This window comes from Lissotriton helveticus, chromosome 2_1 (assembly GCF_964261635.1).
Source record: "Lissotriton helveticus chromosome 2_1, aLisHel1.1, whole genome shotgun sequence".
Taxonomy (NCBI): Eukaryota; Metazoa; Chordata; class Amphibia; order Caudata; family Salamandridae; genus Lissotriton; species Lissotriton helveticus.
The window spans coordinates 1,378,266,555-1,378,338,643 of NC_136059.1; positions in this window are offsets into that span (position 1 = coordinate 1,378,266,555).

Sequence of the window (72,089 nt, forward strand, 5' to 3'; positions counted from 1 at the left end):
GACTACGGGATGGGAGATGAAGTCCAATTTAGTCCTGAGGGAGTTTGTGGGGCCAAGAATCCCTCCTGGTACCTCCTATAAGTCCTACTACGCAGCGGAATTCCTGAGCGTTGGTTAGACACCCAACACCCTTTCTCCACCACTCTGCAAACGCGACTACTAGTTAAAGTAGCATATTTCTGCACCTCTGACTTCGAGGTAGTTTTAATTCCCCTGACATATTATGTACTAGGGCCTTTCAGAGGAGGTCATGCTAATCAGAACCGTACCCCAACACATAGTGTTCCCTAGTGTATATAGGAGTTTTCATTGTATTCTAAGTGTATTTTAGCATAGCACTGGCTCTAGGCCTGGATAGTCAGAGTCAGTTACCACCAGTACCCGTCTGAAAAAGTTGTGGGCACAGGATGATTTTACAACAAAGCCTCTTTCAGTTCCTCTGTTGGTTCTTTCTGCACATCTTGCTTCTTCTTGCACTTTTCTTTGTCTTTGTGGACTTTTGTTGCTTATTTCTGCATTTCTTTTGATTCTTTCTGTGCATTTTTTCTTCTTTCGTCACATGTCCTACCTCTGTAGGCATAGTTAGAAACTAGCATTTAAAAAACCTTTGAAATTCACTTAAAATACCATAGGTTTCAGGTAAGTTATAGTTAGAAATTAGCATTTAAAAAAACCTTAGAAATTCACTGAAAAAACCTATGTTTTAGGGAAAGTTATAGTTAGTTGGAAATTTCACTCGCAAAAACCAGAGAAATTCCCCGTTATAGTTAGTTCAGCCAACTATAACTCGCTCCCCCGCAATGCACTGCTGGTGACCCCACATATTGCATCACTCATGACATGGTCCTTGACATCACTGATGACATCACTGATGACATCTCAAATGACATCACTGACGACATCACTGATGACATCATCCATGTGATAATTTGATGCATCTTCTCACACCCTAATATAACCTTTGATACACCCACTCTAAATTACAGACTGCCATTCTCAAAACCATAGATACTACAACACCAATAACTACATACCCACTCACTGATTCTTAGGTTTATACACACATCCACTCACTCACCCATACAGTCACTCATTCTTATGGTCACTCAGTACAGGACTATCATATGCACTCATACACCTATATAGACACTCACACACCGCCACTCATCCATAGAGGTACTCACACACCTAGTCAGTCATACAAATAATCACATTGCCATTTACACACCTATACAGTTATACACACACCAGCTCAATTACTCTTACAAATACTAGCACATTCTTACGCTCTTATACAATCACTGATACAAGCACACACTCATCCATGCCGGGCCGGGTCTACTGAATTATTCTCCCAAGCACTGCCAGCACTGTGCACAAGCCATTAAAACTCCCCAGCCTCGGAGCGAGGTTTGTGCAGCCGCACGTTCAGATTTGGTGCATGCTGCTAATGTGCTTGCTTTGGCGTGCGCCAGTGCCTGGTCTTCAGGGTGGGAGAAGATCAGGTGTGTCATGCCCTGCAGTATAAACTGTACTCACGATGAAGTGGGAGCATAATTTCAGCTGAGCCAGCCAGCGGTCTGCGCATTCCAGTGTAGCTGAAGCTGCAAGATAGTTGTGCGTGCATTATTTTACACACAACTGACAACCAACAGGTAACAGAGTGACAGAATAGTGCATGGCTGTGGGACACCATAGATAGATTCCAGCACAGTGGCACCTGCAGCAAACGGCCTGCCCCAGTAACACAGACAAGGCCTTGCAGCATAATAACAAAATGCAGAAAGGAGCTGAGGGTGGTCCGAAAGTGAAAACATTTCTTCCTACCAGTCAGTGTATTAACACCTAGATTATACGCTATTGAAGGCATTTCAATAAGCACTAGAGTTAAATATGGTTTCACCTAGAATTCTCTGAAACCGAGAAAGCTTTATATGCACACCAAATCCAAAGGCAAGCCCGTCTGCGCCCATCCGCGCCGGTACGTCGCCAGGAGCCAGGGACCCTGCCCCTCACATAATCGTAAGAGACAGTTATACTAGCAAAAAACTTTGGGCCTTGAATAGGAAAGGCCCCTGTGGGAATAACAGTTGGGACCCAGAGAATTGTCCTTCTTGCTGTGAACACTGTGAATTTAGACCACTTCCCGTAAGGCATGCCACAATCTCTAGTCCTGGAGTGTCGACGCACACTCTGTTGAGCATTAACTGTTGCTCATTGCCGAAACATCATGATGAGGTGTTCGATCTCATACAGGAAAACTCGCCGTAGATTTTCTTCCTAACGAAAACGTGGCTTTATGAATCCTCTGTTGCCATTCCAGCACTTGCTCTTCCCACAGGCTATGCAATTTGCAGCATAAACAGAACTGGAGGCAGAGGCATTGAGATTATCTACAAATCAGTCCACTCCTGCAGTATGTCCCCTTTAGAGCTTCCGGACTGTGAGAGCGCACTATTTAAAATCGCACTGAGCGCTAATTTGAATGTTTACCAGGCTACTGATATAACGACCTCCTGGCCCCTCTAAAACCCTTCGAGAAGCACTAATACACACTTTTGCTGCGCTCGCTCTTCAGACTGCTAATTTTAATATCATTGGGGATCTAAACCTCCATCTAGAGCTACAAGAATCCTCAGACATTGTTAGCTTCTTGGGGGATTTAGCAGCATGTCAGTTGGTTCATATGACGCCCAGTGCGACGCTTAGAGTGGGCCATCTCTTAGACCCTATCCTTTCTAATTTAGAGCCACTGGAGGTGTTGACACCACTCCCAATGATCTGGACAGATAATTTTCTCATTGTGATGCGGCTCACAATATATGGCCATAAGCTCCAGTCCAATCAACACCCCTCTCTAAAACGGCCTTGGCATATATTGAACCAAGCCGATCTCCTCGCTGCCCTGAGTGCAAAGCCTCTTATAAAAGCCACTAATATGGAAGAGTCTAACACGCTCTTCCACAGGTGGAAAACGCAAGCCCTAGACATGTATATTCCCTTCAAACTTACGCACTCTAAAAGCAACCGGGCATATGCCTGGTTCGATGAGGATTTAACCCTCGCTAAGAAAAATAGCAAGGTCTTGGAAAGATCTTGGAGGAAGTCATATGACCCTCAGGCCACAAATCTATACAGAGCAGCCATTAAATCCTACCATAAGCTAGTGCGCAAAACCAGAGCAGCACACTACCCCAGCCTGATTTGCTCTAGCACCAATCGCAGTAAAACAATTTTTTCTCTACTGAAAGATCTGACTTCCGCTTCAGGGGAATTGGGTAACACTATCTCTTCCTACAAACACTGGGAAGATCTGGCAACCTTCTATTGAAGAAGAAGCTCGATCCTGGCATATCCCCCAGTGCTTGCAGAAAGATCGTTTCTCCTGGTTTTGAAACTATTCTCTTCGCATCCCTTCCCTCCATTTCCTTCAAGGAATTGGAAAGACTAGTAGTTAAAATTAAATCGGGATCTCCAGATGATCCTCTTAAACCAGACACCTTCCGGAAAATCCAGCAAGGTCTCTTGCCTGAGTGCCTGGAGTTACTTAATCTTCCACTTGTGACTGCGACAGTGCCCAAGACATGGAAACACGCCAAAGTGGTCCCATTACTTTAGAAACCCTCACTTGATATTTCCAAATTAGAGAGCTATCGTCCGATTTCATTATTCCCTTTCCTCTCTAAAATTCTGGAAGCTCATGTGAACCTTATATTAACACAGTTCTTAGAGTCAAACCATATACTTGACAGCTCCCAAAATGTTTTCCGACCAAGATACAGCACCGAATCACCTTTATTGGATGTAGTAGAGCAACTTAAATCCGCGCTGGATGCCACACTGGATGCCGGCAGCACCTCAGTGCTGGTGCTGCTGGATCTAAGCGCGGCATTTGACATGGTGTCTCATGAAATCTTGCTCTTACGTTTGGAGGAGATAGGAATTGGGAGTAAAGCTCTAGAATGGTTCTCCTCTTTTCTGACCGATCGGACCTTTCAAGTGACCTCGCCTCCCTTTTCCTCTCAAGTCCGTTCCCTTTGTTGTGGGGTTCCTCAGGGCTCTTCATTGAGCCCTACACTTTTTAATATATATATGAGCCCTTTGGCTCAGTTGGCTAAAGCACGAGGAATCTCTCTGGTGTCATATGCCGATGACACCCAATTGGTGATCACCCTGTCTAAGGATCCCAAGCATGACAAATAAAATTTCAAGAAGATATCTCGGCAATTGCAGAGTGGATGACAGCAAATTTTCTGCACTAAATCAGAGATTCTCCTGGTAGGCAAAGAGTCTCATCTTTGGACAAATGACTGGTGGCCCCGGGCACTTGGTGACCCTCCTGATCCCAAACCTGTGGTGAAAAACTTAGGCTTCCTAGTCGATAAAAATCTCAACTTTGAAATACATGTCAAATCAGTGGCTGGGAAATGCTTTGGATTATTGGGCGGCTCCTGACCGATTCTGGGCCTCTTTGATGCCCAAACACGCCAACTGATCATCCAAGCATCTATACTAGCCCGTCTGGACTACTGCAATGTGCTTTTGCACAGCTCCAATAGAGCCGTGCTAAGCAGGTTGCAACGGGTCCAGAATGCGGCAGCACGTGCTATCTTTGCCCTGTCTAAATTCAGCCGTGCCTCCAATCTTCTACGCCGTCTGCACTGGCTGCCCCTCGAACAGCGGGTTTTCTTCCCGGCGATCTGCATTACGCATGATCTCTGTAGCTGGTACACCCCGCGTGCTTTACGCTCGGCTAAGCAGAATCTTGCTTGTATCCCATGCATACGTAGAGATAGATCTGGCGGCCGCTCTTTCAGATGCCTGGCCCCCACTCTGTGGAATTCGCTCCCCTTTTATATCCGCAATAACCCTGACCATCAGGCTTTCAGGAGGCTTGTGAAGACCTGGCTTTTCTCCCAGGTTTAATAAGCCCCCTGTCCGGCAGTCTGCTTGTTCCAGGAATTACTTCCCTCTGTTCTTTTCTCTGCTTAGTCTAGCTATCAGCACTGGGACACCTCATTGACGAGGCAGCCATGCGCTTTATAAGTATTGTAATCTAATTTAATCTAATCTTTATTTTAAATAAATCCTGATAGGCGGGAAGTTTGCGAACAGTACACTGCATGTTACTGAGTGAATAATAAAGCATTCTGTCGAAAGGGGCAATGAAATGAGGTATGCGCAGGCAAATGATTTGCTGATGCTGGCAGGGTGCATGCGGCTTTCGGAGCTTCAAAGACACAGAACGCATAGGCTTGTGGGGAAAGTGTTTGTATACTCATACTCGCTCCTACCTGTCCCAGTACCATCTCGTCCCTATCACACCCATCGTCTCACTTCTGCGATGGGCACTGTTACAGCCACAAGCGCCTTGAAGAACACCTCCCATCCCTGCCAGTGTGACTGTGCCCCACCTCTACCTTCGACAGTACCCCTCTCTCCACAGGGGCCTTCTCCCTCTATCATAGTGCTCCTCTCTCCACAGTGCCTTTCTCACCTGTATCTCAGTGCCCCTCTGCTTACAGACCCCTTCCCCTCTGTATTACAATGCCCCTCCTTGCCACCGCACTGCTCACTCCTGTTACAGTGCCCCTTGGCTTCCGCCCTCTCTCACACAGCACTCCTCCCCATTATCGCTTTGTATTGAAGCCTGCACTGGGCCCTGAGCATCCATACTTTTAAGAGTTTGCACGTGAGACCACGAATCCCTTCTCAGTCTTGACCACTCAAATCAGGAGCCTTTCCCAATTACCCCCTAACCAGAGAGAGGATACAAGGGGTACTTTTTCGCTTTGACCTGGAGAAAAATAGCATTGATTCAAAACGTGCTATCAGAGGAGCTAGGCTGTGTTGAGAGCTCTGTACCGCCCCCGCCCCCACAAGCCTGTGAGATCTTTCTTCCACACCGTCTCTTCACCTCCAAACACCCATGTCCTGTAGACCCCTGCTGCATATGTACAGACTTATGTGCCTTTTGGAGAAAGATAGAGTTTTGTCTATTTGTAGTTTTGACTGTAGTGCAGAGGGGTAATGTAGAACATGTACCATGGAGATGACTGAACTGTATTAATGTGGATAGCTCAGTGGGTTTCAGTTTTTTGTCACAGACATCCTTTTGTTACGTGCTGATCATAAATTACAATCCTAATATAGCACTGGTGGCAGACTCAGTTGAATTGTGTGATTTATTAGTTAAAAAGTGTATGTGGAAGACTCTCTGAATGGAGTAGAATGTCTGACTTCATTTGAAAATAGTTGACAGTGGGATTTCACGACTTATAGCCTGATCATGTAATAGAACTATTTGTTTGAAGCATGAGAGCGCGGTTCTCCATCAAAGTGGAATCCCAATGGTATAACTGACACTTTATTATGTTTTATCAAGAATACCTATTATGATGGCACAAAACATCTTTTGATTGCATAAAATGTAATACAGTTAAAGATTCGCAATTGTGTGTCTTGGACATCACTGCAATGCATTGATGATACAAGACAAGAATGATACACTCCTGTCACCCCTCAACTTAACATAATTAATTGTTTTATATTCAATAAAGCAGAGGTGTACTCTTTTCTTGCTCTCCCTCAGTATCTGCTTTTCTTCCTCCCCTTCACACCTCACTCCTTCCCTTCTCTCCAATCTTCCTTCACTTTCTGCGCTACATCCGCGTTTTCTCTTAATCGCCACCTCGGCTCATTAAATGCTTTACATTGTTCACCTTTCCATCTTTCCCTTCCACTCTACTCTCACACGCTCCCCGCTGTCCGCTCTTCTTCCCTTGCCTTTCTCCTCTTTTCACTTTTCCTTCTCATCATGTTCCACTCCAATCTTGCAATCCCAATCTTAGCTTTCCACATTTCTCTTCACATTCTTTGTTTACCGTATCTATCTTTGCCTTCGGACCGCTCCTCCTCCCTCACTCTCCCTTTTAATTTTTCCCTTCTTGCACATATGTTTATATCCACTCCAGGAATCTCTGTCTATCTCAGGGTCATACATTGAAATCTTGGTGTGGCCACTCAGTCTTTCATCTTTAGATAAAATTAATGCAATTGAGCTGGATAACAACATTTTTAATTTGGTGTCAAGCCAATCTTGGTGTGGCCTCTTTAAAAACTATGAACACCTGCACTTCATATTTTAGAAATTAAGCACTGCGCCGACATTTTTGTTACCCTTGTGTTCAAGAACAATAATCAACAAAGGAAAGGAAATGATGATGACGTGAACACCCCCACGACTGCAGACTGCAGACTGGGTGTGGCACATACAAGAGAACTGCAGAGGTGGCAGCTATGCAAATGCAAAAGGCCCCGGACGTTTGGCAGCCTCCAGCAGGGACGGCCTTAGGCATGTGCAAGCTGTGCACCTGCACAGGGCCACCAAACCCCAGGGGTCACCACGCCAATATATATCCTTAATATAATAATCCTCTGAGGATGGATACATATTTGCGTGGCGGCCCCTGGCAGGGATTTGGCGGCCTCCAGCTCTGTTCCAATTCCAAACACCCTGACCACCCCCCCCCCCCCCCGCCCCCCCACCCCACCCTTCAGTGGCCTCCGAGTTCAGCTCAGCCCAGCCCGGACCCCCTCTTCCGGGGCCCCCTACCTACGCTCCCTGCCCAGGGCTGCCACGAGCCTAGAGCCGCCCCTGCCTCCAGTCCCTGATTCTATCGACTGCATCACACCTGTTCACGTTAGTGACAAGTAACTCTTTTATAACAGTTGCTCGTAGAAAGTAGTGTTGAGACGTGGACGAAGATAGAGGGAGCATCATCAGCTATGGAAAAGCGATCCTGCCGGGAGCGGATAAACCCTGCTTTATCCTTCAGCTTGTATATATTTATTCACCCAAGGGGTGGATGTGCTGCAAAGCAAGCCCGTAGGCGACACTTGGGGAGCATTGTAGGGCGTTACATCGGACTGTCTTTTTTGGGATTGAGGAGTATGTGCACAGAAGGAACATTGCATGGATGAACAGGTTTGTGAGTGAATGAAGTGATGAATGCATGAGTGCATGGCTGGATGGATGAATGTGACTTGTTTGAAATGTTTACATAGGGGACATGACTTGCCCTCAGCAGAGGAAGATTCAAGGGGCATGTGTTCCCTGTCCTGCCGACTGTGCAAACCAGCACCCACAGTTCCCCCTTCGTGAGGTTTGTGTCTCCCTGAACCTGCTCGGGAAGCCATTGGTATAACGCTTCCAATCTACTAGTCAACATCACTTCAGGTTGTAACTAAGAAGCTATTCCAATTTTTTTCCAAATAGCTGACATTCATTGTAGTTCAGTGAAAATATTCTTAGTAAATTCTTTTGCAGTGGTTCATCATTTTCTGGTCCAGGAATGACGCCATCAGGGACACAGCAGAAATGCTGACCCCCCACCATAGTAAAAAGTCAGTCTATTTTGTTATTTAGACCAAATCTAAACTAAAATGTTTATAAAATTACATATCCTTTAAGGAAGTCCGCGAGAGATCAGATGTAGCGCTGTAGCTATGTGGCTGTTGCGAAAAATATAAACGTACATCTGTCAAAAAACAAAATGACTTGAAACACAGCAACTTCAAATTGAACTTGGATTGAAAAAGGCAATTGACTGGCCACCGATATTCTGTCATGCAGTTAGACAGTTTTCTCCTGATGGCTTTTGCCTCATTACCTCAACCTCCTGTTGTTCTGGTAATGGCGCGCAGCAAGTCGACCTTTCGATTCTGATAGGTTTTCTGAACACCTGTAAAGGCCGGCATTTTCTCGGTTTCTCCCAAATAATTACGATGAAAACAGCAGGACGAACAGGCGAGGATTTTGGCTGGGGAAGTAAATGGTGCTCGCCTACTCGGGGCGTTCAGCAGTTGTGCGTGGCTTTCTTTCTTCCCTGACCCCTCTGTAACCCCTGTGCACTGAGCTTTGTCAAGCGTTTAGGGTAAACCCCTTCCTCGCTTCTTGAGTTTGAACCGAAGGAAACGAAAGCAAACAGCTCTTTTCCACTACGCCACACGAGGAGAATGAGCCCCTCTCCCAAACCACTGAGATATGTTATTTATTAAACAAATCGGGTCACTCAATAGCCACAAAAGTGATCACTGCAGTTAATTATAAACCGTCCGAGAGACACAACAGTGACGTTTAATTATTAAACCAGACTGATGGAAAAGACATTTCATTCTCTCTATATTGGTATTTTAAAGGACTTTTGGTTTTTGCCCATCGGGGTACAGGCCAAAGTCCCATTGACAGAGGATCATCCCTCACGAAAACAAAACCAATGGAAACGAAATAAAGACGCCTAAAGCGTTTTCCGTGTCCTGGCCTGCAAGATATCTTCTTTTTAGGTTTCGCTGGAGGGCGGAGCTCTTAGCTCCGCCTCCAGAGAAATCTCTTGATTTCCAGTAAGGAAAATGGAATACGCCCCCCTGTCCCATTGGCTAGCTCCATAAATGGAGGCTAGCCATTGGAACAGAGATCTGTACGTCAAGGCCGGACCAGATTCGGGGGCGTTCCCGAGATTTTTTCCCAGGGCGGAGTTACGTTTTTTCCCGTTCCCTCCCCTTTCACTGAAAGTCTGTCCATTCCCGCCCCCTCCGTGTGCCTTTCCGCCCCCCCCTCGCTGTCCTGTGCACGTTTCCCGCCGTCCGTGTCCTCTCCCGCCCCCTCCCGCCGTCCGTGTCCACTCCCGCCCCCTCCCGCCCCCTCCCGCCGTCCGTTCCACAGGTTCCGCAGTGGAGAAACTGTCAAAAACGGCAGCTCCCATTAAGAGATATATGTTCTACTTTTATGAACATTTTCATATACTCTTCTTGTTTTGTGTGTGTGTGTTTTTTAATTGACCTAACTCGCACATCCGGGTCTGATCCTTTTGCGAACTCTTTGCGACGTTATGTCTTTGTTAATGTGCGAGCTTCCTCTTGCAACACTCCCAGCGCGAGCCCGCCTATGATGCCATTGCGGTCGCGCGCTGCCGGTAACTCCCCAGTGTTGCCATTACTGCGGATTGACGGTCTCGTGCTTCGGAGACACCACCCGGCTCTGTCCACCGTCCTCGCCTTGTTTGGGAGGGTAATCTTTCACCCGATCACTTCACGCTCTTTGTGGTACCTACGACCAACCAAGGCAATAGATTATATTAATAATACCAAGACTACCGAAGTTTAGACTCTCGGTGTCAGTGGTTTTCTAAAGGAGGTTCTTAAGACAAAGGCTCAATTTAAACGTGTACGACAGGGCACGGGCTTCTGAATTGTTTGTTTGTAGGTTAGGGATTATGTATTATGTTCTACATGTCAGAAAGGTGACTGTTTTTTTTTCTCTGCTTCCTGTTACAGCACTGTGGTCCGTCACCGAGACCCTTCTACAACACCTGGCACTGCGTCCAGCGGAGATGGAGAAGTCTGATGACCGGACTGAGGTGGTGCTGCTGGCCTGTGGCTCCTTCAACCCCATTACCAACATGCACCTGAGGTTGTTCGAGCTGGCCAGAGACCACCTACACGCCACTGGTACGTAGGAGGCCAAGGGGGATAATGGGCCCCGCGCCCTTTGTGCAGGGGTGGGAGGCACAATCCAGGTATGTGCTGGACATGGGACACGGGGGCTCTCAGTGACTTGCATGCATGTATAGAACACTTTTCACCAGTGCTCAGCTGTACAAGAGCACCTGGCCCAAGCTAGTCTCAATGAATACTAACTCCGAAAATATCGCAGGGAACCCATTTCTGGGGCTACTTTTGTGACTGGAATTCTAGGCTCTGTTGCCTCCTTTATGTGTGAGTATCTCGGGTTATAATCTGAGATTATGCTGTAAATTGAGATTAACTGCATTTGCGAAAACAACGAACTTTGTAAGTTTTGTATATTGTGAGTGTAAATTATCTTGAAAAATAGACTTGGATAGTACAGCAAGATTACTGTTCACACCTGTGTCGTGTTTCTTGTGACATAATCTAAGCATCACACAATTCAAGCGTGCGTGCCTAAGATGTGGCTTTATAGCATGTGAACAAGATGGGGAGGAAGAAGTCAGAAGAGGGATGGGGTCTTCTACTATTGCTCTACCCCTCTTTCTAGTCCAATGTTTTTATTACTCTCTTCCATATTCTGTCTCCTCGGTTCCATATCTCCCCTTATTTTCTCTTGCTATGTGCAGTCCCATTCCCACCCAATCTCTTCGAGACTCCTCCTTCCTCTCTTTGTTTTGTTCCAGCTTTCTTCCTTAGCCACTGTACTCTTAGTCCTAGATTTCTTCCGTCCTTTCTCTTTTTCTGCTCTACCCCTCTCTTCTACATTAATTCTTATCTCTCGGTTTGTGCTTGGTTGTTTCTTTTCCCTAGCCTTCCTCCGTCACCATCTATGTTTTTAGTCACCTCTGATGTCCTCTTCTCCTTGTCTTTACTGTGCCCCAGTTTCCTCTTCTAGCATCTATCCGTACTCCTCTATGCACTGTTAAAGGTATCTTCCCCATCCTCCTTTTTTTTTTTTTTACTCTGTGCAGGTTCTTTACGTTAGCCTCCCTATTTACTCCGTCTGTGTTCTGAACAGTTCTCTACCTTAGCCTGTCTTATCCCTCTGTACTTTCCTAGTTTACTTCCCAATCATTTCACCTCCCCCTTTTAGGGTTCTCTGTTTAAATTCTTTCCATTAGCTACACTTTGTGTAAGATTGATAATGCAGACACACCACCGCTTTTATAGTGGTGAATGTCATCTTCACTGTTTTAAGATTAAGGAGCATATATGATTCAAGTTAGTCTGCTAGGGCCACCAGTCCCTGCACAGAAAATTTCGTGGTTATTTAATAAAGTGCACGCTCAACCTAGAATTCTTAAATCTGCAGGAAATAACGTATTGGCCACTGTCAAACGTTGTAATCATTGAAACTGGATTTTCTCATCTCTGGCCCAAATGATTCGAATACACTTTCTAGTGAGAAAAGGCTGAAAGTCCATTATTTCAAGTTTCAGGCACTTGTGATATCTTCTGGCTTTTTTCCCCTTGGCGTGGATGATAAAGACCTATCTTCCCTGGGTCTATTCCTGGTATGCTGGCCCATCACTTTTCAGCATGATTGCAAATCTTACACACTCCTTTAATTTCTTGGTGGGTTATACAAAACTAGGCATCCCAGCATCTAGAAGCATTTTCATAGTATGTGGCATATAAATAAGAACAATAAATCTAACTATACTTGACCCTGTCTGGTGTCTCCCTGTTCTCTCAATTTCTTTTTTGCCTTCTTTTCTGCCCTCTTCCTCAGAGAGAATTCCTTCTCCACTTGTTCTGGTGAGAAATCTCCATGTCAGAAATTAGCTTTTGGGCTGAGAGAAGCCACCAACTTCTGTTGGTTTCATGCAATTGTATGGGCCTTATGCCACTAATAATTTTGTAGATGCTATAGATGGTTTGGTTGGAAAAGGGAGACCCCAGATTTTTCATTTTGGAGGAGTGGGAAGAGAAGATAAACGCTGGGTAAAATAATCAACTGTCTAGTTGAATCTGAAGCGCTTTTGCAGCAACTATGGTTTGTGCGCATGTATTTCAGAAATGTTGGCTAGACAAAGGGAACATCGCTATCTGGCAATTTGTGATAAGCATTTGCTATGTCAGGCACAGTAACTGGTGTTATGATGTATGCTGTGCATATTTACATAGACTTAGTATGTGTGTATTGGTACGTGGACTTGGCCAACCAAGCTGGGGGGCAACAAAGTGCTGGAGTGGACAATAGCCTGGCGGTACGATTTAGGTTGGTTTGCAGTTAGGTGGGTAATAAGTTAGTTCATATCAAACAGACTGGTAAATCTCTTTGAAAAGACGTATCTTAAACTTCATTCTCGATTGCAGGTTGAGTCCGAGGAGTTCTCATGTCTGTGGGGATGTTGTCTCCGATGTATATGGTTCAGTAAAACAAAGCCTTTACCATTAGGGTGAGGGCTATCAAATGACACTGATTGGGTTTTTATGTACACATTTGCAAAATGTAACAATATTAAGCTACATATAATGCTACTAAAGCCTGAAAGCAAGATTGGTGATTGTTTACTTTCAAAATGAATTGTATACAAAAGTAAAAATTGTAACTTCAAAAAAGGTTTTGCTAAAATATTGTGCAGCTTTCAATATCATTTCTTTGAGGCATTGTTTGGTAAAATGAGTTTGATGCTTGATATATTAAATATTGATGTAGAATTGGTGTAAGACCCTTATGGTCAGCATTAATATATTCTTGAAGATAAAGTGCACGAGGGTCCGTATTACACATGGCTGCGCTGGTGCTAGTTGTGGCTGTGCGCCAGAGTGCACCCGTTGGCATTATGGAAACTCGTCTTCCAATGTGCCGTGATGTTGACTTTGCGCTCTGTCTTCATATGCGCTTGCGACTGTGCGCATTTTGTATAAGTGCCGGTGCAAATAGATTTTTGGCTGTAGCATCCACGTGCGTGTGGTCGCATAAACGATTTGGCATTTTAGAAAGTATTGCTAAGAGATCTGAACATGGGCCCTGTTCCATATTACTTGTGCCGACTTTCTTATGGCGCAGTTTTTGCTTAAAATGTGTGATTTATTGTTATTTTCATGAATACCTCACTGGATGTTTTCAGGGCAGTTCAATTTCAACCTTTTCATAAAGGAGGGCTGTCCTACTGTCACTTTAATGTCAGTACGCGTCCCTTTGCATGTTTGTATAGATACATTTTTGTTTTGGACATTTTCACAGAAAGGGCAGCGTAACTCAAAGGAGAACATAGCCTGACTAATGGAGTGAAAGTGAGAGGGGGCTGGAAAAGGTCAGGACACGCATAAGGGACTTTCCCAGAGAGTAGAGATAGGTAAACCACTGAGCAGTCAATCTCGTGCCAGGTTCCTGGATTGGGCTCGGCTCAAGGTCACCTTAGACCTTTGAGCTTCAACCGATAAGAGCGTTCATCTGCCAAGATTTAGAGAGAAAGTATTAACCATTGAAGGAAAACAAGAAATGCCCTTTTGTCAGCAATGCTAAAAACCCAGGATCAATTCCTGGTTCCCACATGCCCAATTTGTGTGATCCTCGGTTCCATGTTTCATTTCACCATGTCTCCTTTTTTAGGTCTCGCCTGAGCCAGCTCATGCACTGCGAGACATTTAGTAAGTGGGGTTTTCAAAGTGCTACCACACACTTTTGCTGGCCTACGCTTGCGGGCACGTGCACGCACGCAGCCGGCTGTTTTCAGCACCCGAGGTGCCATCTGGATCGCGATCACTTTCACTTTTGCTGCGCGCGGACCACTCGCGGGCTCACGCCCCCTCACTCCATTCCTTTCTTTGATGTATTTTTTTACGCACTGTTACCGTTTCTATCCAGGCGCCAATCACACTAGAGGTGTTTACCGTCTCAAAACCGGAGACACCGTTGTTGTATCAGTATCCATAAAATCGGCTCACTTCCCAGGCTATTTCGCTTTACATTGTGGCCCAGTATTTTTCCCTGGTTCCTCACCCTCTTGACAGATATAATTTACTCCCTGTTGCCCCCTGATATGTAATTTCTCTTCGCTACCTCAATACCTTCCCGAGCTTGAACAGTAACCGTTGGGACCTGGAGCCGTCTGCAGGGACGCTCTAATTATATTGCCCCAGAGCTTTAGAGAAACCAGTACTTAACCTTTCAAAACATTACTCGCTGTTTATTTATTGGGCAATAAGTCCCACCACCTCCGGGGATACTTTTGTCCCGCTTGGTCTTCGGTTACGTGCCCTGGAACCCACCACTGCAAACTGACAACCCCCTCTGTGTACACTGCCAGGTCCCCTCTGGCATCCTTGCCAAGCCAGGCTGGCATCGTGGGAAAGACCACCGACTCCACGCAAATGTGGCCTACCCTGCAAAAACAACTATCCGTCCATGTTGTGTTTGCGCTGGGTCCTTACATGTGCACGTGAATTATGTAACCGGAAACTCATGGTTCAGCGGATATTATTTGTCAGTTGAGTTGAAAGATGTATATTTTCTGTGCATTGAAGGATAAAGGAATTATTTGCAATGCAGTGTTTATCTGGAACGCACTGATTGTCGATAAATAAGCAATTTAAATAATTATTGATCGATTCATGGGCAAAAATTTTAAACATTTTACTTAGTGTTGTGGCTTTTTTGAAGTTTTATATAGCGTAAACTCGCCCGAAGGTATTGGAGCGCTTTACCTGAGCACCAGCTACATTATTTCATGCACGCAGAATTTAAGTGATTTGCCCAGAATCACATTATGTTGAACCAACGCAGAGACTCAAATCTGGTGCCCCAGTTCCAAAGCCTGCAGCTCTGGCTGTTACCCTGATTTCAAGCTCATAACTGGGGAATGTGGGATACCACATGCCGTCCGTGTTCAAAGCACCAAAATTCTCATACTTTGCCTTTTCCCGAGCATTTTATACTGATACATTTTGGCAGTTCTGACCTGCAGAAATCCGCGAGGGAAAACAGAGGGGTGCAATAATTCTCGAACACCTCAGAATTCTGGTAAATATTTATTTCCTGGCCATCTAAGTCCTACACCTGGTGCTATGTAACTCGCTGGTGGGAGTGGTTGAGCTTTAGCAAATAACTTGTCCGCATTTGACAACTCTACTTAAACATCGGTGCCCTTTTTGGGTTTCGCCTGCCGAAAGGCTGCGCTCTGCGCAGCTTTTCAGCGCAGGTGAAATCCTATGTCGACACTAAGCACTTCGGGAACGTCCCCCGGCTCTCATTGGCTAGCTCCATAAATGGAGGCTAGCCATTGAGTGCCGGATCTGTCCGTCAAGGCCGGACCAGATTCGGGGGCGTTCCCGAGATTTTTTCCCAGGGCGGAGTTACGTTTTTTCCCGTTCCCTCCCCTTTCACTGAAAGTGAATTCAGATGCGCTGTCCATTCCCGCCCCCTCCGTGTGCCTCCCCGCCCCTCCCTCGCTGTCCTGTGCACGTTTCCCGCCGTCCGTGTCCTCTCCTGCCCCCTCCCGCCGTCCGTGTCCTCTCCCGCCCCCCTCCCGCCGTTCGTGTCCTCTCCCGCCCCCCTCCCGCCGTTCGTGTCCTCTCCAGCCCCCCTCCCGCCGTTCGTGTCCTCTCCCGCCCCCCTCCCGCCGTTCGTGTCCTCTCCCGCCCTCCTCCCGCCTTCCGTGTCCTCCCCCGCCCCCTGTGTCTTCGTAGGTGCTTGTTTTCCCATAGCTGCCGCCGGAATCATGTTTGGAGAGAGAGACTTCGTGGGAGCTGCCGGACGTCCCTTCGCACTCGCATCTGCAGGGGCAGCCGCCTTAGGCTCAGCTTCTGTGTTCACCCGAGCCGAGGCGCGGGCTTTCAACGCTGCACCAGCCGCCTTTGTTGGGGGCTTCGGAGGCATGTTGTCGAGCGAGGTGCCTTGCTCGCAACAGGAATCACTTCCTCGGGTCTGTGGAGTTGTGGAGTTGTGTGGGTGTCGACCCAGGTGTGCGGAGATAGAAGCGAGGAGCCGCCCGCCACACCCAGAGCAGCTTAACGGTGAGTCCCAATCTCACGTAGTTCAATCGGCAGATAAGCGCCATAAAGTACAGAAAACTCTATTAGCATGTTCTTTTGGCACACATATTATCCTTTAAAGTGCTCAGGGAAAGGAATATTGAAATTGAGCTAGGAGGATAGTCACGGACCAGAGGAGTCAAACACCAGCTTACACGGCTGACATCACGGCCGCCATCGATTGACGAATTTACTGTGGTTTCTTATGCACATTTTAGCTGAGTAGCCAGCATATCTTTGTTAAGGCCAGTTAAATAGGACAAAATCAGCAAAAGGGGGTATTTTTCACTTTCAAATGTCAACTTAAAGTAGAAAATTTGTGAGAAACCACTTTAAATGTATTTTAGAGAAAGTGTGTGTGTGCATGCGTGCGTGTGTGTGTGTGCGTGCATGTGCGTGTGGGTGTGGGTGTGTGTGTGCATGTGTGCATGGGTGTGTGTTTGTGTGTGTGTGTGCGTGTGCATGTGTGGATTCTCATTGACCAAGATATTGCACTGACAATGCTACTTCAGTCTCTTTTTAAATCACGTTATTACTTACTGTTTCTATTCATTCTTTGCTTTATTTTCCTACCCTCCACTCTCTTTTCCTTATTTCCTTTCTCTTTTCCCTCTCTCTGTGGATGCCGGCAGTTCCACATCATAGGCATTTATTATGCTTTGTATGCAAGGGAGTTCGCACTTGAGTAACTGTTCTGTGTCTGAATAAGTGTGCACTTCTGCCTGCCATTCCTGTGCAGCCCAAATTGTACGCATTCGGCTTTTTATAAACTATTTCTGTACAATCTTGAGCTGCTGCTATCACCACCTGCCTTTTACCTGTTCGTGCTGCCCTTATTTTGCATGTTAGTTAAGCTTACTGAAAACCTTCTCAGTATAGAGGAATCAAAATGATTGACATTGGCAATGCTTGGCAAGTCCCATAAACTTAAAAGTTTGTATGGGAGTTAAGAATTTAACAAGGGTGTTAAAAGCTAAGCCTGGGCAAAATTGAAATCCCTATGGCGAAATTCCAGAATTTTGCATTACGCGAAATAGGCAAAACTTCTCAATTTTGCATTATGCCATTTTGCGTCATTTTCACATACAGGAGACAATTGTGACCCAAAAATGTATCGCAGAGACATTTTCTTTCCTGGCCACTCTTTTGCTTTTGGTATGTTGCATAGCAGTTATGTAGGCGGTATGACTTGGTGTTAAAATAGCAAAAAAAAGTGGTTTGCCGTATCTTGCTTGACTAATAGTAATTTAGTTTTATTAACTTCCATGAAATTTAGTAAAACATAATTACATAGTTTAATATAGCGTTAAAACCAGCAAGTGACGTTTTCTGGCTCTTTGTTTGTAGTTTCCTCTCTGCCCCGGGTTTGAATTTTTTTGACACACCAGGGCATGATTTCTGTAGGTTGATGCTGTGGGTACTAAGGTGTATGTTTTTCTTGCTAGTGTGTGGCATCTCTGCAGCCAGAATTGCTTTTGTGCAGTTGTATTCGACATTGGTGATAGGGTTTAAAGCAATCTGTTAGGATCCAACTGAGTCTTTTACAACAGCAGCAAAAGTCCAAAACCCTTTTTATTAGGTTCGCAAAAAACTGAGACCTCATCCACACCAGAAGCTGCTCAAAGGTCCGCTCTTCGTGATATCTCCAACTGGAATCCGTCTCCCCATTCATTGTCAGCATTTTATTGATGATACAGTGGTTACATCATCACTAGAGTACAGAACACATCACAGCCCTTTCTCTTGTTTATTTTTTCACCCCATTGGAGCTGCTTTGTTGCCTCTCCTAGGGGTTTTAGAGTTTTTTTGCATCAATTTTCATTAGAAGAAAAAAGGTTGTCCTCTTTGGCAACCACTTGATTACAAGCAATTTGTGAAGTTTAATAGAGATTCTGGTGACAACCAAAATGTACCTGCATGCTACAACCAAGTGGCACTTTTGGAGATTGATTACAACATTAGTACTTCTAGAATTACTAAATTGGCTATGCTGAAGGCCTGCAGACCATGATATTTTTCTTTTTAAATATACACCAATACCCACAACTTCAAATTGCCCCTTGAAAATGTGTGGTTCCTAGTCCCTTGTGTCCCTGCTGATGGGTACTATTGTTGGGGGATCTAGTTTCATATACATCTGCCTCAGGAGACTGTTGTACCCTTTGTTCTTGGGTGACTGTACTTTTGCACAGGTTCTCGTTGTGCTCCCTATAGCAATATCACCGCCAGAAAGCTGGACAAGGTAGACCCCAGAGAGTTGTACTTATTAGACCGTGTTCATCCATTCATGCTCTCACCCACTAGTCCAGCAGCCCATCTATCCCCTCACTTTTCCATCTTTGCGCTCAGTCACTCACCCAGCACTCACTTGGCACGTGTTTAATCCCGGGGCCCTCAGGATTGCTGTTGGCAATCAAGCGAGTTGTAGTGTTTTCTGTATTTTGTTGCCAGTGGTAGTGTTTCCTCTATTTACGTGCAAGTGGTAGTGTTTTCTGTTCACAGTCAAATGGTAGGGTTTTCTGTTTAGCCGCAATTGGCAGTATTTATTTTGTTTACGTTCTGGTGGTTGTGTGTTTTCTGTTTTACCTTCTGGTGGTTGTGTGTTTTCTGTTTTACATTCTGGTGGTTGTGTGTTTTCTGTTCACAATCAAGTGGTGTGTGTTCTGGTTAAATACAAGTTGTAGTGTGTGCTCTGTTTACGTATAAGTGGAAGTGTGCTGTATTAGCGTGTATGTTTTCTATTTGCATGCAAGGGGGGGGGTGTATTTTCTGTTTAAATTGGAGCGTTGGTGTTTTTTTTGTTTACTAGAATTGGTAGTGTCCTCCTCATATATTAGTAGTAGCGAGTTTTCTGTTTAGGTGGTAATGCAACTTTTTTTTTTGTTCATTTTTTTTTATATCGGGAACTTGACCCAAAAGCATTAAAGCCCTTTATATCGTATCAGATTTTTTTTTTTAAACCTGGGGAGCCGGGATGAGCTGGAAACAACCCACACCTTCAGTGTGAGAGACATTGTGTATGAGAGACAGCAGTGTCTGTAAGAAAGACAGCAGTGTGTGTGAGAGAGACAGCAGTGGGTGTGTTCAAGGCAGAGTCAGCAGTGTGAGAGAGACAGCAGTGTGAGACCTTTTATTTATGTTTTGGTTTTTGAAACATAAATAAAACGAATTATTTGCAATGTCAATAGCATAAACTTGCTTAAATACGTGACCTATTGCATTGAAAATGCAATACAAATCGCATTTGCGAGAGATTAAGCTATTGCCATTGTAAATGACAATGCCATTTATTTATCTGTTTTCAAAACCAACACATAAATAAAAAGTTTGTAATTCACAATGCCGATAGCTCAAACTTTTCCAAAGGCGAAACCGTTGCATTGTAAATGCTTGTTTAGGTTTTGCTTGGCAATGCGTACGAAGTACGCATGCGCTAGCAAAATCTAATGTAATTTCTCTGTGGGGTCGGGTATCCGCCCCCTCCTCCCATTGGCTAGCTCCATAAATGGAGGCTTGCCATTGGGAGAAGGCTCTGTCCGTCAATCCCGGACCAGATTCGGGGGCGTTCCCGAGAATTTTTCCCTTTTGGTGATGTCAGCCGAAAGCCTGTTCTCGGGAACGCCCCGAATCTGGTCCGGCATTGGAAACACCGGAAGAAGATATCCGGCCCGCCGCCTGGTTGTGGGCGGGGCCGGGAGCCCTTGTTTTGAGCAGGTAAGTGAGCTGTAATGCTACAGTCCAGGGCATCAGCAGCATGGAAGCGGCATGCCAGAAATGCGCCTGCCTCGCCCGACCCTTAACCTCTCCTGTTGGGTGTCTGTGGGTGGTTGAGTGCCCTCGGTGCACTGTAGAACCCTATCATATGTCGGCTCAGGCAGCGCGCTGTCTATAACCGGCCGCCTGCAGCGGAAACCCTATCCACCGACATAATTAAAACATGATCTGATTACCGTCCGCACTGGGTGATTGCGGTCTCATTAACCTTTGTGCGCCTCCACCTGAATCCATGTCCCGGGAGGACAATGTAGCAGGAGGGTGTTGCCTATGACACGCAAACAGATTGTTTACTTCCCAATTCGACTCCTCCCCCGTCACTTAAGCAGGCTCTTTTACCCAGGAAGCGCTTCATTTTCAATTTCACACATTTGAAGTCGAGTGCGGCTTTTTGTTGTGGTACGACACCTAACGCTCCCTCGCTAGGCTTACACTTTGAAGCAGAATCGCAAAGAAAGACTGGATCGGGAAGCGAACTTGTTTGTTTGATTATCGAATCCTGGCAACCTCGCCCGACATAACTGTGTGCTCCTGGCCGACTATGTTTTGTCTCTTCGCTTGAATTCCTTAAACTACCATACCTGGGACTTCTTAGAGACCTGCTAATGATGCTACACGCAGGTATTTACCACACAATCAAAATTAATTTAGATCAAAAGCCCCCAATTCTTATTCGCGGGGACTCCCTCACATCCAGCCCTGTCGACATTCCCACTGTGAGAAATGTGCTGCGCCTTGATTGTGGGAGGGCGAGGGTCGTGGTGTCAGTGATGCTAATTGTGAGCAATCTCTCGTGCTGGTGGTCCGAGAGAAGGGCTCAAAGGAACCTGAAGATAGTTACATGGCTATTGTGTCACAACAGCAGCTTTTCACGGACCCATGTATGCATCCACCCCTGGGTTGCAGACTCTTGCCTCTGTGCGTGTTTACCTCGCAGCTGCGTCGGGTTAGGTTGTGGAGCCGCGTGTCCTGTGAAGGTGCAGCGTGCACCTTGCACTGCCCGATGGAGAGGGTGTGACCTCCATCGGAGTCTCTGCAGAAAGAGGACCACACACTATCAAAGGCTGCTTCACCCCGACATGTAATCTGAGAAACTAGGGCAAAGGCCGTTATGACCTACATACTGTACCGGGGATACATACTGCAGCAGTGGGAATCTGCATTGTAATTATATGTATGGAGTAAATCACGTGGCGTGTTTCATCAGTTCTGCATTGTTTCAGAGTTATTGGTGATCAAGGCGTGTTTTGAAGCTGAGACTTCCCCGCAGTGTGACACAAAGAAAGCAATGCTCCCTCGTGTGTGTGGAAAACGCCCAAGTGCAGCAAAAACACACAATGAAAGATACTGAATTTGTTAACTAATAAAGCAGCTATTTATCTGCCATTGCTTATTTGTCTTGTGGATTCAGGGTTTAATTATTGTTCCCTAGAGGCTGGTGGTTATCTCCCATAGTGTTGGTTAAGGGAGCAGGATGGAGTAATTTGTGCATTAGCTGGGTTGCTTCCTTTTATTTCACGCTGACTTGAGAAAGTTTTTATTACATTCTCCTTAGGCTCAAGTTTGTGTTCCTGATATCCTGCTGACTTGATGGCGGGGCGCATATGGATAGAGCCTTTGATGCTGGCCATTGAATCTGTTTGTTTTAATAGTCTGCTTTGTGCGTATGCTGTTTGCTTTGTCGCATCAGTCTCCTGCCCATTGAAAGTAGCTAACGCCCGTAGTAAAAACAGGAGCGCCGAAGCTTGGCCGGGATGTTTGTTACAGCTCTGAATGCAACGGTTCTGGTCACACAACTATATCACTGACTGCAACCCACCACCAAACGTCCATGGCACTCTCATGAGCCCCCCTCACCCTCAACCCCGCACCCTCAACTCCTCACACTCAACCCCTCACCCTCAACCCCTCACCCTCAACCCCTCACCCTCAACCCCGCACCCTCAACCCCTCACCCTCAACCCCGCACCCCTCACCCTCAACCCCTCACCCTCAACCCCTCACCCCCTCACCCTCAACTCCTCACCCTCAACCCCTCACCCTCAACCCCTCACCCCCTCACCCTCAACCCCTCACCCTCAACCCCTCAACCCCTCACCCTCAACCCCTCACCCTCAACCCCTCACCCTCAACCCCTCACCCTCAACCCCTCACCCTCAACCCCGCGCCCTCAACCCCGCACCCTCAACCCCTCACCCTCAACCCCTCACCCTCAACCCCGCACCCTCAACCCCTCACCCTCAACCCCTCACCCCCTCACCCTCAACCCCTCACCCCCTCACCCCCTCAACCCCTCACCCTCAACCCCTCACCCTTAACCCCTCACCCTCAACCCCTCACCCTCACCCTCAACCCCTCAACCCCTCACCCTCTCACCCCCTCACCCTCACCCCCTCACCCTCAACCCCTCACCCTCAACCCCTCACTCACCCTCACCCCCTCACCCTCAACCCCACACCCTCACCCTCACACCCTCACCCTCAACCCCTCACCCTCAACCCCTCACTCACCCTCACCCCCTCACCCTCAACCCCTCACCCTCACCCCCTCACTCACCCTCACCCTCAACCCCTCACCCTCACCCCCTCACCCTCACATTCACTCACCCTCACACTCACCCTCAACCCCTCACCCTCAACCCCTCACCCTCACTCACCCTCACCCACCCTCAACCCCTCACCCTCACCCACCCTCAACCCCTCACCCTCACCCACCCTCAACACCTCACCTCACCTCACCCACCCTCAACCCCTCACCCTCAACCCCTCACCCACCCTCAACCCCTCACCCTCACCCTCACCCTCAACCCCTCACCCTCACTCACCCTCACCCCCTCACCCTCACCCACCCTCAACTCCTCACCCTCACACTCACTCACCCTCACCCTCACTCACCCTCACTCACCCTCACCCTCACTCACCCTCAACCCCTCACCCACCCTCAACCCCTCACCCTCACTCACCCTCACCCTCACTCACCCTCAACCCCTCACCCACCCTCACCCTCACTCACCCTCACCCTCACTCACCCTCAACACCTCACCCTCACTCACCCTCACCCTCACCCTCACCCTCACTCACCCTCACCCTCACTCACCCTCAACCCCTCACCCTCAACCCCTCACCCTCAACCCCTCACCCCCTCACCCTCAACCCCTCACCCTCAACCCCTCACCCCCTCACCCTCAACCCCGCACCCTCAACCCCTCACCCTCAACCCCTCACCCTCACCCTCACTCACCCTCAACCCCTCACCCTCAACCCCTCACCCTCACTCACCCTCAACCCCTCACTCACCCTCAACCCCTCACCCTCACTCACCCTCAACCCCTCACCCTCACTCACCCTCAACCCCTCACCCTCAACCCCTCACCCTCAACCCCTCACCCTCACTCACCCTCACAACACATATTGTGTTACAATAGGTGTCACATTTGCGAAAGATAAAACTATTGGCATTGTAAATAACAAAGCTATTAATTTCGCTATTTTCAAAACAAGCACATAAAAGAAAAATGTGTCCTTTACAATACCAATAGCTCAAACTTTCCTAATGCGAGACCGATTGCATTGCTGTGCTTCTCTCCCCTGCTGCACTCTCCTGCTCTCTAGAGATGTGGCCTAACGACCAGAGCTGCCATCTAAGTCACGTAAATACAAAACATGTTGCATTCCAAATGCTATAGGTGTCACATTCGCGAAAGTTATAACTATTGCCATTGTAAATGACAAAGCAATCAATTTAGCAATTTTAAAAATCAACAAATAAATAAAATATGTCATTTACAAGACCAATAACTCCAACTTTTCTAATGCGAGACCTATTGCATTTCCAATGCTTGTTTTACAAAGTGCTCTCGCTGAATTCCCCACACCTCCCTCGGATCTGAAGCCCGGGATGTTTCTCTACTTTTTGTGAGTGCTTGCTGTCTTCCGCTGTCTGTGTGCCCGTTCCAGCACCCCCCCTCCGCTGTCCGTGTACCCTGTTTTCGTGCCTCTGTTGCCTGCTTGTGACTCTGTTGCCTGCTTGTGACCCTGTTTTCGTGCCTCTGTTGCCTGTTTGTCACCCTGTTTACGTGCCTCTGTTGCCTGCTTGTGACCCTCTTTTCGTGCCTCTGTTGCCTGCTTGTGACTCTGCTGCCTGCTTGTGACCCTGTTTTCGTGCCTCTGTTGCCTGCTTGAGACACTGTTTTCGTGCCTCTTTTGCCTGCTTGTGACTGTTGCCTGCTTGTGGCCCTGTTTTCGTGCCTCTGTTGGCTGCTTGTGACCCTGTTTTCGTGCCTCTGTTGCCTGCTTGTGACTCTGTTTCCTGCTTGTGACCCTGTTTTCGTGCCTCTGTTGCCTGCTTGTGACCCTGTTTTCGTGCCTCTGTTGCCTGCTTGTGACTCTGTTGCCTGCTTGTGACCCTGTTTTCGTGCCTCTGTTGCCTGCTTGTGACCCTGTTTTCGTGCCTCTGTTGCCTGCTTGTGACTCTGTTGCCTGCTTGTGACCCTGTTTTCGTGCCTCTGTTGGGGGCTTTGTGTGGCTGCGTTTGTGGGGGGCTCTGTGTGGGTGTGTGTGTGGGGGGAGCTCTGTGTGTGTGGGGGGGCTCTCTGTGGGTGTTTGTGTGTGTCATTTGCGAGAGATAAAGCTAGTGGCATTGTAAATGACAATGCCATTTATTTATGTTAAAAAAAACATAAATAAAAATAATGTCAAGAGCAATGCCAATAGCTCTAACTTTAACACAGGCAAAACCATTGCATTGTAAATGCTTGTTTGATGTATTATTGTTTATCACATTATCCGCTCTTTTCGACATTCTCAGGTTATATAGCTTCATAAGTGAGTCTCCTTTCTCTGAAAATGTAGGTTGAAATACAATCAAAACAGCTCCATTGCAATACCTAAAATGAACTAGAAAAGGCCAAGGGGCAGATTTATGTTAACTGGCGCATCCCCAGGGATGCGCCAGTTAACATGCGCCACAGTGCGCCACTGCTCCGCCACCCATGGTGCGCCGCATTTATGATGCGGCGCACCATGGTGCAAGGCAGTGAGGATGCGTGACGCATCTCTCGGTGCACGGGTGGCGCATTGCAGAAGTCATGTCGCAAGTGCGACATGACTCCTGCAATGCACAGGAGCCACCTCTCCAATGCCTGCTGCATCACCCTTACGCCTGCTTCAAGCAGGCGTAAGGAATTGACATAGAAAGTGACTGAGTGAAATCTCATAGATTTCACTTAGCCACTTTTGCGAGGCGCACCTGCCCCGGAACGCCCACCCTGCGCCGGAACGCCCACAAGCGGCGCAGGGCTTTACAACGTGACGCATCTGCCTAGATGCGTCACGTTGTAAATCGTTCGTAGGGATGCGCCACGTTTACGCCGCCTTGCGTGACGCAACAGCGGCGTAAACGTGGCGCAAGGGCTTCATAAATCTGCCCCCAAGTGTCTATCTTTTTATCTGTACTAGTTGAATTTATCGAGAGGAATGGCTGAAGCATATTAACACATTTGTTTCAGTGTTTAGCTAGTAAATTGTACTGACATTAATCCAAATACCACTCACACATCTGATAAGGCTGCTTCTCTTCAAGCAAGACAAATAAACTACAATCAATGTACAATAAATAAACTATAAACTACAATCAATCAGCCTGTTACCCAGAAGTCCCTCTAAAAGTCTTATGATTTCGCTTGTTTTAGCTCTTTTCTGATGTGGTGTTTGACTTCACTTGTTATGGTTAGATGTGGTGCCCATGTCTGATGTGGGACACACCATGAGCAATGAAACTAAGAACAAGCTGAGTGTGCTGTAAGAGTGTTCTACCCAGTGACCCTGGCATTCTATAAGGTTTCTTTCAGCACATGGTGGGTCGTTCTCTTTTTGCTTCTAAAGAGTACCATGGTTTATGTGAAAATGGTAAATAAGACAAGCGTCTGCATAGCCGCATTTTGAGTTCTGACTAAAAAGGTAAATATAAGTCTGCCATAGTGACATTAAAACAAAAAAACAAAAAATAACTTTTGCTTTCTTTATACAATACATCAATGGGATGAAAAATGTGTTATGTAATGATACTTTTGAGATGTAAAATAGTCAAGTCAACAGTACTTTATTAGGCAGCTGTCGTGACCTGAGCACAAGGGCACTAGGACCCTGTACCCGACTGGTGGGGAGGGGGTGAGAACTCGACACCACTTCCGGTCAGGGGAGTGGGGAGGAAGACAGACCACAAGGGGAGAAGGAGGCAACTGGATGTGGGGTAGGAGCAGCAGCAGAGAACACATCAATAAAGCATACAAAAACCCTCATACCTGACTCCCGTGTGTTCCTGAGACGAGAGACACGACAACTGGCGACGAAGGTGGGATTCAGACGACGACGCGTGTGTCCAGGTCCCTCAGGAGTGACGGAGCCAGGAGCCCACCCTGGTCCGAGTGAGGGAAAACAAGAAACTACGCAGGAGCCCACCCGGCCGCACTAGAAACATGGTAAAAGGTCCCCGATCTGCCCCCGATACTGATCTACAGCTGCCCGCAACTGAAAAGTCTTGCGCGAGGACAGCCGCCATCTTAAGGACAGGCAAAAGCGACCAATCTAGTGATATTTGGGCGGCCATTTTAGAATCAGGCAGAATAAGCCAATAGGAAGCGAGAGAGGCCAGGCGGCCATTTTAAAGTCAGGAAATAAACAAAGAACAACAGAAAAGCTGCTAATAAGAAGAAATTAAATGAAATAAAAAAAAGGAATGAACAAGATAAAGAGATAGCAAGGAAAGATAATAAAGGAAAATAAGAGCAAACAAAAGAAAATAAATTAAGAAAGAAGATCCAAAGGGACAAACAGAAAAGAAATAAAATAAATAAAATACAAGAAAAGCAGACCCAAAGGGACAAATAGATAAGGAATAGAAACCAGCACGGTGGGACCAAGGAAAAGAAGTATGCTATAACATCAGTGCTACACGCCAACAATGGTTGATCAAGCAAATGAGTAGAACCGCATGCAAGAAATATTCCACAGACCTCTTCCGTTCAACTTATCTGAGCCACAGATAGGTATCAGATGGGAATGATGGATTCGCAAGTTTGAAAGGTACATGTGCGCCACAGATGTCGCGGAAGCCAAGCACATAGACCTATTCTTAAACCTCGTAGGGATAAAGTAGAAGACCTGCTAGTGACATTCCCTGAGGACCAAATGGCAATATACAAGGGACAAATCAAGTGCCTTACAGACAAGTTTGACCTGCAAAGAAACATTGATTTTGAGAGATACACCTTCACCATCGCGTACCAACAAGCGGAGGAGTCCCTTGACGACTTTGCAACACGACTGCGCAAATTGGACACATCTTGTGAGTTCGATAAGTTTGACAATGAACAGGCAATTCGACTGTGTATTATTGGAGGCTGTCAGTCTGACGACTATACCTGATATCAGACGTCGCCCCTGCAGAAGAAGCAGAAGAGCATTCATCTAATAGAGAAACATCAAGTAAAGAAAACGGCGACCGTAGACATAGATGTGGGAAAACACAACACGATTTTTGCTAGATAGCGGTGCCACATGCAACATATTGTGCGTGTCAGAATATGATAAGATGAAAACAAGACTAACACTAGTGCCATCCACTGTTGACATATTCACCTAGGGCTCGAAGAAACCAGTGATCAACATGGGGAAGTTTACAGAGACACTGATATACAAAGATCGATCAAGCAGGGAAGAAATACATGTACTGAAGGGCGACATTTCTGCACCATGTCTACTGAGCAACGTCCCGGCGCAGGTGATGGGTCTCCTCGCAATGACATACCACATGTCAGAGAAAAAGAACGTCCTGCGAGACTATCCAGGAATACTACAAGGACTAGGAAAACTAAAAGGACGGCAAATAATACTGCACATCAATGAAACAGTAAAACCCGTAGCTCAGCATCACCGAGTGCAGATACACCTGCAGCCACAGGTAGAGGAGGAAATACAAAGCCTGTTGAGCCAAGACATTATAGAGCCTGCAGACGGGCCGACCCCATGGGTGTCACCAATAGTGGCAGTCCCAAAGAAGAGCACATGCAAGATTCGCATATGTGTAGACATGAGGATACCAAACACAGCAATTGAAAGGGAAAGACACCCTGGACCGCACCTAAATAACATGATTAGCTGCTTCACTGGCGCCTGCCGATTTTTAAAGCTGGACCTGTGCAAAGGGTATCATCAGCTAGAGCTTGACCCACAATAAAGGTACATTTCCACATTCTCCACGCAGATGTGTCTGTTTCGCTACAAACAACTGAGTTTTGGCATCTCATCGGCCGCAGAGTTATTTCAGGAAACAATACGGCAGGTCATTAGGCCAGTAAAAAACAGCCTCAGTTACAGTGATGACATTCTGGTGTTTGGTTGATCAGATGAAGAGCATGACAGAGCTTTGTGGAACATATGTTCACATCTGGAACAAGCAGGCCTAACGCTAAATGAAGACAGGTGCGAAATAGGGAGAAATTAACTGGTATTTTTCAGGCACATCTTCTCCAGAAAAGGGATGCGACCAGACCACAGCAAAGTGGAGACGCTGGAAATAGCGAGTCCTCCGGCAGACGTTGCAGAAGTGAGGTTATACCTTGGGCTTGCTAGCTACTTCCGCTCGATACATAAAGGACTTTGCCACAGTGAGCACACCACTCAGAGAACTAACGGAGCAAGGTCAGACATTCAGTTGGACACAAGAATGCAAGAAGGCATTTGAGGCAATCAGACATGCTGTGAAAGCGGTGGACCATCTTGCCTACTTCGATCCACTGCTATGCACAGAACTGACGATGGACGCCAGCCCGGTAGGACTAGGAGCGATCTTAGCACAACACATGCCAGGCAAAGATTCTCCAAGGAAGATCGTGGCATATGCAAGCAAAAGCCTGTCCGACATTGAGAGGGCATACTCGCAGCAAGAAAAAGAAAGTCTTGCAGTAGTATGGGCGTGTGAGCACTATCACAGGTTCATCTATGGGAAACCATTCACTATCATAACAGACCATCAGGCCCTAGTGGCAATCTACGGAAATCCAAATGCGAAAATACGGACTTGCATCGAGCGCTGGGGCATAAGACTGATGGACTATAACTTTAAGATCGTGCACAAACCAGGAAAAGAACATGACCTGGCGGACTACATGTCGCGGCATCCCTTACTACAGAGACATCAGGACACATCAATAGTGGAGGAATATCTGAACTTTGTGCTGAAACAAAACACTCCGGCATCGATAACGATACCAGAACTTGAGCAAGAAATAGGGAGGGATGCCACGATGCAGGCGGTAAAAATGGTAAAAATGGTAACCAGACAGCAAAGATGGAGACATGTCAACAACAACAGCAGCATGGAAGAAGGAGTGAACAATTAGGAAATGCTGGCGTTCAGAAAGGTTCATGAAGAACTATCAGAGACTGTGAATGTAATAATAATGAGAGGAACAAGAATAGTTATGCCAATTGCATTGCGCAGACAAACAGTAAACTTGGCACACAAATCACACAGAGGTATGGTTGCAACAAAGAAGCTGCTACGGGAGAAAGTGTAGTGCCCTGGTTTGGACAATATGGTGGAGAACACTATCACAAATTGCCACATCTGCCAAACGACAGGGCAGTCAGCAAAACCAGAACAACTGCAAATGTCAGAGCTCCCATGCATGGGCAGTGGGGACGGAACTGGCAGCAGACTTCTATGGACCTCTAGAAATGGGCAACTATTTGCTCGTGATCATTGATAAATACTCAAGATTTCCCATTGTGCGACAAGTCTCGTCAACATCAGCAAGTGCAACATTGCCAATACTGGATGACATATTCGCAGCCAGGGGTTTCCCACAAACACTAAAAACATATAATGGTCCGCCATTCTCAGGGGAAGAATTTTGAAAGTTTATGGACTACCTAGTCATTCATCACAGAAAAATAACACCTCTGTGGCCACAAGCAAATGGCATGGTGGAAAGATTAATGGGAAACATAAAAAAGGCTGTCCAAAGAGCAAAGCTGGCACAGATATCAATAGGACAGGCCCTTTGTCAAATGCTAAGAGACTATCGAAACACCCCTCACAGCTCCATGGGATGGTGCTCCACTGAGCTGGTGCTGGGCAGAACAAATAGGACAAGGCTACCACAGCTAGAAGCAACAGCACCACCAGAGCACAGCAGCATTGCTGTCAGAGACCAAGAGGCCAAGGAAAAAATGAAGGTGTATGCCGACGCCAGGAGATATGCCACTCCTGTGCACCTCAAGCAAGGGGACACTGTGGTGGTACGCCAGTGGCAGCTGAGAAAATCAGACAGCCCATTCTTAAAGGAACCATTAACGGTGACACAGGTAAAAGGGCCCATGATAACAGCAACTGCAGGCCCTTACCTGGATAACACGGAACAGCTCTCATTTCAAGGAACTAAAGAATATGGAGGAAGATGGAGGAAACACAGCAGCAGGAGACAAAGGCACAATCGAGAGACAGGATGAGGAATGGCAGAAAGACAAGGGAGAGACATATCAAGGAAGAGAATGCGAAAGACCAAAAAGACTGATATAAGAAATGTAATGATGAAGACAACGACACGTCTTTTTCCATATCTCCCCCTCCCTCTTTTCTCTTTTTCTTCTCTCTCTATCTCTCCCTACACCTCTATATCTATCACCACCTTCTTCTGTCATTTTCCTGCAACAAAAGGGGAGATGTTGTGACCTGGGCACAAGGGCACTAGGACCATGTACCCGACTGGTGGGGAGGGGGTGAGAACCAGACACCACTTCCGGTCAGGGGAGTGGGGAGGAAGGCAGACCACAAGGGGAGAAGGAAACGACTGGATGTGGGGTAAGAGCAGGAGCAGCAGCAGAGAACACATCAATAAAGCATATAGAAACCCTCATACCTGACTCCGATGTGTTCCTGAGACAAGAGACACGACAGCAGCCAAGAGCCATAAAAACAAAAGTTTTTTTAAAAATGCACATTTCATCAAAATACATTATATAATTTAAAAAAATCCAGCATTACAATTACAATAATCACATTAAAAACCTACAAATGATATATAAAGTAAAGTGCACCAGTGTTAAAACGATGAACCAAGACCGTAGGTATTATCATGTTAAAAATATATTACATAAATTAGATTCACATATTAACACTGGCCAATAAGCCAGGGTCGCTATTGCAAGGGCAACTTACTCCTTTGTCTGATGGCCCCAGTCAGAAAACTTGCCACCCCGAAACAAACCCTGGGTGAGGCTAGCATTTGGAGATAAAGCAAGGCTGGCCTCGCTTGAACACATTGACAATCTCTGAGCAGGGGAAGAATGAACTTCCTGCGCGAAAGATCGTAATAAGCATAGAAGAACATTAGGTGGAGGGTATCCTGCTCTGAGAAATTATTATAGGGACGGGGTTTCAGTAATTCTGGTTTGAGTAACCTTTAGGAAATGTCAGTAACCAGGGAACTATGTTCAACCAAAATCACATCAAAACAAAGCGGTGATGTGCTTTGTTGACATAGGATAAATATGGCTGCAACTGCGTGCCCAGGCTCAATGTGACAAACCTTCTCACTGAGGGTTTAGCTAGTTCAATTTCCTCCCTAAGGGCTTGCCGTCTGTCCATGAACTACTGTTTAGGGTCTCTAATAGCGGTCTTGCCCAGGGGCCTAGGTGTCAAAAACAGCTCAGGGCAACCAAGACATCTTGTCTGATCCTATATGTCTTTCAGCCATGGAATATGTAAAGCTCATTCCAGTGCAATACAATCCAAAATAATGAGTTGGTTTAAATTCGGGGTCGGTTGAGCCCATATTCTCAGCCATCGTAACAACGGGGCGACCGCAATCTGGTCAGAGATGTAACCGACCCCCAGTTCTTTATGTAAATTAAAAATGGGGGTGACAACAGGGATCACAAGGAGTTTACGGATAAAATTGTTCTCAGCCCCTTGGATTCCCTTTACATCCTTGTATCCCCAAACGTCGCTCCCGTATGTGACCATAGGGATGCACTTAGTATTATAGACCTTCAATAACGCAGGATGGGGTTTTGACCATAATCTCTTTGCAAAGTCCAGGGTATCCCCTGCCTCTCTGGCTAATACATTCTTTTTCATAATTCGTTGTGGACCCGAAGTGCCTTGGTCATCGAAAAGTACCCCTAGGTATGGGAACGTAGAACCTTTGGTCAGCTCGACCCCATTACAGTAAAATTTGACCTTGGCCGCCTTTCGAGAACCTAAAGTCATGCAGGAGACTTCTTTAGGTTTGTAATCAGATCTAGTGAATCCATAAAATCAATGAAACAGTTTAAAAGTTGCTGCAGACCCCTTGCGGTTCTGGACAATAAAGCTGCATCATCGGCGTACAGAAGTGCAGGAAGCATTTTAGTGCCAGCCCTGGGTATATCTTTGCAGCAAGATGTTAGACAATCCCCCAATTTATTAATATATAGTGTAAAATGCAGGGGTGCCAAGATACACCCCTGCCGGACTCCTCTTCCTACTGCCCAGGAGTCTGTCAGATTGCCATCTTCATTATACCTTACCGCAAAATAGTCCCCCTTGCATTGCAATGCAAGCCCCTCATCTGAGGGTGAATGATACACAGAAGACACCAATAGCGTCAGGTAAGATAGTGATACTCTTCTGGGAGGATATGTATATTTTAACGAAATTATTACGAATATTTTAAACACTACACTGTCAAGTTAAGTCTAAAAAGTGAGGGCGGGAAGTCCATCTCTAAATAAGGTGGACCTTCGCACGTTCTCAAGCTAGGGAGCTTCTGGCTAAAAGGATATGGGATGAAGGTTTCCAAAGACAGAGGAATCCAAGTTTTCCCCTTTGGAAACTGGGCAATCTCCTCATCTATAAATGTGGCAGGAAAGCCAGAAGTTTGGTGCTTGTTGCTCGATGCTCTGAATCCCAGGACTGAACCAGTTAAGAGGGAGGTGTTAAGCCGAAGTTTAAATATCATCCATGCTTCTTGTCATGGTCCTTGCCAGCATGAGGTATATTTTACCTCCCAGACTGACAGCATGTATTTTTCAATTCTCTCAAAAACCTACATACCTACAAATAAATATTAAATTAAAAAAGAATACATTTATAATAAATTGATAGTACAATGTTGGAAGATCTGTGAATTTAGCCAAGCGTAGTGCTGGTCATTTTCTTCACCATAAAGTACCCCAAATCTATGCTTATTTTTGCTATAATTTGTCATTGCGATTTCAGTAGTGATCATAACCAAGAAAATGGGTAAACCTTTCGCCTTGTACCAGATGCACACGTGCGTGAATTAACTCCTGTCTGTATCTTTCAAATTAATCAAATCTTTAATCTTTTCTTTAAATTCATCCTAGTCCTCATTTAAATATATTCCATAAAGTTGAATTCTTCCACAAATTTCCTTCACTCCTAATGGAGCAATTCGATTCTTCAGATCAATCTCAAAAATTAGCCAATGCATTTCAGTTCGAATTAACATTCAGCTAGAATAAACATCTCTGTACTATAACCACAATGATATTTGAATAAACAGTGTGCAAATCTCAGCAAGAATGAACTTACTCCCGTTCAAAGAATTGTATTTGTCTTCCATAATCGCTGCTCCTAAAAATATTACCCTCATACTATCAGATATGTGTCTGTATACTTTGAAATCAGTAGTTTTTGCTCCTGCATTCAAATGTTTGCTGTGTCACTGACATGTTGTGCCTGATCCTCCCTTTGCTTACCAGAAAGGAGAATGTAAGCCCTAATACTGGTGAAAAATAGCAAAAAACATAACGCACTAGGTTGGTTTATGTTTTCATACTCCTCAGTGGCATTACTTAGCAGGGAGGGCTGGTACATCAAGGCTGTGAAGCATCAAAGATAAACAGAGAGGCCATTAGGTGGAGCTGATACAATGTGCTCCCTTGCTCGTGGTAAGCTGGAACAACTGAAAGAAGGGTCAGGATGTGGGGGTGCTGAGCAAAAAAAAAATGGGACAACGCACACTGGAGAAGTGGTGAGCTGGAAGCCATGGAATGTTTACTTAGTGGGCCAATAATGGTAGTTATAGCTATTATGGATGCATTCTGATTGGCTGTCCAGCCCCAACATTCTTCTGCAGGGGTTAATAAGCCGCATTGAAATGTCTCAATTGTCTCTGGAATAGTGCAATTTAGATTCTATCCCTTACACATCATCATTGCGCAATTTGCATTTATATTTTGACATTATATCTACTAGGTGCCTTTATAATATTAACGTGTCAACATTTAAACGCATTAATAAAATGTAGCCATGGAGAAACTGAAGCTTTATAAACATCTGCACTAATGTTCAGTTTAACAGTAAGACATGTATTCTGTATTCTCGTTTGTCTTTATACTTTATGTCACAGTAGCATATATTCAGAAAGTTGATTTGAAAGTGTAATCATGTATGCTTTTACTCATGTTTGCATTTTTTCTAGTGTTATGTGCACAAGTATGACCATGTATTTGAAATGCACATTAAGAGGCATATTTAAAAGCTCCTTGTGCCGCCATTGCATCACTTTTTGTGAAGCAACGGCAGCGCAGACCACCAAATCATATTTATGAGGTCACGCAAAGCCACTTTGCATGGTTTTGATCGGCCTCATAGATATGGAGTAAGGCAAAGCAGCACAAATCGCTGTGTTGCCTTACTCTGCACTTGATAATAATAATAATCCACATTTGTAAAGCGCGAACAATCACCCGTAAGGGTCTCAAGGCGCTGGGGGCCGTCGGGAAGATTAAGCAATCTATTGCCCAGAGTCACATGGTGCTGGGCTAGTCTGCCGACAGCGCCGGAGATCGAGCCGTGATCCCCCAGATTCCAGCGTCAGTCGCCCTGGCCGCAGCGCCACACCCCTCCCCTCTCTTGAAAGGTGCTCCATGGGATTTGCAGGGGGTGCTCTCATGCAACACCCATGGATTTTGTCACATCACCAAATTTACAAGACCATGTAAACCTGGGGCTGCGCAAAGAGCTTACGCCTCCCCGGAGGATGCTCAACGAGGAGAAATAACTTTTTTCCCCTAGTTGTTTCCCTCTTTCTTTGTGTGCTGCACTCTGCAGTACACATAGAAAGAGGAAAATGCCTCCCAGGATTGATTTTGTGCTGGATGGTGCAACATCCTGCACAAAAACAATCCTGCATGCAACTCAGACATCTTTGCACCATTCTGTAAGGGTGCCTGCATTGGTACTAGGCTACCAAAACAGTGTCAGCGCAGGAGGAAATGCCAGGAATGCTCCATATGCAGTGCTAGGGCTCTCCCCAGGAGGCCACTGCAGCTTTCCCCTGTCATCATTGCCAAAACAACTGCTAACCATCTCGCTCACCTGCAAATGCGACAATTCAGATTATTTCAGGTCCCTAAGGCTAAAGGAATAGCTAGGGAGACAGGCATTGGTCATTTTTAATGTATTTTGTATTCATAAACAACCATTGTTCTGCTCGAGAAGCGTCACCATGTGCCAGACTATTATAAGTGTGCTGTTGACAATTAAGTGTTGGTGCTGAGCACCGGAAACTAATTAAGTGCTGGTGCCAAGCACTGGAAACCACAGACTCAAATTAAACACTGGCCGGATGCCATAGATACAGAGCATTCCGGCCCTTTCACTTTGATGCAGGACAGCGCAACAAGGAGATTTGCTGCACTGCCCTGTGCCAAAGCCCCAAACTGTTTAGTTAACGTTAGTCTGACTAAAGGCCTTGTGATTTTGAAATGTGCATTGCTTAGTCAGCTTGTTCTTTCTTTTGTAGGGGAGTTCTCAAGGTTTCATTAGCTAAAGAAAAGGAGTATTGTTGTCTGTATTAGTATATTGATAGTAAGGTCTGAGAAGAGAAATGTTGCCAAGAAATGTGAAGACCTAATGAGCAGATGAAGCCTCCTATTCATTGCATATCAGGAACAGTGGGATATTCAAGGTTGCAGTAACTGTCCAAGTTCTGTGGGATGGGAAAGTCTGGTAAAGTTGAGATGAACAACACAAGAAGGGAGATGATTGGTTCCTGGTGGTGTGGGAAGAGATAAAACTATTGCTGAAGTTTCTATTTGTTCTGTTTAGTATTTACACTGGTAGAAGAGAGCAGATTCTTTAAGACTTTGAGAGGTACATCCCTCTCTGCTTCCTATATTCTTGAAAGCATGACTCTTTACACTAAGCACTTATTTCAATTATGTAAGACTTCTGTTGGAGCCTTTACTATGCTGACACCTTCATGCACTTCTGCATTTTCTTGAGGCCCTAATCTACAAACTATCCTTATTCTAGACTTAGAATCTTGATTAGATTACTATAGAGCTTATTTATGTTTGAGAGAGAGAACCAGAGTTTCTTTAAGAAGCACTAATATCTAACTCTCTGTTTTTGTATCACTGTAGCTAGGATTAGTTTGCATCTTATCCTATTTTGACTGGACCGATTGTGATATTTCAGCTTGCCAGTTACAATCTTGTATCTTTATTCATATTCTCCTGATATGCATATATGTTTGATTCACAATTAATTGGAAAATAAAATTCCTTAACTTCAGTCACCGATTCTTAGTACATATTGTGTGGCCAAATGGGGTCACGAAGATAGAATTGCTTTATTATTGCTAACTCCCTTTGACTCTAAGTCAACTTTAAAAAATCCATCAGATTGTAAATCATACACCTGCATACTTTTAGATGGCAGTTTGTCGGATGTTTGGTTATGGAGACAGAAGAAGTTAATGTATTGACGTGAGAGTCCAATCTTGTCCAAGCCCAGTCCTGATCTCAAAGCCCAGGTCCCGATTTGGAGGAGCAGCGGTGTTCCAGAAATCTGGAAGAGAGTGAGTATTAATAGGGTAGCACGTTGCAATTGCTTATGTCTAGCTTGCGCCCTGATGTTGTGATGATTGAAGTTGTTGTACGAATGTGGAAGCACTTAATGCAAAGAAGCTGCAGTGGTTATTGGGCTCGATGTATCCTAAGATCCTGGGATAGTAATAAGTGATCAGTGTAGAAAACACTGCGTTGTAATTGTCTGCTAAGTCTTATGATGCTAGCCGTGAGACATCATCAACGGCACAATTGAGATAAGGAAATGTATTTTTGTGTGAGAGTAAGGTGTGATTGGTGTGGTGGACCCTTTTGCTCAGGGGTGAAGATGCACTAATCTGGGTGATTACCCGCTGGTCAAAGTTTCACATGAGTGTGAGTTAGAGTAGGCTGAAATTGTAGCTCCAGATCATTTCTTGGGTGATTGAGTACTATTGATTTTTTAGTGAAGCAAACAAAGTTGTTGAATTTGCTGTGCATTTGTTGTTGAGCTTGTATTGCAACGCTCAAGAAAAATAATAAAAGAGGGTGAGCCGCTGCGAGGCGTGTGAAAGACGTCACAGAGTGCTGCGCTGAGATTAGATGGTTGGAGTTAGTTCTACGCTGTTATTAGTTGCCTACATCATAAAGAGCTGTGCTGTTATTGGGTGTTGACGCAGAACGAGAATTGTGGGTAAAGGATTTTTTTCTGGTCTGAAATGAAATTCTATTTCTGATTGTTGACATTATTGTTGGAAAATGAAATTCTTTAAGGCTATATGAAATTTGATAACTGGAGATTTGAGAATACCTGTTCTAGGGGGGAAGGGGCACCACCCACAGACAAGCCAGGTCAATATATGCCAATAAACGTGGGCCTTCACACGTGTATTTAGCTGAATCAATAGCTTAAGATCACAGAGAAAGAGGGTGCATTGATATTTCCACACTATGGCACATTACATTTGAGAATCACTGAAAAATTGAGAAGGGTATTCTATGAAATCAAGCCGCCTCCTAGGTCCAGTCAGTACGAAGGACTTATATTTTGGTAGTATGCAGCTGATGCTAGGCAAAGGGAAAAATTTCAGGGAAAGGTCCGAAACACAGTGCATAGCTGTGCTGATGCTAGATGAGATGCAGAACCACAGCAATGAAAAACTGATATAATAGAGGGAGCTAGATTATACCTTGTATTCTTGAGTAAAGAATACACGAACAAGATAGAAAAGAAGGGGAATAAGAAGGATGATATGTCAGGAAGCACAGAGAGTACAGGCCAATATAGTGATTTTAGCAATGATTTCCTACATATGTTATCAAAATGTCCACCTCCATATAGTATGGCCCAACCTGGAGGAACCAATGGTGCAGTTACTGGTGGGAACTCTGAAATAGCCACCGCACCAGTAAATATGGGAGTAAATACAAGTCAAAATCTGATCGGAGAGAGTTCAGGGATTAGTGCCCCTGACTCCACTGTTCTCAATGTCCCACATGCACTCACAGTTCCGGTCACTATTGCTCCAGTAGTTCCTTTCTATAAACCAGACTCAGCAGGAAACATGACCCATATTTTGGCAGTCCCTACTGGAGTAGATATATCAGCCAAGGCTCCTGTGCTTCCAGGAGTGGGAGGAACTCTTTTAGTCCGACTCAGTTAATTACCCCCTGTGTTGCAACATCAGCCATGAATCAGACAGGATCTGCTCCTATGGGAGGGTCCACTCAAAGATCACCAAATTCAGACATGTCTATTTGGAATGTACCTCCAAATGTTAACCACAGTAGTCCCAGAGAACAAAGTGCGCATTACTCCTTCAATACTGATGATCTTAGTGCTAAATAACTAGAGGATTGGATTAGATTTCACAATGGATCCCCAGGAGAAAGTGAAGGTTCAGGATTAGAAAGAGAAATAATTCAGTCATCGGTGACGGAAAAGGCAGTGGGCATAGTTAAACTAAAGTTGGAATTGGATGAGATGAGACAAGGAAACTTTGATCTTTCCTGATTAGATGCCTACTAAGAGAATTCACTTGTACTTATGTGCATAGGTGTCACCAAACATGCAAGGCAGACTCATGAAAACCTGTCTGAATTAGCTCAGAAATATGATATCAATTTGAATAGGGCCATATCTCTGCAGAAGAGTTACCGTGTGTGCTTTAATGAAAATGACATAACCAGCATGAGAACAGCAGGAATGACATTGTAGATTAGAGTTAATTAGTTGCGTCCAAAAATGGAGTCAGCTAGATAGGTGGGAAGGCAGATGGGCAAAGAAGAGTAAGCAAAAAAACAAAATAAAGGAAGAGCCACATCCCTCTTCACTGGATGGAAAGACCGCTTCTAATTTTCCATTAAGGGAGGTTCCTGGTGGAGGTTATGTCCATGTTCCTTGGAGTAGGAGTGATCTCACGTCATTCATTATTGATTTCCCAAAATCGCGAGAAAAGCCAGTGACATGGTATATGCAGGTTGATCAAGTTGTGAAGATTTTACAGGTCTTGTAGGTGGATTTGAATACCTTTTTCAACATTGTGGTACCAAGTGATTTGTGGGAAGAATGTAAAGTGGCTATAGAATGGCGGGAGAAGGAACCTCAGAAAAATCCAGTATCATATACCTCATCACCGTTAGTGATGAAAACATGTCAACAGGAAGATGCCAGCTAAAGACATTGATTGGATTAAGACTGACAGGACGACTCAAGAGCCCAAAGAGTCAGTGCATGCCATTATGAAAGATTGTTGCAGGCGTTTAAGCAGCACAGTGGAATGGAGACTCTTGTAGTTAAAGACATGGGAAATTTTGTGTACCAGATTGTGAGAACGGAGATTAGCTTGATGATTCAGCAGCATTTGATTTGTAGGCGGAATACATTGGTTAACGAGATCCTGAGGAACTGGAAATGAAGCAGAAGTGACTGAAGGGGAAATCGATGTTGGCTCAGATGAAAGCAGCACACAGAAGTCAGAGTCAACCTTTTGTAGGAAATATTGGTTCTATGTAAGAAGTGTATCAGCAGGGAGCTCCTATAATGCAAGGTGGAAATAAATTCCCACAACAAGGTACAGGTTGTGGTGTTCCAATTGCTTTCAGTACTGGGATTGATGTTGCAACTTTGTAGAGATCAAATCCTTGTTACTATTCTAATAAATTAGGCCATTGGAAGTGGAAATGTTGTATTAATCTCAATAGAGTGATGAATGCGATCCAGGTTCAGAATTCAGGGTTTATACAGTCCCAAAGTAACAACCCCAGACAGTCACAGAATGTACAGAGACTGAGAAGGCAAAATTTGAATGTGCCTCAAGCTTCAGTGATGCAGATTCCACAAGCCCCGATGCCATAGCAAAATGCAAATGATTCTCGATTTAATTGAAAGCAAAAGCCAAATTTAGTTTAGATTCCTTTTCAAAATCAGAATGCTTATCAATAATTTGCTATGTTTGATCTGTTTGTGGGCTGAGATTGTGCCTCAGGGGGGAGGAAGATTGTGTACTTGGTGCAGTCCTAGAGATTATGTTGTTATGTTAGCATTACTTGGTATATCACAGTAAGTCATCCCTGAAGGTATATCTTAGCGCCTTGCTGAAGTCGGAGTCTACTGTAACTTACTAAAACAGCCACGTGTTTAGGAGTTTTTTAATTATTCCCAGCTCTGTACACAAGCACATTTGTAGTGGAAGTTTATTCCAGTAGAGGGGGTCATTTAGGAGAATTCCCTCCCACTGAATCTGGAGATACGAATACAAAGAATTCCCCTTATCTCCATGATTGGTTTTAGTACAGAGTGTCATCTCTAGTAAATATAAAGGTCTGTTAAGGATGACACATTGGTTTTTAGCTCCTTTATATCATGGGTCCATTATCAGATAGAAGTGCCTCCCTGGCTCCAGGTGAAGGCCAACTTCATAAAATCAGGCTTATAGAAAACGTGGGCTGTCCGATGATGAAGCATGACACCTGGGGGTGTGTGAGGACATTCTGTCACATTTTTGTGTGTCCAGCAAAAGATGCCATGTTGAGTAGAATTGTGAGGGATGAAAAATTGAAAAATTATATCTCGGGTAGCTATTTTGTGTTACAACCTTATGTTTGGAGGCCAGCTCATCCTTGAGGCCCCATAGCCCCCAGTTCCCAGCCTTGGATAAACTCTGAATGTGTGTGTGTGTGTGTGTGGATATTATCTAAGTCGCTGTTGTGAATAGGCAGGAGCATTACCATTCAAGGATTTGTGAGTAAGGAAGCCCATCTTAAAAATTAGCCTTTTCCTAAAAGGTAGCTGTTAAGAATTAACTCCACACGAAGTGAGGTGGAAGGGAGTTTATTTCATACCGGATTCTTCTGTGCCAGCCACACGAGTGAAGCTCACCAACATTCCAAGGCAAGCTTCACTCCAACATTCCAAGGTAGGTCGAACCAACAGGGAAGGGGGGAAGGGAAAAGGGAAGGGGCATACCAAGTTACAACACACCTCCCTCTGTACCAGAAACATCAAAAAATAAAAGCTTTAGACAAGCATAACCAAAGGATGTGGGCATAGAGGAAAAGCAAAGGCCAAAACAAGGGAGACCTTGCAATGGGGTCCACCCAGAACGTGCGTTGAAAGGTGAACTAGGCAATATATGCAGAAACTGGAGAGGGTGGAGTGCACATAAGTGGAAACAAGTGCAAACATTAGCATTGTATAAAAACATTACATACTGTAGTCAGCTTGCCATGCTGGACACCTACGTTGACGTGCAATTCTTCCCATAGTGGAATCCCCCAACACAACTCCAGCGTCATCATTGCTAGGAAGTTTAGAAACATTAACATTAGTGCAACGAGCCAACCTGTCCATGCTCCATAAATTACGATCATCTAGCTCTACAGAATTACTATGGACCTTTCTGATTTTAAGAGGTCTGGAGAAAGCAGAAGATTTGGACTTTAACAGTGTAGGTTTTTTGACCACCACCCAATTTCCAACCATCCACTCTCTGTTAATAGTGCCCCATTTAGTGTCATAACAATTTTTATACTTGACTTGATTTTCTTTCACTTTCTCTGAAAATATGTCCCTGTCTACCCACACCGGGGACCCTCCATTCAACCAGTTTGGAGTAAGTTTAGAACCTGGGTTTCTGCCTTTAAGGGAAGTAAACGGGGAGACTCCAGACACTGAATTTAGAGTGATGTGAAACGACCACAACATTTTCCTTAGGCTGTCCTCAACTGATCCTTTGGTCGTTATAGCCAATTGAATAGTGTCCTTAAGCATTCTATTAGCCCTTTCCACTAACTGATTGGATTTAGGGGAGTACAGTGGAGATTTGATGTGCACAATGGCTAAACTGTTCAGGAAAACCCTCATCTCCTCCGAAGTGAATTGTACACCATTGTCCGTTATCAACTCACTGGGAATGCCCTCTTTAGAAAAGGTCTCCTTGAGAAACTCGATGAGATGGACTGTTGAAATGGAAGGAACAAACTTAGTCGTTATCCAGTGGGAATGGTAATCTATCAAGACGAACATAAATTTCTGAGAAGGACTCAAATGATTCAAAGGACCAATAATGTCCACCCTCAGTTTGTCCCAGGGTTTTGTGGGCACAGTGACTGGAATAAGAGGAGCCTTATGGACATTCTTGGATTTGTCGCTGGCCCCACATTCAATACATTCTTTTACTAGCTCTTCAATTAGAGTGTCCATTTTTGGGAACCAATAGCTTTGTCGAATTTTGCTTTTGGTCAAGCTTCGTCCGGGGTGACCTTCATGTCCTATCTGTATGATGCGATCTCTCATTCCAGTCGGGGGAATTATTTTATTCCCTCTCCAGACCAGGTCTTCAATTATGGACAACTCGTCCTTCACGCTCCAAAACACCTGAAGATCCTCTGGTATTTCACTTTTCTTCTCTGGCCAACCATTCACAATCATGCCTTTCAATTTGCGCAAAACATCACCTTCCTGTAAAGATTTCTCCCATTCGATTTTCTTAATGGCCGGAATGTCTATTGCCAGGATGGTTTCCTCCTCTATGTTTCCTTCAGGTTCATTTTCCAATAGTGGCATACGCGACAGGCAATTCGCCACGGAATTTTTTGAGCCAGGGACATGCACAATGGTATAGTTGAACCCTTGCAGTCCTAAAACCCACTTGGAGATGCGTGGGGTGGTGTTCTCTAAAAGTTTGGTAGCGAATAACGGGATCAATGGTTTGTGATCTGTTTTCAAACAGAATGGAATACCCCACATGAAGTACTTGAAATGGTGAATAGCCCAGTAGCATGCAAGTGCTTCTTTTTCGATTGTAGAGTAATTAATTTCCGCTGTCTTCAAAGTTCTTGAAGCGAAAACTATCACTTTTTCTTCTCCATTCACCATTTGAGTCAAAGAGGCCCCCAGACCTTTATTACTTGCGTCTGTGGAGAGTGTGGTCTTAGTATTTGTATCAAAAGTGTGCAGGATTGGGGCTTCCAAAATAGCTTCTTTAATGCGTTGAAATGTTTGCTGATGTTCCGTGCTCCATTCGAATTTGGTACCCTGTTTAAGTAGTTCTCTGAGAGGTTGAACTTGGTCAGCGAAGTTCTTCACAAATTTCGACATATACTCAACCAGGCCCAAAAAGGATTTCAGTTTGTCTTTGTTCAAGGGAGCAGGTGCAAATTTGACAGCGTCTACCAGGCTGGCCTTGGGTCTGATACCTTCACTTGAAATCGTGTGCCCCAGATACACCACCGTTTCCACACCAATTTTGCATTTGTCTTTCTGAGTCGTTACACCAGCTTTGCTGAGTTTAGACAGAACACCCTCCAAGATTCTGTTGTGCTCACTTTCATTTGCTCCATAGAATAAGATATCGTCCTGAAAGCAGATTACTTTCTCGAGACCATGCAGGATGTTTTGCATAATACGCTGAAAGATAGCGGCCGCCGATGCGAGCCCAAAAGGCAATCTTGAGAACTGGTATGCTCCAAAAGGGGTTATAAAGGACGTGAGGTGTTTGGATTCAGGATGGAGACCAACCTGGTGGTAAGCCGAGGACAGATCTAAGACTGAGAAAAACTTTGCACCTTGAATGGCCATCAACATTTCATTTATGTTGGGGAGAGGGTGTCTATCTACCCAGATGTTAGCATTCCAATCCCTGATATCAACACAGAGGCGGATGCCTTTCCCCCCCCTTTTGCCGCTACTACAATGGGCGCCTACCACTCAGAGCTTTCAATATGCTCTATTATCCTATTCTCCTCCAGTCTCTTCAATTCAAGTCGTAGGGGTTCTCTTAACAGCATGGGGATAGACCTAGCATTATGTACTACTGGCTTCGAATTTGATTTAAGTTTGATTTTGTGGAGGAACCCTTTGAGCTGTCCCAATTTATCACTGAACACCTCTGGAAAATGTTTACACACTTCCATTCCAACCGTAGGCCTATCAATAAGTAACACTGGTTCAGGTGCATTTGGGTCTAATTTGATCCCCAGGTCTTTTTGATGCTTCCACCCTAACAGATTGGACCCTTTTTCTGTGATGTATACTTTTCCTAATGTTGTTCTATCTTTAAAATTTATCTGCATCAACAACATACCAACCAAGGGAATAGGATTGTAATTGTAACCACCTGGTTTAATGTCGGGAGGCCAAAGATTATAGTTTTTATGTCCTGAATTTTGTTTGAAAGATGTTTCATTAATCAGCGTGTAGGGTGAACATGAATCTCATATGCAACACTGTCCAGGAAAATTTCACATTCAGGATAGGAATTTACATCGTGTTCACCAATGTTCAACACTTGGAAAATAATGTCCCCTTGCAATGGTTGTTCAGACTCTTGGACCACCAAGTGAGTGGGGCTTTTCTTATCATGACACACTCTCGAAAAGTGACCCCTTTTTTTACAAATACTGCAAGTGACACCCCTGGCAGGACACTTAACGTCATTTGCCAAATGGTTAGGGTTACCCCACCTATAGCATTTGGGTTTGTTAGACTGTGCGTTATGTTTAATCACCTCAGGATGAGTAGATTAAGATTTTAAATCCTTTTGCACTACCTTATGCACACAATTGTCACTAACCTGTTTTACCTCATTGACATCCTTCATTTCGCTCATACAGTAGCTGGTGTGCTCAATGCTAATAGCAATACCAATAGCTCTTTGTAAATCCGGAGCTTCAGCTAAAAGTCTCTCCTGGATTTTCTTCTCACATGTGCACCTGACCAACTGGTCCCTGATTAATGACTCAGTGAGCGCCCCAAAATCACAAGTGGCTGCCAAACCCCTCAACACAGCAATGTAATTCTTAACTTTCTCATTTTTCCCTTGGACTCTTAAGAAGAATTTATGACGCTCTGGGACAATGTTAATTCTTTCCCCAAATTGCTCAGCTAATTTTTTAACTGTAATCTCATAGACATCCAGTTGAACAGCCCCATCTCCCCCCACATTGATGTTAGCACCTCCATCCTCAACCTCAGGTAAATCTTCAAACACATCCCTTCCATATTTACCCAAATTGTGAAGTAGGATGTGTTGCTTTATTAAGGATGAAAATCTATTTCCACCTATTGCAATCAAGTATGACTCGAACAAATTAAACCATTTTTTCCAGGAAATCAGGGGATCACCAGCCTAATCCAAAAATGGTGGTGGCTGGGACATATTTAAAGCAGTCATGGTTGAGAAGAGGAAGAATAAGGAGTGAAAACAGGAAAGCAAGTAGCAAGCGGTGAAAAGAGCGATGGGAACAGTGAGAGAAGAAGATACAAGAGGAATGACAGAACTAGCAATGAAAGTTCTTCAAATATGTGTAGAAACTAACACAAAGTGGACTAAGAAAAATATAGTCCTGGGGAACCCAACGCTAAATCTGAAGGGAGTATAAAAGTCCATGAGCTGTGCCCATCAGCGAAGAAAAACTGGAAGGCACCTGAGGAGAAAATCTTAACTTGAGCACTCTCTTAAAGCTACAAATTGACATCAACACAGTAGTGGAGTCTCTATTAAGAAGTAGAGAAACTAGGTGGGGAAAACTCTCGCTGTGAGGTTCCTTGAGAACGTAGCTATGGAGAAGTCAAAATTAGTTGTCAAAACAGTCAATCACCATATCCCTCGACGTCAATCAAAACACTCCACGCATAAGCTGGGCACCAGTCAGAACTAGGCACAGCACACGTAAGAGAGATTTCCAGTTAGCAAATGTCATGAGCAGAATCCGTCGTCGACAGGATAGCCCTCAACCCAGCTGGTAGAGTGAGTGACAATCAACAGTGAAGCTTCCTACCTCATCCGCGTTTATAACAGTCCATGAAATACCTTTTCTTTATGGCTAGGACTGCGCAGACAGACGGCCCCACAAGCAAACTGCAGCTTCAGCTGGGAAAGCGGAGGCCGCACTTTCCTCGTCAAAATTTCCTCACAAGGGCGGTCCGTCGGAAGGGACTGACGAACAAAGAACGAGTAGGGCGGAGTTACCGCTCCGACGTGGGTTCCGCTCTCAACAAGCAGGCGGAGTCGAAGGCAGCATTCCTTAACCTAGGAACCGCTTCCTAAGAACGTACACAGCTACGTGGTTCAATGATGTGGGGCAACCCGGCCACTCATCTTGAGTCAATTAAAGTTTGAAAAACTTCGAAGTCTCTTACAATATGCTGTAAACCTTGCTCGCGCACAGCAGACAGCAGCCACAGCCAGCCGGAAGGGTGCCAACTGCGTTAAGTGGACGTCAAAAGGACTGCCTCAACATCAGAATAAAGTGACTTCTGTGGTCGGCAGAGATGACAGGGGAAAGAATCCAACCGTCCCCAGCACGGTATCTGTCGCCAAATTTGTTAAGAATTAACTCCACACGAAGTGAGGTGAAAGGGAGTTTATTTCATACCAGATTCTTCTGTGCCAGTCACACGAGTGAAGCTCACCAACATTCCAAGGCAAGCTTCACTCCAACATTCCAAGGTAGGTCGAACCAACAGGGAAGGGGGGAAGGGAAAAGGGAAGGGGCATACCAAGTTACAACATAGCCAATGCCGAGAGTGTAATATAGGAGCAGACACAGAGCTAGATGGGAGGTTGCACTTAAGTCTATTTGCAGTATTCTGCACCACCTGCACTTTAGACAGCAAGGTCTCATTTGCACCCAGGAGTACAGCCTTTCCATAGTCAAGATGACTTGCAATTAAGGCTTGAACTAGGGTCTCTTAGAAGTGGAAGAGTCAAAGCAATGTTGTTTCCAATAAACGCATGGTGGCAAAACAAATTTCACATAGAGCTGAGACATGTTCTTTCATGGACAGAGACGTTTCTAGCGTAACACCAAGGTTTTTAACTATTTTTTGGGGGGCTAGGGCAAGTCACAGTTCAGATGGCCACTAATCCAACTTCCAATGGTATGGTACTTTCCCAAATAAAAGTAATTCAGTCTTTTCTTGGTTTAGTTGCAGGCAGTTGTTGGACATCCAAGAAGCTATCTTCCTCATACAGTCAGAGAAACAAGCGTGTTTTTACCCCTTCCAGATTGGGACAAAAGGAAATGATCACCTATACGTCATTAGCATGGTAAATTGTCTTGAAGCCACATGTCTTAGCGATCTGTGCCAAAGGGCCAACGTAGATATTGAATAATCTGGGGCTTAGTGTGGACCACTGCAGAATCCCTTTCCTGACCAGCGTGGTCTGAGATTTAAAGGTTCTCCATAGAGATAGTTTGTGTAACTGTCTTTCAAAAAATTAACAAACCACTGGACTGCTTTGCCAAAGACTTCAATGTCATGCAGTCTATGAATTAGGATGTCATGGGTGACCGTGTTGAATGCCACAGTTAACCCTTTAGGTGCTGCCGTCGGCCAACGGTCGTCACGGGCACTACCTCCCCAGTGCTGCGTGCGACCGCTGGACGTCCAGTTCAGCACTGGATAATGGACAGCGCAGCACTGGGGAGGTTTGTTTACTAGCTCCTAAGGTGTTAAGTTCAAAAGCTTGAGTATCATTGGGGTCCCTGCATCCAGAGATAGTTGATAGTATCAGTAACAGAGACTAGCACATTCTCAGTACTGTGACAAGTTCTGAAGCCTGACTGGGAGGGATCGAGGAGCTTATGATCTTCCATGAAGGTAGAGAGCTGCTTGTTTATAATCCTTTCTAAATGTTTGTTAAGCAGAGGGAGGAGCAAAATAGGGCAATCATTTGAGGGATTGTTAGGGTCAGCATTGTGTTTTTTTAAATGGGGGGCCTCGTGCAGTTTTCAGACAATAGGGAATGAGGCTGAGTCTGTAGGAAGATTAAAAAGGGTCTTAATCAGAGGTGGGTGGAGCTTCCGGAGTTGCACTACATGGAATTCCGCGGAGTGCATACAACTCAGTTGAATTCTGCAGAGTTTCACTCTGTCCTTAAGATGAAGAGAGCTAACAGGCCCAGACTAAGCATGGGCGGATTTAGCAAATCTGGCGTACGCGAACTTGCGTATTTACGGATTCGCAATCCGCAAAATCCGCGAACTCTCGCGAATTTGCAGATTTTTGTGGTTTTTTTGTGTTCGCAAGGGTTTCTGCCAGTTCGCGAGGTTTGTTTACCAGCTCGCAATTGCGAACTTACTTTTCGGCTCGCAACGGCCGCAACTATGTTGTTTCTACGTCTGGTTCATCATCACAGGTTCACAGCACCCTCTGTTTCACCACTGCCACCCTCTGGTACACCCATGCCACCCTCTGGTACATCCTCACTGCCACCCTCTGTTTGGTTTATCACTGTAGATTATGGGGGTGAAAAAAAGCAAGCACACCTGCCCTGCTTCAACTGCCATGAATTAATTTGGGGTTGATTAATGTGTCACTGATTTTTAAACTTCCAGTCTGGCTGGCACCTGCTTCCTTCCTTATCTGTAATTTGCTTTCTGTTGCAGTGCAATTTTTTTTCACAGGACCTTTATGGCCTACTTGTAGCTATTCTATGAGCCTTCTGTGAGGGTCAGAGCAGGGTCATAGAATAGTTGCAAATAGGCAACTGAACTCTGGAGGGGCCCCTCAGGAAGCACTAGAGTGAATGGTTACTAATGTTAAGATTGAACATTTGCACCTGCTGATTGCTTTCAGTTTTGCAAAAATAGTTTTTCTGCAATTTCGCGCAATTTGCGGGGCGCGAATCCGTGCGAGATCGATTTCGGAAGCCGCGAATTTGTGCGAATAAACGATTTGTTTTTTGCTGCGTGTTTGTTCGCGTGATTTTTTGCATGTTCGCAAGCCGCTTGTAGCGCAACGTTTGCGAAGTTACCCTAGCGGTCGTACATGGGCGCGGGCATCTTGTTTGCGTGACGTAATTCCATATCCGGGCGCTATGTGTAATCTCGCAAAGTGTGCGGCTCGCTCGTACATGTTCGCGTGTGATCGCGAGGAAAATCTCGTGCAAACTTACCCACGCGGTCATGAACGGGCGCGGCCATCTTGTTTCTCATTCATTGCTATGGTTCTGGGCATGCTCTCTGTATCCTTTCTTAATCTCTGCCATCCTTTGCTTGTTTGAAGTTTTTTTGGATCTATTTTACTCATTATCTATCCCTCTATTTCTCTAGCTCTATATTTTTGTGTTTTCTGCAAATTTTTGTTCATTTTAAACTACTTTTTTAAACGCTTTTCTTTTCTTCTTCCCTGTTCCATTTGTTCTTTCTTATTTTGCTTCCTTTCTGCCCAGACCATGGCAAAGGGAGCCGGGAAGAAGCCCGCAAAGGGGAAGGGTCCCGCACCCCGTGCCCGGCTCCCGTGCGGGCGTTTGAGGGGGGAGACAGTTGTAGCTCGGGAGATTTTTAGTGCGGAGGAGGTGGCCGCACTAGTCTTTCACGTCCAGCGCCGCCTCCCCAAGACCATCATGGGAGGCGGCAGGATCGCTACCGGCTACGGGATCCGGGAGCGCCGGAAGCGGTGGGAGAAGGTGTGCCGGGCCATGTTTGAACACTCTGGGGTCCGGCGCACCTATAACCAGGCCACCCACCGCTGGACGGATCTCATGGACCAGGAACGCGACTTGCTGGACGTGCTCGGCGTAGAGATCCCCGGGCTTGGTGAGTAGTAGTAGCTATTTATATTTATTTCATCACTACTCTGTTTTATCCCGCTCTGTGTGTTATTATATTGCAAATTTTAGTTTTTTCCTAAGAGCAATAATGCTGCCGATTACATTGTAGGTAAATTATATTTCAAAATCTTCTATGCATTTCAGGTGCACTGCTCTCCTTCTCAGTAGCCTTGCTACTATGCTTATTTGTTTTCTATTTTGTGTTCATTTCATTGGCCTAAGAAATTATGTATGAGTGTAGTGTAAAGAACTGCGTAATGCTAGACACTAAGGGTCAGATTTTCAATTACCGGCGCATCCCTGCAAAGTAGCAGGGATGCGCCAGTAATTATGCGCCATGCCACCACCACCCATGGTGCGCCGTATTTACAATGTGGCGCACCATGGGCCCAAAACGTCACAGAAGCCTTACGCATCTGTGCCGTAAAGGCGGCGCATTGCTGGAGTTGCGTGCCAACGATGGCGCAGCTCCAGCAATGCTCTGGGGTGCCCTATCTCCCCAATGCTGCATCAAGCCGTACGTCGGCTTCAAGCAGGCGCAGGGTTTGAGTCACGCATCATTGTCCTGAAAGTGACTGATTGACATCTTGTAGATTTCCCTCAGCCACTTTTAGGATTCGTTCCTGCGCAGGAACGCCCTCCCTTGCGCCGGAACGCCCCCTGATGGCGCAGGGCTTTACAACATGATGCATCTCCCATATGCGTCACTTTGTTAATATACGCCGCACCATGGCGCCTCTTTTGTTCTGCCGCTGCGTCACAAAAGTCACGCAACAATGGAGCAAAAGAGCCGCAAGGGGCTTGTAAATCAGCCCCTACAGACTCAAGTCCAGTCCTTCCTTTAGACACATGGCTATAAGAAGAAATAGTGTTGGTGGTCGGTGGATTGATAGTTTGAGTATTCACTGATCTGCAAGCACGATGGACTTTGTCTGTCACTTCGCGTGCTGCGGACTGCTGCCTGCCAGGCCTAGGCAAACCTTTTTAGTAGTTTGTTTAGTGAGTTACATAGGAACTTTCCAAGTCAACGGTCCGCAAATCAATAACGTAGTAGGCCACATGAGATCGGTCAGTATATCCCGTGGAATAGTTGTCTATTTGCTATTTCGCCAAAATATTTTGTTATTGTTCTTTTGAAATGTTTGATTTGGTTGACAAATATCATCCATGTTTTCTGGTCTTTCTTTCTTTCATGTTGTACATCAGCTCCCCCCAGGGGCAAGAGGACACAGGAGGAGGAGGAGGGTGCTGTTCAGGATGCAGACCAGGATCGGGCAGGCGAGGGCTCCTTTACTGGCTGCAGTAAGTTTTAATTTTAATATAGAGTACCTATTTTTTCCTAGCGTTCCTCATTCGATTTTTTCTAAATCGTCTTTGATCTTCTTGTAGACTTTTGGTTTGGCTAGTAGGACAATCCATTCTACTACTGTTGCAGGGACAAATCTGCACAAACAGAACTATGGACACTAAATAATGCATTGCTTAGCTTATCAATTATAATAGGTGCTGTTAGACTTTCCACATACCTCAGTGATAACAGACTTTGTAGTTGAACCCCCAATCTCTTTACTGACTAGATAGTGTGGCAGAGTCATTTAGCTCCCAAAGTCACCGATGATTGATCCCCAATGATGATTAGATTATCCAACGCAGGACAAGAGTACGGAGTCAGAGTCAAGAAGTGTCAGAGGCACGGACTCATGCTTGCAAAAATTCCACAACCTTTAGCTCATCCACTCTAGTCTGGAGGACCAAAAACCACAGAGTCTATTTAAGTTTAAAAGCTTTATTAAAAGTAAACACATTTATAAAAATCAACTTTGTCATAAAACTAAACGTTTAACTGAAAATGGAAAAGTGCTTAGTGCTGACGATTAATTGGACACATTTCTTGTGGTCGAGCCGAGCTCTCACCTGGTTTGAACTTGATCCTGCTCGTGTTCTTAGAAGTCAAGCTTCTGTCTGTTAGGAGAAAAAGTGGTGCGTGTTAAAAATAAAAAGCAAGCATTCATCAGTTGTGCCAAAAAGTGCAGCAAGACAACAGCCTTCCCTGGAAAAAGGGACATTTTTACTTTAGAGTAGACAGACACAAATTATTACATTGTATTCTGTTTTTTTCACATTTCTTTATTCCTCCTAGACCAAATATTATATAGTAGTGAGTGGTGTATTCTAACATTCTTAAATGTACTTTGTAGGTGGAACATCTGGTGGCGGGGCCAGCGCGGGGGTGGTGGTATTGGACGAGGGGGACAACTCTGGGGAGGAGGCGGTGCAAGTGCCGGACGTGCCTGTGAGGGTTCACACGGTGGTGGCGGGCAGAGGTAAGCTATATATTCCTTACTTATTGAGATTGAAGACTGCATAGTGTGCTTTCTGCATGGGTGTATTATAAATCAACCAGGTAGTAGCCTCCTCTAAATGTACTTCGACTTAGCTGAGAAGGTTTTGGCGAGAAGAATCCCAATAAGATCTGAGATGAACTTGATGGATGGGATGAACGAAAAGCGAAAGAAGGGTGTAAGTAAGTGTGGAAGGACGAGAAATTTAATGATGACTGGCAAAGGAGAATGATATGTGTTTGCTTGGTCCCCGAGGTGGCTGGGAAGGAAAGAATATGGTATGGTGCATGGCTGGGTGAATGATGAAGCAAGGATGGGTGGAAGGAGAACAGCCTGGGTGGGTGAAACAGAAACTGTATGTGTGCATATACTTTGAATGGATGGATGCCTGGATCATGGTATTATCTGACTCTTAGATAGCATATGTGTATCTAGAGAGAGTAGACGGTCACTGGATGAACTAAGTGTTACTTTGAAGAGCATGTAACACCGCACCCGCACGTCCGTTCCAGTGTAGGAAAGGCAAGGAAAAGAAGTTGTAATTTTGTCCAAATACTACCATGAATAGTAGCAGTAGTTTGTATTGCAACTGCAAGCACAGCATATATCCAGTTATTACGGTGGACACTCCCTACCTCTCTTAATAACTTTCGTTTAGTAGTAGTACGTCATTCATGTGTGGGCACACTGTTCACTCAATAATAAGCAAAGCACCTAAAGTCATCCCATATGTCATCAAATACATCCCGTGTGAAGTGATAGATAATCAGATTATTTAGCTTCTTCATTTTCCTTTTCTAGTACTCATTTGCACTGTAGGGTGAAAGCTAAATTAATTAAGCAGTAGCCCTTTTAACAGAGTATTCTCAGTGCCACCCGTAATAGAAAAGTAAGAGCTTCACCACCTGCATGTACTGGACCGGTACAGTAACGCAAGTCTGTCTCACTCATCATGTTGTGCGTCTGTTTTTCTCGGGTGCAAGTTCACTGCGCTGGCATTATGCCGGCTTGCATAAGATAACGTACCAATTTTCCTAAACAAGAGAGAAGAAGAAGAATAAGACTGGTGTACTGTCATAGTCGACTGTAATGGAAGTCCATAGTGCTCGTAGAATTTGTTCCTTAAACTCCCACTAATGTTAGAGCAAGGATGAAGAAGTGGGAGGTTAGATAGATACTGTCCTCAATAGTTATGTACTGTGCTTTCAATTTGCTACTTGTACTGTGACACAACTTTCTGCTCAATCATTTTGTGTTAATCTTAAGGAGCATTGGTTACAGACTATGTCTTTCTTTCTTCATATAGTTGCTCCTTCCAAATCAACCAGAAGATCATCAAGGAGGGAGCTGGATCAAATGGCCCGGCAACGGAGGCTGGATGCCACTGTCGCCGAATATCGGTGGCTGGTGGCCCTGGAGGAGGAGGAGACGCAGTCTACCGGTACAACAACAACATCCACTGGGACAGCTGCATCTTCCTCCGTGCACCCACGGGCTGCCAGCCAGCGCAGTGCTCCAGCGGTACGGAGCCGGGCTACCAAAGCCAACCGCCACCGCCGAGCAGCAAAGACAGCAGCTGCCCCCCACAGGAGTTGCAAGGCACGCCAGCGCCGCTTATCCCTAAGAGTGTCCTACCTGGAGCAGGAGGTCCATACCTATAAGAACTTGGTGGAGGGCCTCCGCTTAGACCATGCCACCCTCCGCAAGGAGTATGATGCCATGGCCGCTAAAGTCAACAGCACCCTCCCGTAGTGTAGTGTCCCTTGCCCCTTTTTTAGAGACTTTTGGGGGGTGGGAATTGGGAGTTGGGTTGTGGGACTTTTGAAGGACAATCGTTGGGGTTAGGGAGGGTCTTGCAGGAGATTATTTTGTTAGGGCTACAAAAATATACTTTTTGAAACTTTAGTTGACCATACCTGTTTTTTACTGCTTTTGAGTCTGGTGGGTGGGGGTTTAACAGTAAGTTTGTTTTCCTGAAGAGTCCTAGGACTTTAGTAGTACTACCGTCAATCTCTCGTCTATTCCTAATACTCCATTATACTACCTCCCACCAAACGCTTATCTTACCTGTAATTTGTGTTTGAAAGTAGGGCTAGGCCCAGGGCTGGCTCCACGGGAAATGGCGATTAAGGTTGGCAATCCTGGGCGGATGAAATGTCCTCATTGCGGTGGTACTAGTGGTGTGACACAGTGGAAGTTGCATGCCTATGGAAAAAAAGAAAATGAAACCTGGTTTGTCCTTACTGTAGCATTACAACGGTACGATAGAGAATATAGCAGGTGACAGTACACTAGAACAGTGCCCCACAGAGCCTAACAAATGGTAAAGTATTGAAAGTATAACTAGTACTTGCGTTGAATTTCTTTGACATTGGCTACTACTACAAGAAATAGTACTGAAGCTGAGTAAGTCTAGAATATATCCTCGGATTCCTTCACCAGCCTGTTGCTATGACCTTATCCTCCCCAGCAAGTGTGTGGAATTATTGATGTCATTTAGTCACACATCAAGCAAAACCACACAGCCCGGGGGAAGAGGTTTAGGGTTTGGAAAATGGATGGGAATGGGGGTTTCTTTTTGGGTAGGTTTTGTTGAGAGAAAAAAAAAAGCCCAGCATGGACAAACAATAATTCAAGATAAAGAAATCTTTGGGTACAAAGCTAACCATAAATCTTTTTAAGTGACATAAAGGAAGTGCATGCCCTACTGCATGCATTGTTACTGAAAAGTAAGTAGTACTAGAATGCGACAGTACAGGGCTGCAGCGTTTTCACTTGCGTATCTCTGCACTCAGAGAAACACTTCTTATTCTTACATTAAATTAGGTTTAAAAATTAGCCGAAGTAAAACCTATAGAATGGCTGTAGGGATCAATTTAGAAGCAGAGAGAGATCCAAGAAATGCAGTCACACTCATAGAAGAAAACAATGGATACTGTATCTGTATGTTGTTGTAGTTGTCCTGTTGAATTTGGTAAGTAAGTTGCATGCAGCAAACAATTCCTCTTATTAGCGGCACTCCTCCATTCCAGCTGACGCTTCGTCCATCAATGTTGGTGACCAGAAGACACCCTGTCCACTGCTTGCCTGGCGGATGCTGAATTGCGGCTCGCTAATGTGAAGCCTGACTCCATCCTTTTTTCCCCATTGCACAGACTGAAACCCGGCCTGTAATTATTGAACGAAAAATAGGAAGTGCTATTACAACACCACTGATAAATAAATACAAGGTATGTACGCTGTGTAGTGCAAAAAGTCACACTTTTATTTTCCAAATAGACAGTACAATATTTTTGAAAGTGCGTACTCTGTCTGAGTCACCTTTTGAAGGCTAAAAATAAGTATGGGCAAATTAATTTAGCGGATCTTTCCCCTCAAGCTAGGTGTACTGTAAACTGTGTTTTAGAACAAAATTAGACCTTCCCAGCAGTGCTCCCGCCTCCCACCCAGACCCTTACTAAAGCTAGTCGCAAAAATGTAGAAGACCCCCAATCAGATCTCAAAAAAAGAGGCCTAGCAGAAAACTGGTGACAAAACGTACTTTGAAAGTAAAAGTAGGGCCAAATACCCCCTTACCCACCGTGGATTGTATTTCCAAACCACTTGCAAGCAAGCAAAAGTATCCATAGCCAGCATCGCTCCAAGACTCGAAAGCCCCCCCACCCAAACACATGCAATAGAAATACTGCTAACCCTAACGAGCCCTAAGTTAAGAATAGTGGCAAAGGCTTTCTTTAACTATGCCAAATCCCACTTTTCCCACCATACTACTGGTTTTGAGTCTGGTGGGTGGTGGTTTAACAGTAAGTTAGTTTTCCTGAAACTTAAGTCTGTGTCATTTTCTTCCTTTAAGTGTAAATGGCTAAATGTTTTCAACAGTAAGTGCCTCTCACCGGGTAAGTGATCCCCCCTTTCCCACCATGGATTTTCTTCAAATCGCTTGCAACAAAAATTACACATTCCCACGAGTGCTCTAAAACCCCAGAACTCAGTTGCAAAAATCAAGAACACCCAAACACAGGCAATCCTGCTGCGAACCCTAAGTTACAAAAAGTGCCAAAACCTTTTTTCCTCATGGATGTTGTTTAAACCAGTTTTATCCGGTATTAGACCTTCCCAGCAATGGCTCCAGAGCCGTCAACCCAGGCGAAAACAAGTAGAAGACCCCCAAACAGCCAAAAAGCAAAAGTACAAAAATGTGGACTTAGTCACTTTTCTGAAAATTTCCAAAATCACTCAGCGCGCGCTCTGCAGCTAGGCCCTAACTCCCCTCTGCCTCCATGGATTTCCTTCAAACCTCTTGCTATCTAAACTATCCATACCCAGTAGTGCTCCCAGACCCCGAAACCCACCCACAAACACCAGGAAGCCCCCCTAACAGGCCCCTGGAAATGCTACATTGAACGAAAAGTCAGAAAAGGCAAAACCTTTTTTCCTCATGGATGTTGTTTAAACCAGTTTTATCCGGTATTAGACCTTCCCAGCAATGGCCCCAGAGCCGTCAACCCAGGCGAAAACAAGTAGAAGACCCCCAAACAGCCAAAAAGCAAAAGTACAAAAATGTGGACTTAGTCACTTTTCTGAAAATTTCCAAAATCACTCAGCGCGCGCTCTGCAGCTAGGCCCTAACTCCCCTCTGCCTCCATGGATTTCCTTCAAACCTCTTGCTATCTAAACTATCCATACCCAGTAGGTAGTGCTCCCAGACCCCGAAACCCACCCACAAACACCAGGAAGCCCCCCAAACAGGCCCCTGAAAACACTACATTGAGCGAAAAGTCAGAAAAGGCAAAACATTTTTTCCTCATGAATGTTGTTTAAACCAGTTTAATCCGGTATTAGACCTTCCCAGCAATGGCCCCAGAGCCGTCAACCCAGGCGAAAACAAGTAGAAGACCCCCATACAGCCAAAAAGCAAAAGTACAAAAATGTGGACTTAGTCACTTTTCTGAAAATTTCCAAAATCACTCAGCGCGCGCTCTGCAGATAGGCCCTAACTCCCCTCTGCCTCCATGGATTTCCTTCAAACCTCTTGCTATCTATACTATCCATACCCAGTAGTGCTCCCAGACCCCGAAACCCACCCAAAAACACCAGGAAGCCCCCCAAACAGGCCCCTGAAAACGCTACATTAAGCGAAAAGTCAGAAAAGGCAAAACCTTTTTTCCTCATGGATGTTGTTTAAACCAGTTTTATCCGGTATTAGACCTTCCCAGCAATGGCCCCAGAGACGTCAACCCAGGCGAAAACAAGTAGAGAAGACCCCCAAACAGCCAAAAAGCAAAAGTACAGGTGATTAAAGTCTTAATTATATTAACTTGTGCAAAACAAAGAAAGACAGAAACACAGGAATAAAAGTCAATAAGTACGAAAAAGAAAATGTCTGAATTCATTGGCTCATTTTCAGGCCTCGGTGTCAGGGAAGAAGAGTTCGTCCTCATACTCTGCGAAATCATCAGGCAGGAGTAGGTCAGTGTCACCTAACACAGAAGAAATTCCCTCATCTAAGTTGCTGTCCTCCTCGTCTTCTTGCGTCGTGCGATCTGGTACTTTGAAATCTGGTGGTATGAGGTGCTCATTCATCTTGATCATTGTCAATATCTCCACATTTTTGGGCGAGAGGCGGGTCCGTTTGCAAGTTACAATGCCACCAGCAGCACTGAAAACACGTTCAGAAGACACGCTTGCGAGTGGGCAAGACAAGTAATGTATAGCCAGGCGGGAGATCTCTGGCCACAATTCTTTTTTCCCATGCCAATACGCCAATGTGTCAGCATTAACATAGACCTCTGTGGAGTCATTCAGATAGTCCTGCACCATCGACTCAAAGTTCTCCACGTTTCCTCCACTTTGCTGAATTTTCGCTCTGACCTTTTCAGAACCATAACCAATCTCAGCTAGCCAATCCTCTTCATCACCCGATATTTCTGTTGTGTCTGGTGCAGATGATGCGGTTGCCGGTGTGTTTAACGGCTGAGAGGTCACTTCTGCCACAGCCACAGGTGCAGAAGTGGAGTCTTCTGACTGGGGATGGCCTGCTGATGCTGATGTACTGCCTTTTCCTTCAATTTGATTCCGTTCTCTTTCAAACCTGATGGCTGACCAGGCTACCCAACATTTGTACTTTATAGCATCTTCATCACTAAAAGGAAATAATGCAGAGCCTGCCAGCGCCTTTTTGTAGTGTGGATGCAGAATAGTAGCACAAATGTAATGCTGTTCTGAGTGGATCTTTTGAAGACGTTCATCGCCACGTAGACGCTCTAATAATTTCTCCGCCAAAACAAAAGCTTCTTGCTTTTCTTCATCGTTTTGAAACTTTGAAGACACCGCCTTCAGTTTGTGCTCCAGCATGCGCAACAATGGGATAGCTTTTCCCAAATTACAGTCCTCCCTGCTGACTGCACGCGTGAAGAACTCAAAAGGACGAAGCATGTCTGTCAGGCTTTTAACTAGCTCCCATTGCGCCGCATTTAACCTCAGGTCCTCCTTCACAGCTGTACCCATTGTTAAGAAATACTGATCGAGTACCGTAAACTGCTCATACAGATGCTCAAGCATGTAGAAGGTTGAGTTCCAACATGTTGGCACCTCCTGGATGAGTGCTTTCACTGGCATTCGACGTTCATGTAGCAGGCTCCTCAGATGCTTCCGGGCCTTAAAAGAATGGCTAAAATGGTTGCACATTTTTCGGCAGGTGACCACTAACTGGCTTGCTGGACTTTCTTTCTCCAAGAATTTTTTAACAACCAGGTTTATACAGTGCGCCAAACACGGCACTCCGAAATAGTCACCCAGTTCCATGGCCTTAACTACATTGGCGCCATTATCCGTGGAAACATAACCAATGCCGTGTTTTTTTGTTGACAGCCAGTGAAAGACCTTTGTGTTGAACTCATTCAAAATGTTTTGTGCTGTATGACGTTTCTCCAAGCCAAACATGGCTAGTGTTGCATGTTTCCGAGCAGCTTTAAAAACTTGGTCCAGGTCAGCACCTGCGTTTAGCTTTGCTTTAACCCCTGAAAAAGAGACCCAGTGTGCAGTGATGCACATGTAATCAGTGCCTGCACCACTAGTCCACATGTCTGTTGTCAGATGTATAGTGTGAACAGCACTCTTCTGCAAAGCTGCCCCAATCACCTCCAGCACATCTTCATGTAGTGCTGGAACCGCAACTCGGGCAAAATAGTACCGGCTAGGAACCTTCCATTTAGGGCAGAGCGCTGCCACTAATTCTAGAAAACCAACCCCTTCTACAAAAGAAAAAGGGAGAAGATCCAGTGCTAGCATTTTAGCCAGCTTAGTGTTATACAGACGCACCATTGGGTGGTTGCGGTCATATGGCGCTTCTGAAAACAACATTGTTTTAATGTTGCCCTGGACCATTTTACGGGATGATGATGATGACTTCTTCGACCCAGTTACGCTCGCTGATGAACTTTTTCGCATTGGTGTCTCACTCTGTCCCACACTCTTAGTGTGGCTCACAGGGGGTGTGCTGACAGGGGTACTGGGTGTAAGTGAAGTGTGTGACACTTCTTCCTCCTCGCCATCATCAGATGTTACATCAACGTTTTCTCGACTTGCAATTCGGGCTTCCTTGATCTCCTTTAGGTGCGCAAGCCATTGGACAAGGTGCTGTCTCTTAAGATGACCTCTCTGGCCTCCAGTCCCATAGTTGGTACCAAGCTTACCACGACTAACTGCAAGCTCACAAATGCTACAAATGGCTATGTTTTCCCTTTTTGGGCAAACACTAAAGAAGTCCCAAACTGCGGACTTGAAATGTCTGTGGGGGCCGGAGGAGGCGATACTGGTGGTGGTCGTGCTGCTAATGCCAGATGAACTGGAGGATGTGTATTGCTGAACTTTACTACGTTGTGCACTTTCACCACCACTAATTGAGGTCGAGGTGGATGGAGGTCCCTTCTGGCGAGTAAGAAATATGGAAGCGGTAGGTTGTGGTGTACTAGTTAACATCAATTATTGTGGTGTTCCCATTGCCTCCTCATCTGCTTCATCATCACGCTCAGCAGCTTGTCGGGCTAGGGTCAAAATGTCTGTTTGCTGCATACCTGCTGGGGCTTCAGTGATGTTAGTGATGATGACTGCGTCGTCGTCGTGAGAGTCTTCAGCAGCAGGAGTATACGCCACTTCTTGTTGAGCGTCATCACACTCCATAACTCGGAGAGTTTCGACGACCTTCCTTTTACGCTTAGCTACCTTTGTCAGATCATGGTGTGCCTCCTCAACCTCACTCTCAGACGGCAGTGGTGCTGGTTCCCAAGTAAGATCCATATCATCAGAAGGAGGTGGGCTTGAAGAAGATGTAGACACCAACACCCTTGATCTTTTCCTTGCTCGGGATGTGGAAGACAATGAATGATCATCAGGAGGAGTGGCTTCCTCGAATGATACCTCGGTTTGATTGTCGATTTCCAGATGTGCCCCTAATTCTGGAGGAACAACTATTGTGGCCACTTGTTGTGCCCCTCCATGCACCTCTGCTTGCTCCTCTTCTTGCGCCGCCTCTCCTTCCACATGTACTTGGGCTTGTACTTGCACATGTGATTGTTGTTGCGGCTGTGGTTGTTCAACACTCGTCAGATGAGTTACAACAACCTGTGTTGATTGAGGGACATTGCTGCTACTTTCTTGCGATGAGCCAACATCACTGGTCGATGGTGATTGAACAACTATACTGGCTGCCTCTGCAGCACTCAAGGGCTTGGACCTAAGTTGGCGTGGTGGTGGTGGCACTGAGCCCAATGGAGCGGAGGTGCTGCTCCCAGCTTGGTCCCTAGCAGACCCCGCTGCTGCAGCAGGCGTACTTTTTTTCCCCAAAAAATGTGGCGGTCGTCATCACACCAGTCTCCTTGGTAAGTGGCGCCACTTGCTTCTTCTGCTCCTTACTGGCAACTTTCTTGCTAGAGGAGCTACGGGCAACTTTTTTGGGGGCCATCTTCTTCAGATGTCACTCTGAACAGCAGGCCGCAGTTGCACAAGTTGCAGAGTTGTCTGTGGCCACACGTGACGTTGTGCTGCACACACCGCAGCAGGACTTCTTCCTGGCACTGGTGGTTCTCTTGTGCACCTACAAGCAATGGAAGACAGAGGAACATCAGTTATACACCCCAAAAAGTTGAAAAAACACACAAAAATCAGCACAATCCCAGCCCATCCATGGCCTCAATGGTGTTTAAATTCAAGAAGACAACCCACAGAAAGACTAGGCCCATGCACCACTCACTACCCCTGGGTAAAAGGCCCCACCAGCAGCCCCAAAAAAACCGACAAAAAACACAAAATTCAGCAAAATCCCAGCCCATCCATGGCCTCAATGGTGTTTAAATTCAAGAAGACACCCCACAGAAAGACTAGGCCCATGCAGCACTCACTACCCCTGGGCATAATGGATGAAAGCTAGGCAAAATAAGTGCAGGCCTCAGACACTGCCTCTCTTCAAAATGGCCCCTTGCACCCCAAGCACATGTTGCCTGTACCAGCACTCAAGATGGCCACCACCACCACCCACATGGCCAGTCCAAATCAACAGTAGCACCCCAAAAAAAACGAAACACACACAAAAATCACCACAATCCAATGCCATCCAGGATGTTTACATTAAAGAGAGTGAGACCCCACAGGCAGACTCAGTCCATGCACCACTCACTACCCCTGGGCAAAAGGCCCCAACAGCAGCCCCAAAAAAATCAACAAAAAACTCAAAATTCAGCACAATCCCAGCCCATCCATGGCCTCAATGGTGTTTAAATCCAAGAAGACACCCCACAGAAAGACTAGGCCCATGCACCACTCACTACCCCTGGGCAAAAGGCCCCACCAGCAGCCCCAAAAAAACGACAAAAAACACAAAATTCAGCACAATCCCAGCCCATCCATGGCCTCAATGGTGTTTAAATTCAAGAAGGCACCCCACAGAAAGACTAGGCCCATGCAGCACTCACTACCCCTGGGCATAATGGATGAAAGCTAGGCACAATAAGTGCAGGCCTCAGACACTGCCTCTCTTCAAAATGGCCCCTTGCACCCCAAGCACATGTTGCCTGTACCAGCACTCAAGATGGCCACCACCACCACCCACATGGCCAGTCCAAATCAACAGTAGCACCCCACAAAAACGAAAAACACACAAAAATCACCACAATCCAATGCCATCCAGGATGTTTACATTAAAGAGAGTGAGACCCCACAGGCAGACTCAGTCCATGCACCACCCACTACCCCTGGGCAAAAGGCCCCAACAGCAGCCCCAAAAAAACAACAAAAACCACAAAATTCAGCACAATCCCAGCCCATCCATGGCCTCAATGATGTTTAAATTCAACAAAACAGTTGTATCATGCACCCATAACCAACCCTGGTCCTACTGGATACTGTGGCTACCCACAATATATTTTATTTAATGTTCTGAAAAAGTTCCAAAATTGTAGTTGCAGCAACTGTAATGCCCCAAACAAACTTACTTGTGAAAGTTGATTTCTAATCCAAAAGTGATCCAAAGAAAGTCAAAAAGGCCTCAAATCCAAATATCCAGCAGCACCCACAAAAAGTAATCCTTCCAGGTCAAGGTCCAAATGAAAGTGACGAGCACATGAAGAAAGCACTGGGAGGAGCCTGCTGGACAGGAACAGGAAGTTGGAGACTGTGGGGCTCTTCCTTCCTCCCCCCCCCCAAAAATGGACGCCTTGCAAAAAAAAGTGCAGGCAAATGTCAACCTGAGGAGTGATTCTGATAAAAATCATCATTTTCTGAAGGTTTATGCTGTTTGCTGGTGGATTTCTTGTGCAGAATTGCAAAATCTCTATTTCGCGAGTGTGAGATTGTTCCTGCCCGCCGCACCTACGTGTTCACAATTGCGAACTCTCGCGATGCGTGCTGTGCAAGGTAAGGTGGCAAGCCGCGATTACGTATTCGCGGGCGCCAACTCCCGCGGGATCCCGCAGCAAGATCCAAAATGGCGCAGCACTCGCAAAATATCGAGAAAAACAACTCGGCAAACGCTGAATGACGGAAAGTGAACGCCGTGCGCCACGCGCCGCAATATTGTATCACCAAGCAAAAAAATCCGCCGCGTGCGAATTGACGGATTTTCGGCAAATTCGCTAGAATAGCAAAGGCAAGCGGAGGTCCGGGTGCAGTGGAAGGAGTAACCAGTACAGGCACGGACGTTCAAAAATAAGGGGCGCATTTTAACATTTGGCGCTGGCATTGAAATATTAAAGTAAATCATGGCCTCATCCAGGAATACAAAGAGGAATGAAGCAGCAAGGCAAATGTTTGACATCCAAACGACCCTGTCGAGTACAGAAACAGGGTCGAGCATGTGTAACAGTGGTGAAGCAAAGTCCAAACAAGACCTCTGGACTAAATTATGGAAACTGCTTAAGCTAGAACAAACGAAATGGTGGGAGGCCACCACATTGGCTAAATACATTGAGGTGGGTCGAATCCCACGTGGCCTCAGGATTTACACGACCCCTACGTTTAATGACCCAGACCCCGAGCTAGTGGACGAATGGTCGACAAACAGTCACCAATGCTCAATAGTTATGTTAAAACTCCTAGTAAAATATGCAAACAAAGACTGTGAAAAATGTGCTTTAGAGATTGAAAAACTAACGGATGAATTAAAATCTATGTGCAGTAAAGAGGAGTTCGACACCGATATGGGCAAACTTGAAAAAAGATTGGAAATTATTGAAAAAGAAATAAAAGAGAAGAAACAAAGAAAGTTTCTAAGAGATCATGTGGACTATGAAAAGGGACAAGTCCTTACATTCTCTAAAAAATATGATCACCTACGTGCTCAGACCCAAGTGACCAAAACCAAGCCAGTACTAACCAAAACCTCCCTGGAAATAATTGATGACGATGAGACGGACCAGATCGAGGAGGCAGAAGAGGGTGAGAACCAACCAGATGCCCAAAAGACCAAATTTTAAAAGAATTTTCGCTCATGGCCAAAGGAAGATTGGAGTCACAGAGCAAAACGCACGTAGGAGGAACAAGAGGACGAGGGAGAGGAGGCAGAGGAGGAAAGAAGCCAAACGCAGTGAACATCAGCGTATCAAGCCCGGTGGGAACAAGAACAAGGGGCCAAAAGAAGCTGAAATGAAAGACACCAAGACTGTAATCAACCTCTCCAACAGGATACTCAATGATGCAGAAATTCAGGTACTGTCTTTTGGATTATCTTTTTGTCCCTCAGCTAATTTTAACTATACCCAAAGCCGGATTGACCTCTTTCAGTTTACTAGGAAGCTCAGACTTAAAAAATGGTTCGCCACAAGGATGAGTAATGAGCCAGGTACTAGTGCTACAACCCCAACTACAATCCAAATTGGGGATGCGGGAATACTACAAGTATTGCACGACCTAGGGGGGAACCCAGAGGTTATTGAAAATCCCACCCTCAACCTAATAAACGAAAACATCAGGTTGGACCTCAACAGTAAAAGTGGGTTCAAACCCAAATCAATCTTCTTACCTATGATAAACAATGACGCAATTGATGTTTTCGAAAGAGGTGTGGTATCTGAACTGAAAGCATTAGCAAACAAGAAAAGTAGGGGAAGAAGTAATCTGAGTCAAGCACAGAGATTAGCTATTGACAGTTTAACGAATGATTCAAGTATTGTCATAAAAAAATCCGACAAGGGGGGCAATATTGTGATTATGTCAAAAGAAATGTATATAAATGAAGGCATGAACCAACTAAATGATGTTGTAAAATACGAAAAAAGTAATAGAAAAATCCATGACACTAAGAACCAAGCATACTATGAGAAGTTGAATGAATGGCGAAACCAAGGACTGATTGAGACAGAAGAGTTTAATTTTTTAAAGTGCAAATTTCCTAAAATACCAGCACTTTACCTACTACCCAAATTACATAAAAAACCCACAAACCCTCCAGGCAGGCCAATTGTATCTTCCAGGAATAGTTGCCTGGAGAACACATCTAGATATGTGGATTATTTTTTGCAGCCAATTGTGCAGGGTCTGCCATCTTATTTGAGAGATTCTGGAGATTTCTTAAAAAAGATTACTAATGTCTCATTGGATACAGGCTGTATACTGATGACCTTGGACGTAAACAGCCTGTATACCAATATCCCACACGAGATGGGAATCAAAGCCTGCAGACACTTCCTCAGTAGTAGATCAGTGTCCTACTTATTTCATACAGAAATGGTGTTAGACATGATATACACTTGTCTCACCCAAAACTATTTTTTCTTTAATGGCACCATCTACCACCAGTTGCTTGGCACTTCAATGGGCACTTGCTTTGCTCCCAGCTTTGCTGGAATTTACCTAGGCTGGTGGGAGGAGCAAGTAGTCAGACATTTAGACCAATATCGTACAGGAGTGCGAACATGGCTCCGGTACATTGATGATATCTTCATCATTTGGGATGGTACAGTGAAGGAAGCTGAAGAGTTTGTTGATATTCTCAACGTGAATGACTTCAACCTTTCTTTCACTAGCCACATAAACAATGTAACAGTAGACTTTCTAGATCTCAGAGTCACAATAGAAAATGAGCGCCTCGTGACAGTTCTGTACAGGAAAGAGACGGCCGGAAACAGCCTTCTCCACGCGCAAAGCTGTCATCCGCGGAACCTAATTAACTCTATCCCCTACGGCAAGCTCCTTAGAGCTAAAAGAAATTGCACGAAACCGGATGATTTTGAGAAAGAAAAAGCTACTATGTGCGAAAGATTTAAAATCAGGGGGTACAGTAAGAAATGTATTGCAGAAGCTGTACGTAAAGTAAAAGAGAAAGAGATGAATCAAACACCAATAGAAGAGAAAACCACTGACCGGGAGGAGGTTAGGTTTATAACAGATTACAACTCCCAAGCCAGAGAGGTCAGGGTAGCCATTAATAAATACTGGAGCGCCCTCAGAACAGACAAGGATATCAAACAAGGTATCCAAGAGTTCGCACAAATAACTTACAGGAGACCAATGTCTCTTAAAGATAAAGTGTGCCAAACACTGGTAGCAAGCAAAAAAAGAAAAGACAATCCGGTTCAGGGATTCTTTGTATGTGGTCGCTGCAAAGCGTGTAAATTCAGCCACAACATAAAAGAGATTAAGTTGTCAACATCATGTGAGCCTTCCAGAATCACGAAGCACGTTTCTTGTCATACAGAATACGTGGTTTATGCACTGAAATGCCCCTGCAATAGGTTTTATGTGGGAAGTACCATCAAACCAGCCAAAGATAGGGTTTTACAACTCCTAAGGGCCATAAAGAATCATGACAAACAATACCCAGTGGCAAGGCACTTTGCCACTCACCACCAAAGCAACAGCAACCTCCTCTCATTTGTGGTACTAGACCAAGTACCCCTGAGAGAGAGAGGTGGTAATAGATTACAAGAACTCAGACGTTTGGAGTCTAAGTTCATAATCAAATACCACACCATGCAACCCCAAGGACACAACTGTGATGAGGCACTGGGGGTACATCTTGGATAAACAAAGAATATAGAATGTAAGCCTATCACTTATAGCTGCTTCAGAAATCTCTGTTTTTAATGGTATGAATGTATAAACCACACGGCTGTATGATAGATAATCACTGTATTTTATTTTTTATTACAGGTACCGATATCACTAATTTTGGGAGAATGTGAGACAGCTCAGTCAAGACAGAAAGTTAGTGGCACGGTGATAGTGTTATTGATAATCTCGACACTCAGATCCAGGTAACTCGCTGCCAGAGAGCTCAGCTGTCCCGTGAATTTTAGATTACACACATTGTCATTCAGTACAGTGTGTGTAATCTAACTTTGCATACCCTGTCGCAAGACATTTTGCGATCAAACATCAGAGCGACAGAAATCTCCTTCAGTATTTTTGTTTGGATCAGGTACCTGATACCCCTAGAGGGGGGGATAGGTTATTAAAGCTCAGGAGACTTGAGTCGAGATATATAGTGGATATGCAATCGAAGGCACCGGGTGGACTCAATAGTGGAGAGGATTTGTCCGTACATTTATGAACTATGATATTAGTGAGTTGAAGCCATAGCAACTTCAAGCACAGCAATGAACTCTGATGCAGTGATGAAATATGAAAATATTTTTCTGATACAATATGTTAGATGTTATGTGAATCTTTGAATATAATGATAGGGATCTGTCGTTTATGTTCTTTGTCTCGTGTGATGAAATGACATATTGATATATATATGGGATACCTGGATTTGATAGGTTATGTGCTAAACAGAGAATGCCTAATGTTTGAATGTATTTTTATTGATCACAAAGTAGGAGGGACGTGGCAACCTATATGGGTTGCTTTGCCGATCCACGGCAAGATAACGCAGACTAAAACTATATGTTTTAAAATGTTTAAGTTGCAATATCTATGCGCAACTTAGACCTGGTAATGTGTCATAAATATGTATGCTTTGTAATGAATTTAGCACCTACAAGATGGCGCCCATGAATAATTAAAGTGCGCGTAGTCCCTCATTTGTGTCATTAGACCGTTAGTTACCTTTTAAAAAATGTTGGCGCGCAATGCGCGATTGTTTGACACGGAAGAAGGGAGTTTCTCCCGAAACGCGTCTGTCTAAGGTGTAAATAAACCCACTTTTTGGCTACTGTTCCCGCAAGTGCTGTGTGTGTTTCTCAGGAAGGAGAGAAAACTTTGGAGCTTATATATATATATGACCAAGCCTCGTGTCGGAGGCGAAGCGCGTCATACGGACTTGCTGGGTTTTATTTTCAAAATAAACCACTAAATGCACGAAGAAATTGGGTCTGTTCTGTTCGTCTTTTTCGAGAACTGTTTGTGAGGAAACTGACAGTGGTGAGACGGCGGTCTCATCGGGCGAAGGTTGCGACATATATATATATATATATATATATATATTACCTACTGGCGGTCGCCAGTAGGTAGTTATAGTTAGGACCTAGTTTCCATAGGAAATCCGCAACATTCTATTGAGAATAACTTTGGCGCCGGTGGATGAATCTTTGCGAATTTCTCAAAGAAGATGGCCTGCTCCGCTCCGCTCCTTCCCTGAAAGTTTGGGGGGATTCGTCAAGTGGGGGCTGAGATAAAAGGGGGGTCCCAAAACGTGTTTTCCCCATGTTATTTTCCATAGGACGTTTAGACACGGCTACAGCTCGAACGGCTGAATGGATTTATAAGAAATTTGGTAGAAAGGTAGAGTCCGGCTCGCAGATTACGCTTTTCTTTGAATGGTGTAAATCTGTTCAGTAGTTGCTGAGAAAATTAACTTTGAAAAAATATATATTGGGCTACATTGGGCTATATATATGTTAGAGCCCAAATGTAGCCCTATGTAGCCCAATGTAGCCCAATGTAGCCCAATGTAGCCCAAAGATGGCCACCAGAGACAAAAAAAAACAAATGTAGCCCAAATATCAGCCAGATGTAGCCCAACTATAGCCCAATGACAGAATGTCCCAGAGTGTTCTAAAGAACAACTAGAGCGCTAACAGTCTTACTTATGACAAAAGTATGGCACACCTGAAGTCATCTTGATTGGAATAAAGTGTTAACACTTGAAACATTTAATTTGCAAAGGAACAAAATGAGGGGGTTCATTTTGCCATAGAAATTATGATTAGTGCTGAAGAAAGAAAAATTAGGGCACATTTTGAGTGACTTCTCAAATCCTCTTATATTTCATTAAAAAAATTCTGATATGCAGTCTCCCAAGATGGCCACCAGAGACAAAAGAGCCCAAATGTAGCCCAAATATCAGCCAGATGTAGCCCAACTATAGCCCAATGACAGTAGTTAGGACCTAGTTTCCATAGGAAATCCTCAACATTCTATTGAGAATAACTTTGGCGCCGGTGGACGAATCTTTGCGAATTTCTCAAAGAAGATGGCCTGCTCCGCTCCGCTCCTTCTCTGAAAGTTTCGAGGGGATTCATCAAGTGGGGGCTGAGATAAAAGGCGGGTCCCAAAACGTGTTTTCCCCATGTTATTTTCCTTAGGACGTTTAGACACGGCTACAGCTCGAACGGCTGAATGGATTTATAAGAAATTTGGTAGAAAGGTAGAGTCCAGCTTGCAGATTATGCTTTTCTTTGAATGGTGTAAATCTGTTCAGTAGTTGCTGAGAAAATTAACTTTGAAAAAATATATATTGGGCTACATTGGGCTATATATATGTTAGAGCCCAAATGTAGCCCAATGTAGCCCAATGTAGCCCAAAGATGGCCACCAGAGACAAAAAAAAACAAATGTAGCCCAAATATCAGCCAGATGTAGCCCAACTATAGCCCAATGACAGTAGTTAGGACCTAGTTTCCATAGGAAATCCGCAACATTCTATTGAGAATAACTTTGGCGCCACTGATGACATCTCATTTGACATTACTGATGACATCACTGATGACATCATTCATGTGATAATACGATGAACTTCTTCAGACTCTAAAATAACCTTAGATACACTCAGTGTAAACAGACACTCACAGACTGTCACTCATCCATGGAGTTACTCACACACCTACTCAGTCATGCAAAGAATCAATTACACCTCCATTTCCTCAACTATACAGTTATACACACCTTACTTATTCAAACATATACTAACACATATTTACTCTCTTTTACAATCCCTGATACAAGTTCACAATGATCAATACAGCCACTCACACATTCACTGGCTCTTATGCACAGTTATTTATATATGTCAACTCTCACATGTACTGTGTTTTACATATGTACTTACTTTGACATGTAGCACTGAGATATCCATTCACTCACCAATGCACTCAGTCAACCGCCCATACAGCTGTTTCCACATGCACTTTTGAACCCATATATCTAGTGAATCAACTGCTTACACATCTATTGACAGAGTCATACACCTCCCAGCCACCCACACACACACTCAGTCTCCCATACAAATACTTGGGCAACCAATCAATAACCCATATACTTACTCATATAGCTACTGATCAACACATGCAGCAGTTTACAGAACAACAGACATAAGGATGCACAAATTAAGACAGTTTACTCACTAACCCATGCACTCAGTGACACACATTTAATCACTCACTCATACAGTCAGTCACGCACCTACTAAATCCTTCATCCAGACACTTATACATCCACTCATTCTTCAATATGTAAGACATATTTTAACTTTACAGAAACATACAGTCACTGGATGTTGTCATCAGTGATGTCATCAGTGATGTCATTTGAGATGTCATCAGTGATGTCATCAGTGATGTCATTTGAGATGTCATCAGTGATGTCATCAGTGATGTCACTGACCATGTCATGAATGATGTAATATGTGACATGATCAGCAGTGGATTGCGGGTGCGCGATATATAGTTAGTACAACTAACTATATATGGAATTTCAATGGTTTTGTGTGAGTAAAATAAGGTTTTTTAAATGCTAATCCCTAACTATATATGGTCTATAACCTATGGTTTTTTCAGTGAATTTTCAAGGTTTTGTAAATGCTAATTCCTAACTATATATGGTCTATAACCTATGGTTTTTTCAGTGAATTTCAATGGTTTTTTAATAGCAAATATCAAAACCTTTACAATGTATTCTTCTTTAAATCGAAAAATATTTTTTACATGTTTTTAATAAAAAATTTTATGTATTTTTTTTTAATTATTTTTTTTGTTTCGCTCCCGGTACGCGAACCGGTGAGCTTCCCGTTAGCTCAATTTGGTGCCGCGACCCGGTCCGCGAACCGGTAAACGTTCCGTTTCCGCAACTGTTGCGTTACAAAACAACATCGTGACGCGTCGCGTCAGCGTGACGTATCGCGTTGTCGCGTAATACGTCATATGACGCGCCAAGGTAGCGTACCCGGAAGCGAACTGGTACGCGAACCGAGGCGCGAAGCGCAGCGTCCCGGAAGCGATCCGGGACGCGGCCCAAAGCGCGTAACGTAAACACAACAAGTCATGTGACTCGGTAATAACACTTTTCATTGGTTCATTTCACTTTTGGTTTCCTAATGATGTAAGACTAGGTCATGTGATCTAAAATTAACACTTTTCATTGGTTTAGAACTATTGTTTTTCCCAAATGATGAAAACCCCTCCTTCTTTCCTCACTCTGACTTTCATCTTTGTGAGAGAAAGACCCTTTGTTACCAGTGAGCAATGGCTTCATTAGTAGCTTCAGCTGGTGCTTCCCCACCACCTCCACCACATCCAAGGAAGAGAGGACCACCTGCTGAAGTTATAATTCAGCAAGAAGAGGAAGAAGAGGAAGAGGAGGAAGAGCAGGAAGAGAGGCAGTTTTTGCCTGAGGAGCCCAGGAGGTCTCACCTGAAAGAAAACTTTATTTGGCAATTTTTTAAATTTCCCCGGGGCCAGAAAAAAGTCAATGCAAGGTACGTAACTTGCCTTATATGTCAAGATAGACTGTCCAGAGGGACCGAGAAGAAATACAGTTACGGCAACTACACAATGCATCGCCATATGAGTAGGTGGCATCCTAACAACTACAGTGCTGCACAGTTACGTGACCAGCAAGATAATCCC